General features: G+C 46.1%; 2 protein-coding genes across 3 annotated transcripts; one reads left to right on the forward strand and one right to left on the reverse strand.

Moving 5' to 3' along the window:
* Positions 1-3,989: 3,989 nt before the first annotated feature.
* Positions 3,990-31,843, reverse strand: ndufv3 (NADH:ubiquinone oxidoreductase subunit V3). Of its 2 annotated transcripts, none has more exons than XM_078560443.1 (4): positions 31,717-31,843; positions 28,305-28,386; positions 19,091-19,870; positions 3,990-4,275 (listed from the first exon to the last, which is right to left on the reverse strand). In XM_078560443.1, the coding sequence occupies exons 1-4, from the start codon at positions 31,759-31,761 to the stop codon at positions 4,091-4,093; spliced, it is 1,092 nt and encodes a 363-aa protein (XP_078416569.1). In that variant the 5' UTR covers positions 31,762-31,843; the 3' UTR covers positions 3,990-4,090. The 2 variants fall into 2 exon arrangements, with proteins under 2 accessions (XP_078416569.1, XP_078416568.1); XM_078560442.1 differs by having other exon boundaries at positions 19,091-19,873.
* Positions 31,844-31,871: 28 nt separating this feature from the next.
* On the forward strand, positions 31,872-52,815 carry wdr4 (WD repeat domain 4). Its single transcript, XM_078560441.1, has 11 exons — positions 31,872-31,982; positions 32,153-32,191; positions 32,793-32,936; positions 33,061-33,217; positions 33,743-33,855; positions 34,612-34,672; positions 38,676-38,765; positions 46,332-46,399; positions 48,432-48,606; positions 49,986-50,055; positions 52,521-52,815. Exons 1-11 carry the CDS (start codon positions 31,903-31,905, stop codon positions 52,694-52,696), a joined length of 1,173 nt encoding a protein of 390 aa, XP_078416567.1. The 5' UTR covers positions 31,872-31,902; the 3' UTR covers positions 52,697-52,815.
* The last annotated feature ends 19,034 nt before the right edge of the window (positions 52,816-71,849 follow it).

Raw genomic sequence — 71,849 nt, forward strand, 5'->3', positions numbered from 1 at the left:
TAGTGAAAGAAGCAATAGTGATATGAGAAAAAGCTTTTTCACGCAGCAGGTGTTGAGGGTCTGGATTGCACTGCCTGAGAATGTGATAGAGGCAGGTTTAATTGAAGCATTCAAAAGGGATTAGACTATTATTTGAAAAGAAAGAATGTGCAGGGTTACTGGGAGAAGGTGGGAGAATGGCACTAGATGAGTTGCTCATTTGGAGAACCTGTGCAGATACGATGGACCAAATAGCCTCCTTTTGCATGTAACAATTCTGAGATTCAAATGAGGGAGTCTTGCATCTCCCTTGTCATCGGCTCTTGCAATCAAGCCCACAGGCATATAACCATTAGCTTCTGAGTCTCGCTCCTCCTCAAAGGAGGTGGTGCAATCAACGTGGTTGTCCAACCCCAATGCAACTCCTTTTCGATGGTCCAGTTTGCGCAGAGGGCAGCAGACTGCAACGATTGGGAGGCCATTGATGGCACTTATTGCAGGGCTCCCCCACAAAGCATCAGAACCTCATTGTCAGAAGCTGAATTGCCAGTGCGATGGTTGCCCTTGTCATCACATGGTAACAGTTGTAGGTTTTCTCTGTATCTGTGTTCAGGTTCTGCACAGATATAAGCAGCCTTTTCTTCAGTAGATGTCCCTGGTCACCCAGGATCCATACACAAAGGTATTCAGGTGGTTTGAAGAGCTAAGGCACCTAAGGCTGTCTCAGGATATACAAGGCACAGCAACTTCCCGGGAACCTTGCAAACACCTGGAGGTTTTCGGGTGATCACAGGCAATTAGAAAAGTGAGCAAGTAGAACCCCTTCCTATTCCCCTTCATGTCTGACTGCTGAGGGAGACCTGATTGTCACATGCATGCAGTCTATAACCCCCTGGACCTGAGGGAATCCAGCCATGAGACTGGATCCGATTGCCCTCTCGGCCTGATTGGTGCAATAACTGATGTATTGCCCTGCACTCTGGAACAGGGCAATCGTCACCTGCTTGATGTGCTGATGGGTTACTAACTGGGGATTCTCACAAATGCCTCCAGGTGATCCCTGGAACAAGCCTGATTTGAAAAAGTTGAGTGTCACGGTTACCGTCACTAGCACAGGCAATGGGTACCCAGCACATCCCAGTGACCGCAATCCTCTTATTCTGATCAGTGACCACCTGTCCTGAGAGACACCTCCATTCACTGATGTTCCAATCTCTCCAGAAAGCTAAACCTCTTTCTGTAAACCCTTTGAAGTGGGTGTCAGAAAGATATAATAATTTTCATTATGTTATTGGCATTTATTGTGGAGTAATGGTGGGGTCTGTGTGTGTGCGTGTGTGAGAGACTTAATTGAATTAAAGGCAGCTGGTCTGAAGGTTTAATGTATCAGAAGATAAGCTCGGTTTGAAATGTTAAGTAGGTAAACATGGGGGAAGTTTTAGAATGAAAGGTGTAAGGGAACATTTGCATTTTTAAATAAACCAGACTAGCTTGAATCCAAAGAGGGGGTGAAATGTTTCACCGAGCCAGAAGTTAAGAAACAATGTGTTTATTTTTCCCAAAGATTACTGATAAAATTGGTACTATGATAGATTTTTATTATTAGAGAGGTAAAGTCCAAATATATAGTGCAACAATGGGAATTTGCATTTTAAGGGGAAATCTTTACAAAGGAGATGAGGTTGTGTGTAGGAAGAAGGAATTCTAAGATCTAACAAGCATGAAAAATCTAAAGCATCTAAGCCTAAAGCTGCTATCTAAAAAAAACTGAAGTTAAGAGAACTGATTTTGAATTTGGCTGTTCAGGGTATTGTGTTACTTTGCCTGGGTCTTTTAAAATGTATGTGTTTTTACTGTTGCCTTAACGGACGTATAACTGGGAGTTACATTAACTAGGGGAGCTAGGAGTTATCATAGTACTAATTTGTAAACCTATGTATGTGCTTAAAATCATTTTTTATTAATAAAGGTTTAATTTAGTTTTGTAAGAAACCTATAAGACTCAGTCATCCTATTACTACTGAATTCAAGGCACGCGTCTTGAAATATATACAAATTGCAAAACAGTTGTGGCAGCTGTTTCAAGTTTCCCTTTGAGATTTGAGCAGCTCTGCATTTACCATAACATTGGGTAACACCCTCCTTGCCCATTTGCCTGCCTGACTGGCCCAATGCTTCTTCCTCATCTGTGATCCATCAGTGTCCTGCACTGGTGTCTCTCTGTCTGCTGCTGCCCCTCCCTGAGTGGCTGATGCAATCCATCGCTCTTCAAACTCCGGGAACAGAACACCCATCTCCCTTTAGAGCCTTCACAGTGCAACGGCTCTGACCACCTTTTGCATTGCCTACACTGGGAGACACCCTTCCTCTAACAGTCCTCCACTATGGCCTTACACTCTTCAATCCCTCTGAAGCTCCAGCCTTTGATTCTCTGACCTAAGCCTTTCTACATATAAAAGCAGAAGTTGATGGTTTCTAGTTTCAGCCAATACTCACCTGTCGCTGAGCTCTCAGCTCCTTTGAGCACGTGAGCCGCTGACACTCATACACTAAAGAATGCTCCAAGGCCACTAACGGACGGAAGGACCATCCCAACTCGTTCATAAACTGATGAACTCTCCCAGGGCACTAACAGACTGAAGAACATGGTGATAGATCTCCAGGTTGAGGGATCAATTTTTCTGTGAGGGGTTCCATTATGATCCAGTCTCAGGGAATCTACTCTTGCTGGCCTGATGTTAAGGCTATGGTGGAATTTCCTCAACCTTATTTTAGTTCCAATGGTAGAAGTGTTTAATATTGGGAATAAAGGAATAAGAGGATGTCCTTCACCAACAACTCCCCTCTGCAATTCAATAATTCAAGGTTGATCTGTATCCTCATTCCATTTACTCATCTTGCTTCCATACCCCTGAATATCCTTACCTAACAATCTTAGATTTGAAAATGTCAATTGACCCCCAGCTTTTTGGGAAGACAGTTCCAGATTTCTACTCCACCCTGTGTGAAGAAGTGCTTCCTGACAACAGCCCTGAATGGCTCCTAATTTTAAAGTTCTGTCCCCGTGTTCTGGATTCCCCGCCAGAGGAAATAGTATCTTTCTGCCCTAACAAATCTTTTCAATATCTTCAACGAGACCCCTTCATCTTTTAACTCAAGGGGAAAGAAGCCTCATCTGTGCAACCTGTCCGCGTAATTCCAAAGAAGAGGTATATTGGACCTAAAACACTAATTCTGTTTCTCTCTCCACAGATACTTTTCATTCATTCATGGATGTGGGTGTTGCTGGCTGGGCCAGCATTTACTGCCAATCCTTAATTGCCCTTGTTCAGAGGGCATTTAAGAGTCAACCACATTGCTGTGGGTCTGGAGTCACATGTAGGCCAGACCAGGTAAAGACAGTGCATTTCTTCCCCTGAAGGACATTAGTGAACCAGGTGGGTTTTTATGACAACTGACAACAGTTTCATGGTCATCATCAGACTTTTAATTCCAGATTTTTATTGAATTCAAAATTTGCCGTGGTGGGATTCGAACTCAGGTCCCTGAGTATTACCCTGGGTTTCTGGATTACTAGTCCAGTGACAACGAGACCTGCTGAGTTTTTCCAGCATTTAATTTTTATTTCAAATCTCCAGCATCTGCAGTATTTTTCTTTTATCTCATAATTTATCCTTTAGCTTTGGTCTTGTTCTGGTGATTCTCCTCACCAAAGAAACAAAACACTTCAGCTCCATGAACAGGACACTGCTGTCCAGAGTCAGTCCCCCCGACACGGTTCTGTGTCCATTACTAAACCTGTCATTTTAATATTAATGTATTCTAGCTATAGAAATCAGTCCATGTCCTGAGAACTGCATCCCAGTGAGGGGTTATTCCTCACAATTCTCCCTCCTGGGGGGAGAGGAAAGAGTTTGCCCATTTTCCAGTGAGCGGTGGTATGGGCCGAGGAGAAGCTGCTCACTTGCAGAAAAATACTGAAGCAGGAGGAAGGTTGTAGGTATTAAACAGACATTTCAACATGTGATTTTTATTTAGGCTTAGCTCTATCTTGTGTTCTGTATATATTGTTGCCTACTTGAGGCACCAGCTGACCACAGAGTGTGAGGATTCAGTGGCGAGGAGACATCCTTCCTGAGGAGGGCTGAGGTAACCTGTACTTTGCCATCTCCACGTCCAGATCTACAAAGGTTAGTGGAGTGTAATCATGGTGCTGCGTGTTCTTGTAGGAGGAGGTGTCCAACACTTCCTCGACAGACTCCTCGGCAGACTCTTGGACAGGCTTTCCCGCTGACTCTGCACAGATACAAAAAACATTAACTTTCAGAAAATGTTCTTAACCGACACCGAGTATCGCTGCCTCTGGCAGTATCCCAGATTCCCAGAGCGTTCCTGCCTCCGAGAGTTTTTATTTATTCGTTCACAGGATGTGGGCGACACTGGCTAGGCCAGCATTTATTGCCCATCCCTAAATGCCTTTGTTCAGAGTGTCAACCACATTGCTGTGGGTCTGGAGTCACATGTAGGCCAGACCAGGTAAGGACAGCAGATTTCCTCCCCTGAAGGACATTAGTGAACCAGATGGGTTTTTTATGACAATTGACAATAGTTTCATGGTCATCATCAGATTTTTAATGAATTCAAATTTCACCACCTGCCGTGGTGAGATTCAAACCCAGGTCCCCAGGTCTCTAGAATACTAGTCCTGTGACAATACCACCATGCCACTACCTCCCCTCAGCTTCCCAGAGTATCCCAGCTTCCCAGAGTATCCCAGCCTCCAGGAGTACCCCAGCCTCCCAGAGTATCCCAGCCTCCAGGAGTACCCCAGCCTCCCAGAGTATCCCAGCCTCCCAGAGTATCCCAGCATCCAGGAGTATCCCAGCCTCCCAGAGTATCCCAGCCTCCAGGAGTATCCCAGCCTCCCAGAGCATCCCTGCCTCCCAGAGTATCCCAGCCTCCCAGAGTATCCCAGCCTCCAGGAGTATCCCAGCCTCCCAGAGTATCCCAGAGTATCCCAGCCTCCCAGAGTATCCCAGAGTATCCCAGCCTCCCAGAGTATCCCAGCCTCCCAGAGTATCCCAGCCTCCCAGAGTATCCCAGCTTCCCAGAGTATCCCTGCCTCCAGGAGTATCCCTGCCTCCGGGAGTATCCCTGCCTCCAGGAGTATCCCTGCCTCCAGGAGTATCCCTGCCTCCAGGAGTATCCCAGCTTCCCAGAGTATTCCTGCCTCCAGGAGTATCCCAGCTTCCCAGAGTATCCCAGCCTCCCAGAGTATCCCAGCCTCCCAGAGTATCCCAGCCTCCCAGAGTATCCCAGCCTCCAGGAGTATCCCGTGTTTGATTCCCAAGCTGGGCCTGAGCATGAAAGAACACTAGAGGTGCCACTATTTGGCTTAGGAGGGAGCCGAGATGGATCATGTTGACTCTGCCCAATCATGTCATTATTTTCTAAGTGTCCAGTTATCACATTCTTTATATTAGATTCTAAAGTTTTCCCTAGAACTGATGTCAAACTAACAGGTCTGTAGTTCACTGCTTTGTCTCTCCCTCCCTTCTTAAATAATGGGGTTACATTTGATACTTTCCAGTCCACAGGAACCTTTCCAGAATCTATAGAATTTTGAATGATATCCACTAATGCGTCCACTATCTCTACAGCCACCTCCTTCAGCACTCTGGGATGTAGCTCATCGGGTCTATGGAATTTATCAACCTTCAATCCAGTAAACTTTTTGAGTACTGCCTCTTTACTAATACTCATTTCTTTTAGTTCCCCAGTTTCACAAATCCCTTGGTTATCTTGCATTTCTGGGCGATTTTCTGTATCTTCCTCCATAAAGAAAGACACAAAGCAATTGTTCAGTTTCTCCACCATTTCCTTATTCTCCATTATAAATTCCCCAGTCTCCGCCTGTAATGGACCCACATTTGTCCTTGCGAATCTTTTCCTTTCACATACCTAAAGGAGCTTTTACAGTCCATCCTTATGTTTCTCATTAGCTTGAATTTACATTCTCTTTTCCCTTTATCAGTTTCTTGGTCATCCTTTGCTGGATTCTAATTTGCCCCCCAATCCTCAGGCTTACCACTTTATCTGGCAATCATGTAAGCCACTTTCTTTGATCTAATGCAATCTTTAGCTTCTTTCGTTAGCCACAGTTGATTGATTCACCTTTCCTGTTGGGTTTTTGTGTCTTAGAGGAATATCTATATGTGGTAGAAATTCTGCATTCTGGGGCAGCTGGGACCTGTACAAAATGAGCGGGTTGCACCTTAGCAGGGCTGGGACTAACATCCTTGCAGGGAGATTTGCCAAACCTGTTGAGGATGGTCTAAATTACATTGGCAGGGGGGTGGGAACATAAGCGGAAGCTCAGATTGGAGGAAGCAAAACCGGTAACAGGAAGTAGAAAAGTAGTAAGTGAAATTAGAAGGCAGATGAAGCGAAGGCAAACATCAAATAGGATCAGAATGCAGAATAATGTTAAAAAGACAAAGTTAAGGGCACTCTATCTGAAAACATGTGGCATTCTCAACAAGGTAGATGATTTAAAGGCACAAATAGAGGTAAATTGGTATGATTTAATTGTCATTATGGAGGCATGGTTACAAGGTGACCAAGAATGGAAACTGAATATTCAAGGATATTCCTCATTTAGGAAGGATAGGTAAAAAAGAAAAGGAGGTGGGGTAGCACTGTTGATAAGGGATGAGATCAGTATATTTGTGAGAGACAATCTCAGATTGAAGGATCAAGATGTAGAATCAGTTTGGATGGAGCTCAGAAACAGCAAGGGGCAGCAAACATTGTTTATAAGGAGTTGTTTATAGGCCACCAAACTGTAGTGGTAATGTTGGGCACAGTATAAATCAGGAAATTAGAGTTGCATGTAGCATGGGTAATACAGTAATAATGGGCGACTTCAATTTACATGTAGTCTGGGTAAATCTAATTAGCACTAATGCTGTGGATAAATTCCTGGAGTGTGCACAAGATGGGTTTCTGGAACAGAATGTTGAAGAACCAACTAGGGATCGGGCTATTTTAAATTTAGTTTATGTAAAGAGAAAGGACTAATCATTAACTTTGCTCTAAAGGAACCTTTCAGAAATAGTGACCATAAATCACTGAATTTTACATTTAGTTTGAAAGTGATATAGTTCATTCTGAAACTAGGGGCTTAAATCTGAACAAAATAAACTATAGTCATTTGGTGATTAGTACTCGGATATCGCTGAGAAAGGACATTGTCGAAGCTTTTCGTCTTGCACTCATCCGGACAATTCACAAGAATACCAAATTTAATGGGAACAACAATTTCTACTTCATGAGAAGAACGTGCTGATTAGTTGGAAAGTGGGCTCTGATTGGTAAAGGCATTGCCATGGAGAATGCACTAGTTAACTGATGAATGACATTTAATTGCCAAGTTTTGTTTAAACTCAAACCAGGCAGGCTGACTCTGATTGGCCAAGGCATTACCCTGGGGAATGAACCAGGGAATGGCTGTCACTTACTTATTTTGTTTAGCTCAAACAGGTGCAATGTGTGGACATGTTCTTTCTGTCTGCAAAGGACAGGGCCATGTGTGTGAATATATGTGGCTTCCAGCACACGTAAGTGGGTCACACTGTGAGCCCAACTGATAATCTTAAATTGGTTGTCAGCATAATTTTTAGCACACTCAGGATTGTTTAGCAAATGCTGTCCAATCGCGGAATCACATCTAATGTTGGACACTGTGCTTTGAGTTTTGCAAGCATAGGCTGGTTGGGTACGGTCTGTACCCTGCCCATTGTGAACAGCGGCTGTTTAATACGATCCTCCAGTATTTGGGAGGTATGGCCTCACACCGGCACTGGAATTCATGTGCCACGTTACTCATTTGTGTGCAACAGGCTTTTTGGTTTGATGGCAGCATCTTGTTAGTGCCGAATACCACTTGTGTTGCTGCTGCATCGTAGCAGCGTGAAATGGCTAGCTTCATCTGTTGCTCAAAATTTTGAGATACTTTGTCCTTCCGGTGTAATCTGAGATAAACTGGGCACTTTTCAGGACCAAATGTGGCAGCTTTAGGCCCATTCATGAGTTGTGAGATATACAGTGAGCAGCAATCTGATCGGGATAGCCATTATCCTGCAGGGTGCCTTTGATGTGCCTTATTTCACCATCAAGCTTTCATGGTGAAAGGCTCAAGTCCTATTTACAAGGTTGCCGATAAGACCAATCTTACAGCATGTGGAACTGTAGGAATCACAACACGTGTATTGACTAGTGAAGGTAGCATTAGTAGACCGTGGTAGAGAACCCCTTGTAGATTTCTCAACGAGCACGTAAAGGAAAGGGAGCTCATTTGACTGCCCCGTTTCAAAGGTGAACTTTAGCACAGAATGGAGCCTATTAAGGTGTGTAAGGAAATTCTTACATACTGCTGTGGATTCAAATATAGCAAATGTATCATCTACATATTGGAAATACGGAAGGGGTAGGAAGTTGGGTGTCATTCCATTAAAGACGTATTTCTCGTGGAAACCAACGGAGATGTTTGAGAGACCTGGGCCTAGAGGGGATCCCATGGCAACACCATTTGGATATACATGGTGTTGTTAAAACTGAACTCAACTGAGCACGTTGCTGAGTTCATAAGTTCAATGAATACTGATTCAGACAATGGTGGCATGTCTAGATCACCAGGATATAGTGCTGCAGCGCAAAGCTCTTTGGCTTCCTTTAGCAGTTCATTGATGACTAGGCTAGCAATGTCAATGAGCACATGGACACAGTATTGCTATTGAAATGCAAGGCTTGTGACAAGAAGCTTTGACATGTGCATTTTCAGCATTGGAGTGCTGCTTTGGGTTGCATTAGAGTGCTTAAGTTGGAGTTTGGTGATAAAGACTTTTAAAGGTGAATTTCTATCTAAAGTCTAGTCTTTCTTTAATTTAGAAACTAACTAAAAGTTGCTGTTTGGATTGGGGGAAGGTGAGTTTTAGTCCAGCTTTAAAACAGGGGTTTTACAGGCTCTGCTTGTAGCTGCAGCTGCAGCTAGTTAATTAGATAACTGACTTAAACAGAAGCTTTTCAGAAGCTAGATTCAGACAACATAAAAGCAGGCCATCTACAGTGCTGTCTTGTCTGCACTGGAGTGCTACTCTGGGCTGCATTAGAGTGCTTAAGTTGGAGTTTGGTGAGACAGGGAGTTCACTGAAGAGGGAAGGAGGTGCTCCTTTCATTTTCTACCTTTCCTCAGAAAGAGGAGCAGCAGCCTTGGTAAGTAGGACCTGATGAGTATTTCTACTGCCCTTAATATTCTCTAAACTAGAGAAAGTAAAAGTAAAGGGAATAATTTAAGTGTAAGTCATGGCAGGACAGCTCAGCCACACGGAATGCTCTTCCTGTGCGATGTGGGAAATCAGGGGTACTTCCAGTGTCCAGGGCGACAATGTGTGCAGGAATAGTCTTCAGCTGCAACTGCTCAAAATCTGCGTTTCAGAGCTAGAACTGTGGCTGGAGTCGCTGTGGAGCATCCACAAGGATGACATCTTCCTGGAAAGCACGTACAGTGAGGTGATCACACCACAGGTAAAGAGTGCAGAGGCAGAAAGGGAATGGGTGACCACCCAACAGGGTAAAAGTACTAGGCAGGTAGTGTAAGGGTCCCCTACATCCTTCTTTCTCTCTAACAGATTTTCCATTTTGGATATTGCTGAGGGAGATTGTTTCTCAGGGGAATGCAGCAAGAGCCAAGTCTGTGGCACCATGAGTGGCTCAGCTGCACAGAGAGGGAGAAAAAAAAGAGTGGGAGAGCGATAGTGATAGGGGATTCTATCATAAGGGGAACAGATAGACATTTCTGTGGCTGCAGACATCACACCAGGATGGTACGTTGCCTCCCTGGTGCCAGGGTCAAGGATGTCTCAGAGCGGCTACAGGACATTCTGAAGGGGGAGGGTGAACATCCAGAGGTTGTGATCCATATCAGTACCAATGACAAAGGTAAAAAGACAGATGAGGTCCTGAAAGCAGAATATAGGGAGCTAAGAAACAAATTAAAAATCAGGACCTCAAAGGTAGTAATCTCAGGATTACTCCCAGTGCCACATGCCAGTAAGATCAGGAATAGGAGAATAGGCCAGATGAATGCATGGATGGAGAGATGGTGCAGGAGGGAGGGATTTAGATTCCTGAGGCACTGGGACTGATTCTGGGGAAGATGAGACCTGGTTGCATCCCAGCAGGACCGGGCCCAATATCCTCACTAGTACGGGGGGGGAGAGTTTATACTAGATTGGCAGGGGGATGGGAACTTGAGCGGGCAGACACAAGAGAGGGAAGCAAAGACAGGAATAAAAGTCAGAAAAGTAGAAAGCAAAAGTGGAAGGCAGAGAAAACAAGAGCTGGCAGCAAATAGGGCCATAATACAAAAAGAAATGTTAAAAGACAAGTCTAAAGACACTGTATCTGAATGCACGGAGCATTCGCAATAAGGTAAATGAATTAACAGCGCAAATAGATGTAAACGGGTACAATACGATTGCGATTACGGAGACGTGGCTGCAGGGTGACCAAGGCTGGGAACTGAATATCCAAGGGTGCCTGATATTTAGGAAGGACAGGCAAAAAGGAATAGGAGGTGGGGTGGTGTTGTTAGTTAAGGATGAAATCAGTGCAATAGTGACACGATGGGCCAAAGGGCCTGCTTCTGTGCTGTATAACCCTAGGACTCTATGAGAAGCGGTTAATTAATTGTCTCATTCTGCAGGATCCTTTAGGGAACAGTGACCATAACATGATTGAGTTCTTCATTAGGATGGAAAGTGAAGTTGTCCGATCTGAGGCTAGGGTTCTATATTTAAACAAAGGAAACTACAAAGGTATGAGGCATGAGTTGGCTAAAATAGGTGGGGAACTTCATTAAAAGGCTTCACAGTGGATATGCAATGGCTAATATTTAAGGAATGAATGTATGCATTGCAACAGTTATAAACTCCATTCTGGTGCAAAAGCTCAATAGCAAAAGCAGCCCAACCATGACTAATAAAAGAAATTAAGGATAGTATTAGATCCAAAGAAGAATCATATAAAGTTGCTAGAAAAAATAGGAAGCCTGAGGATTGGAAGCAGTTTGGAATTCAGCAAAAGAGGACAAAGAGATTGATTAAGGGGGAAAAATAGAGTATGAGAGTAAACTTGCAAGGAACATAAAAGCAGACTGTAAAAGCTTCTATAAGTATGTAAAAAGAAAGAGATTAGTGAAGACAAATGAAGGTACCCTACAGGAATGGGAGAATTTATAATAGGGAACAAGGAAATGGCAGAGCAATTAAACAACTACTTTAGTTCTCTCTTCACAGAGGATGACACAAATAATTTCCCAGGAATGGTAGGGAGCCAAAGGTCTAGGAGGAATTGAAGAAAATTAGTATTATTAAAGAAAATAGTGCTGGAGAAATTAATGGGGCTGAAAGCTGATAAATCCCCAGGGCCTGATGATCTACACCCCAGGGTACAAAAGGAGGTGGCTGTGGAAATAGTGGATGTGTTGTTTGTCATCTTCCAAAAATACAGTGGATTCTGGAACAGTCCCAGTAGATTGGAGGGTGGTAAATGTAACCCCACTATTTAAAAAAGGGAGGAAAGAAGGAAGGGAATTACAGAACGGATAGCCTAACATCAGTGGTAGGGAAAATGCAGGAGTCTATTATAAAGGATGTGATAACAGGACACTTAGAAAATATCAACGGGATTAGACAAAGTCAACATGGATTTATGAAAGGGAAATCATGTTTCACAAACCTACTGGAGCTTTTGGAGTAACTAGCGGTATAGATAAGGGAGAACCAGTGGATGTGGTGTATTTGGATTTTCAGAAAGCTTTTGATAAATTCCCACATAAGAGGTTAGTGTGTAAATTAAAACATATGGGATTGGAGGTAATATATTGGCATGGATTGAGAATTGGTTAGTAGACAGGAAACAGAGAGTAGGAATAAATGGGTCTCTTTTGGAGTGGCAGATGGTGACTAGCGGGGTACTGCAGGGATCAGTGCTTGGGCCCCAGCTATTTATAATCTAAATCAATGATTTGGGGGAGGGAACCAAATGTAATATTTCCAAGTTTGCTGATAACACGAAACTTGGTGGGAATGTGAGTGGTGAGGATGCAGTATAACGTGGATAAGTATGAATTGCAGGATATTATTTAAATGGTGAAATATTGGGAAATGTGGATGTACACAGTGACCTGGGTGTCCTTGTACACCAAAGGCTTTTGATAAGGTCCTACAGAGAAGGTTAGTAAACAAAATTAGAGCACGCAAGACTGGGGGTAATAGACTGGTTTGGATTGAGAATTGGTTAACGGACAGGAAACAGAGGGTAGGGATAAACAGGTCATTCTCAGGATAGCAGGCTGTTACTCATGGGGTACCACAAGGATCAGTGCTGGGACACAGCTGTTCACAATTATATCAATGGTTTGGATGTGGGGACCAAATGTAATATTTCCAAATTTGTTGATGACACAAAACTAGCTGGAACTGTAAGAAAGAAAAACAGAAAATGCTGGAAAAACTCAGCAGGTCTGACAGCATCTGTGGAGAGAGAAACAGAGTTAACGTTTCAAGTTTTTCCAGCATTTTCTGTTTTTCTCTCAGATTTCCAGCATCCACATTATTTTGCTTTTAATTTAGCTGGGACTCTAAGTTGTGAGGAGAATGCAAGGAGGCTTTCAATGCTTCAGTGCAGAGGGATCTGGGTGTCCTCCTGCATGAATCAGTGAAAGCTAGTATGCAGGTACAGCAGGTAATAAGGAAGGCAAATGGAATTTTGGCATTTATTGCTAAAGGAATAGAGTATAAAAATAGGGAAATGTTGCAACTGTACAAGGCATTGGTGAGGCCACACCTGGAGTACTGTGCACAGTTTTGGTCCCCTTATTTGAGGAAGGATGTAGTTGCACTGGAGGCGGTTCAGAAGAGGTTCACTAGATTGATTCCAGAGATGCGGGGCTTGTCTTATGAGGAGAGATTGAGCAGTTTAGGCCTATACTCGCTAGAGTTTAGAAGGATGAGAGGAGATCTAATTGAGGTATATTAGATGCTAAAGGGGATAGACAAAGTAGACGTGGAGCAGATGCTTCCCCTTATGGGGCATTCTAGAACGAGAGGCCATAGTTTTAGGCTAAGGGGTGGTTGATTTAAATCAGAGATGAGGAGGAATTGCTTTTCTCAAAGGGTTGTGAATCTGTGGAATTCACTATCTCAGAGTGCAGTGGATGCCGGGACGCTGAATAAATTTGAGGAGGAGATAGACAGATTTTTAATTAGTAACGGGTTGAAAGGTTATGGGGAGAGGGCAGGAAATTGGAGTTGAGGCCGAAATGAGATCAGCCATGATCGTATTGAATGGTGGGGCAGGCTCGAGGGGCTGAATTGCCGACTCCTGTTCCTAGTTCTTATGTTGAAGGGGACTTGGACAGGCAAAGTGAATGGGCAAGAACATGGCAGCTGGAATATAATGTCAATAAGTGTGAAGGTATCCAATTTGGTAGAAAAAACAGAAAGGCAGTGCATTTCTTAAATGGTGAGAGATTGGAAAGTGTTGATGTCCAAGGGGACCTGGGTGTCCTTGTTCATGAGTCACTGAAAGCTAGCAAGCAGGTACAACAAGCAATTAGGAAGGCAAATGGTATGTTGGCCTTCATTGCAAGAGGATTTGAGTAGAAGAATAAAGATTTCTTGTTGCAATTATATAGAGCCTTGGTGAGGCCGCACCTGGAGTATTGTGTACAGTTTTGGTCTCCTTACCCAAGGAAGGATATACTTACCATAGAGAGAGTGCAATGGAGGTCACCAGATTAATCCCTGGGATGGCAGGTTAGTCTTATGAGGAGAGATTGAGGAAACTGGGACTGTATTTCTAGAGTTTCAAAGAATGAGAGGTGATCTCATTGAAACTTACAAAATTCTTACAGGGCGTGACAGGGTAGATGTGGATAAAATGTTTCCCCTCCCGGTGAGTCTAAAAACCAGACATAATCTCAGAATAAGGGACAGGCCATTTAAAACTGAGATGAGGAGGAATTTCGTTACTCGAGAGGGAGGTGAATCTTTGGAATGCTCTACCCCAGAGGGCTGTGGAAGTTTAATCATTGAGCAGGTTCAAGATAGACACTGATAGATTGCTCGAGACTAATGACATCAATGGATATGGGGATAGTGCAGGAAAGTGGCATTGAGGCAGATGGTCAGCCATAATCAAATTGAATGACAGAGCAAGCTCGATGGGCCAAATGGCCAACTTCTGTTCCCATGTTCATAGCCTCAACAGAATGGTTCCCAAACTTTTCCAAGACTGGTGATTTTCCTCATTTCATGTCTGGGTCTGTTATAGGCTAGTTGATTGAAATTGATCGATGCGATCAGTCAATAACTATTATCATTGTATGATGATACAAAGCTAGGTGGGAATATAAATTGCGCGAAGGACACAGAGAGAGGCTGCAAAGAGATATAGACAGATTAAGTGAATCGGTAACAAGATGGTAGATGCAATATATTCTGGGGAAGTGTGAGGATGTTCACTTTGGTTGCAAAGCAGAATATTTTTTAGAAAGTGTGGAACTTCTAAGTGTTGATGATGGGTGTGCTTTTACATGGAACAATAAGCTAGTATACAGGTGCAGCAAGCAATTAGGAAAGCAAATGGCATGTTGACCTTTATTGCAAGGGGAATTCTTTTCTTATTCATTTATGCGATGTGGGCTTTGCTGGCTGGGCCAGCATTTATTGCCCATCCCTAGTTGCCTTTGAGAAGGTGGTGGTGAGTTGCCTTCTTGAATCGCTGCAGTCCCTGCAGAATCGAGGGATATGGGGAGTGGGAGGGAAAGTGGAGTTGAGGAAGAAGATCAGAGGCAGAATGTGCAGCAGGCTTGAAGGGCTGAATGGCCTACTCCTGCTCCTATTTCTTATGTTCTTATCATACAATTACCAAGACAGTAAAAGGCAAACTGGGTGGAAGTTGCTTTTCTTATTTCTAACACTTTCTATATTGCCATGTATCCCAGTGAGAATCGATGCTTTCAGGAGGGAAGGTAAAGCAGAGAAGAAACAAGGTCAGCAGAATAATCCAACCATCATAGTCCTTTAAATCAGTCCAGATAAATATCAGCTATCTAATAATCAAATGGAGGCTCAGCAATTGACTGTCTGATGCACAGACAACTCAAGGATTTTAAACACATTATAATCAGCTTCACACCAGCAGATGGGCAAAAGCACAATGAGCTGAAAAAAATATGACTGTGCTACAGCACATACAGTGGTATACTCACTGGGCATTATATCTGCAATCTCTGAAATCCTCCTTTGGATATTCAGTTATCACTGACCCAAGTTTGTACTCGGATAATTCATTAAAACACTAACAAACACTCCACTCAAATACATTAATGCAGACTGAGTCACTCCACTCAGATACATTAATGCAGACTGAGTCACTCCACTCAAATACATTAATGCAGACTGAGTCACTCCATTCAGATACATTAATGCAGACTGAGTCACTCCACTCAAATACATTAATGCAGACTGAGTCACTCCATTCAGATACATTAATGCAGACTGAGTCACTCCATTCAGATACATTAATGCAGACTGAGTCACTCCATTCAGATACATTAATGCAGACTGAGTCACTCCACTCAAATACATTAATGCAGACTGAGTCACTCCATTCAGATACATTAATGCAGACTGAGTCACTCCACTCAAATACATTAATGCAGATTGAGTCACTCCATTCAGATATGTTAGTGAAAACTGAGTCACTCCATTCAGATATATCAGTGAAAACTGAGTCACTCCATTTAGATACGTTCATGCAGATTAGGTCACTCCATTCAGATACATTAATGCAGACTGAGTCACTCCATTTAGATATATTAGTGAAAACTGAGTCACTCCATTTAGATATATTAGTGAAAACTGAGTCACTCCATTTAGATACGTTCATGCAGATTAAGTCACTCCATTCAGATATGTTTGTGCAAATTTTGTTCAGCCCCTCCCTATCAATTCAGGATTGTGCTAATTTTTGCAACATTTAATATTCTGTAAATATGCCCCAGCTTCCACCTAGACTTGGAGGTATACCAGTCAAACTGTCAGCAGGGGTACAGGGAGCACCAGCAACTGTTCTATACTCTCTGGTTTTTGGAGAGCCACAAGTTCTACTCACTAAAACTACTTATTCCTTCACAGGATGTGGGCTTCGCTGGCTGAACATTGTGCAATCATCAGCCAAGATCCCCACTTCTGACCTTATGATGGAAGGAAGGTCACTGGTGAAGCAGCTGAAGATGGTTGGGCCGAGGACACTACCCTGAGGAACTCCTGCAGTGATGTCCTGGAGCTGAGATGACTGACCTCCAACAACCACAACCATCTTCCTTTGTGCTAGGTATGACTCCAACCAGGGGAGAATTCAACCCCCCCCCCCCCACCCAATTCCCATTGACTCCAGTTTTGCTAGGGCTCCTTGATGCCACACTCGGTCAAATGCTGCCTTGATGTCAAGGGCAGTCACTCTCACCTCACCTCGGGAGTTCAGCTCTTTTGTCCATGTTTGAACCAAGGCTGTAATGAAGTCGGGAGCTGAGTGGCCCAGGCAGAACCCAAACTGAGCGTCAGTGAGCAGGTATTTGCTAAGCAAGTGCCACTTGATAGCACTGTTGATGACCCCTTCCATCACTTTACAGATGATCAAGTGTAGACTGATGGGGCGGTAACTGACCGGGTTGGATTTGTCCTGCTTTTTGAGCACAGGACATATCTGGGCAATTTTCCACATAGCCGGGTAGATGCCAGTGTTGTAGCTGCACTGGAACAGCTTGGCTAGGGGTGTGACAAATTCTGGAGCACAAGTCTTCAGTACTATTGCTGGAATAATGTCAGGGCCCATAACCGTTGCAGTATCCAGTGCCTTCAGCCGTTTCTTGATGTGGTACTACCACGAATGGAGGGAAAGAGAGGGACCACAAGGGGAGGGAAGAGAGAGAGTGAGTCTTGATGAGTTCCTGCAGAGCATTTTGTAGATGGTACACACTGCTGCCACCATGCATCAGTGGTGGAGGGAATGACTGATTGTGGATGTGGTGCCAATCAAGCGGGGCTGCTTTGTCCTGGACGGTGTCAAGCTTCTTCAGTGCTGTTGGAGCTGCACTCATCCAGGCAAGTGGAGAGTATTCCATCACACTACTGACTTGAGCCTTGTAGATGGTGGACAGGCTTTGGGGAGTCAGGAGGTGAATTACTCGTTGCAGGATTCCTAGCCTCTGACCTGCTCTTGTAACCACAGTATTTATATGGCTAGTCCAGTTCAGTTTCTGGTCAATGGTAACTCCCGGGATGTTAATAGCAGGGGATTCAGTGATGGTAATGCCATTGAATGTCAAGGGGTGATGGCTAGTGTTCAACATGGAGGAGCACTGATTCAGCAGCTGAGGGAGGGTGGTATGTGGTAATCAGCAGGAGGTTTCCTTGCCCATGTTTGACCTGATGCCATGAGACTTCATGGGGTCCGGAGTCGGTGATGAGGACTCTCAGAGCAACTCCCTCCCGACTGTATACCACTGTGCCGTCACCTCTGCTGGGTCTGTCCTGCTGGTGGGACAAGACATACCCAGGGATGGTAATGGTGATGTTGGAGTCTGGGACATTATCTGTAAGGTATGATTCCGTGAGGATGACTATGTCAGGCTGTTGCTTGACTAGTCTGTGAGACAGCTCTCCCAATTTAGCCCCCAGGTGTCAGTAAGGGGGACTTTGAAGGTCGACAGGGCTGAGTTTGCCGTTGTCATTTCCGGTGTCTAGGTCGATGCCGGATGGTCCGTCTGGTTTCATTCCTTTTTTGTGACTTTGTAGCGGTTTGATACAACTGAGTGGCTTGTTAGGCCATTTCAGAGTCAACCACATTGCTGTGAGACTGGAGCCACATGCAGGCCAGATAAGGTAAGAATGGCAGAGTTCCTTAGCTTGCCCGATGTCATCGCGCACTATTTTGCTCTCATTCTGCCCTGTCTGTGCATTCCAGATCCTAATCACTCGCTGCGTAAATAAAGATTTTCCTCATCTCCATTGCTTCTTTTGCCAATCACCCTAAATCTGTGCCCTCTCGATTTCGTCCCTTCCACCAATGGGAACAGTTTCTCTCGATCTACTCTGCCCAGACCCCTCATGATTTTGAATACTTTATTAAATCTCCTTTCAATCTTCTCTTCTCCAAGGGGAACAGTCCTAACTTGTCCAATTTGTTCACTTAACTGAAGTCCTCGTCCTTGGAACCATTCTCATGAATCATTTCTGCATCCCCTCTAATGCCTTCACATCCTTCCTAAAGTGTGGCGCTCGGAGTTTGACGCAATGCTCCAGCTGAGGCTGAACCAGAGTTTTATACAGGTTTAACATAACTTCCTCCTATTTTTACAGTCACTCACCAACCGCCAACCCCCCCTCCACCGACCACTGACTGTTACTGCTGATGTTACTATCTCCATCCAAAGAGCATTTCAAATCCCAAATGAAAGTTTATTCCTGCTGTCAAGCAAGAACTAAGCAAAACTCCAGAATATCTCAGCTTACCCACAGTGCACACGTTCTGTGATTCTGACTCTCACTCTCCACAACGTTCATTCACTTGCCTCAGCATTCTGATGTAGGGTCATAGAGCTGAAACGTTAACTCTGTTTCTTTCTCCACAGATGCCAAGAATTTCCAGCATTTTGTTTTTATTTCAGCAATCGTTCACCTCTGATTCTGTCCCCCTCAGCCCTGTTGCTACTCAGGCACAGTATTAGCTTGACAGTATACACAAAAATCCCTCTGATACTAAAATTGCAAATGGCTGCTTAATTCTATACTCATTCTCCCATTCAGCTCACTGTTCCTTTAGACAGTGCCTGTCCTCACAGTATTTTAAAAGTCTGTATGAGGTGCTTTCTAAATCTTTTTGAACATTCACTTTTGGACGCTGCCCTCACTCTTCCCTGACTGCAGCCAGTGACCATCAGTTAATAGAGCCCACTCTGGAGGTAGAAACAGTTGAGTACCCTGTGTTGTCTCGGCTAAAGCTGGGGCAGTAGGTTCTGGAGTTCCCTCCTCAGCTGACTTGTGCTCTGGATCCGGAGTCGCATCTTGTGCTGGGAGCACCCGTTCTTTTGGTGGGCTGCTTACTGTGGTGTCTTGAGTTATGGATTTGGCTTTTGGTGGAGAACTTGCTCCTGGTTTTGTTACTGTAGTTATGGCTCCAGCACAGATTTCACTGCTTGACAACATAGGGCTCCCGTGTGTTGTCGATTCCAGACGAGCAGCTTGTGCTCCTTTCTCCTCCGCCTTGCCCAGCTCTGACGGAGCCGAGTTCTTGGAGACTGACACTTTGACATCGCCAGAGACTTCCTGTGGCTTCCTGACCAGTTCTCCTCGGTACGCCTCTTCCCTTCCCCGTGTCCACTCAGCACCCCTGTTTTGGGTGTAGGAGACAGGATCACGCTTTGGAAATTCAACTAGAGTCTTCACGGCATCTTCAGTCACAGTTTCTTCATCCGAGTCTGAACTGGAGTCTGAGCTCGAGCTGGACTCTTCCTCAGCAACTGACTTAGATGCCAGCAGTAAACCTGTGGCTGATAAGTAATTGGCTGCCACTGACCTCTCCCCACCTTCTGGAATGCTCTGTGCAGACCAGAGTCTCTCTCCCAATAATGGCATTGGGCCAGGATCCTTCCTGGGAAAAAGCAGCACTGTTTTCTTGGATAAAAGGTTTGCTCGTTCTGTGCTGGTTATCTCTGAAGTTTGAATACGGCAATCTCTGTTCCTGATCTCAGCAGCCTCAGCTCCTGTGTGACAGACAGTGAAGGACAAGGGTCAGCACACTGCACTGCCATCTCATTGCTCAGCAGTCCAGCTCTATCTACTGCCACCACCACAGCTTTGCCATTTAAGGGAAGCACAAACAGGAACAAATGCATTATTTTCTTTTATTCATTCACAGGATGTGCGTGTCACTGGCTGGGCCAGCATTTATTCCCCATACCTAGTTACCCTTGTGAAGGTGGTGGTGAGCTGCCTTCTTGAACCGCTGCAGTCCATGTGGTGTAGGTACATCCACAGTGCTGTTAGGGAGGGAGTTCCAAGATTTTGACCCAGTGACAGTGAAGGAACGGTGATATATTTCCAAATCAGGATGGTGAGTAACTTGAAGGGGAACTTCCAGGTGGTGGTGTTCCCATCTATCTGCTGCCCTTGTCCTTCTAGATGGTAGTGGTCGTGGGTTTGGAAGGTACTGTCTAGGGAGCCTTTGCAAATTCCTCCAGTGCAACTTGTAGATGGTACACACTGCTGCTACTGTGCGTTGGTGGTGGTGGGAGTGAATGTTTGTGGATGGGGTGCCAATCAAGCGGACTGCTTTGTCGTGGACGGTGTCAAGCTTCTTGAGTGTTGTGGGAGCTGCACTCATCCAGGCAAGTGGAGAGTATTCCATCACACTCCTGACTTGTGCCTTGTAGATGGTGGACAAGCTTTGGGGAGTCAGGAGGCGAGTTACTCGTCACGCGATTCCTAGCCTCTGACTTGCTCTTGTAGCCACAGTATTTATATGGCTAGTCCAGTTCAGCTTCTGGTCAATGGTAACCCCCAGGATGTTGATAGTGGGGGATTCAGTGATGGTAATGCCATTGAACATCAAGGGGCGATGGTTGGATTCTCTCTTGTTGGAGATGATCATTGCCTGACACTTGTGTGGCACGAATGTTACTTGCCACTTGTCAGTCCAAGCCTGGATATTGTCCAGGTCTTGTTGCATTTGGACATGGACTGCTTCAGTATCTGAGGAGTCACAAATGGTGCTGAACATTGTGCAATCATCAGCGAACATCCCCACTTCCGACCTTATGATGGAAGGAAGGTCATTGATGAAGCAGCTGAAGATGGTTGGGCCGAGGACACTACCCTGAGGAACTCCTGCAGTGATGTCCTGGAGGTGAGATGACTGACCTCCAACAACCACAACCATCTTCCTTTGTGCTAGGTATGACTCCAACCAGTGGAGAATTTTCCCCGATTCCCACTGACTCCAGTTTTGCTAGGGTTCCTTGATGCCACACTCCGTCAAATGCTGCCTTGATGTCAAGGGCAGTCACTCTCACCTCACCTCGGGAGTTCAGCTCTTTTGTCCATGTTTGGACCAAGGCTGTAATGAAGTCAGGAGCTGAGTGGCCCTGGCAGAACCCAAACTGGGCATCAGTGAGCAGGTTATCGTTAAGCAAGTACCACTTGATTGCACTGTTGATGACCCCTTCCATTACTTTACTGATGATCGAGAGTAGACTGATGGGGCGGTAATTGGCTGGGTTGGATTTGTCCTGCTTTTTGTGTACAGGACATACCTGGGCAATTTTCCACATTGCCAGTTAGATGCAAGTGTTGTTGCTGTAGTGGGACAGCTTGGCTAGGAGCGCAGCAAGTTCTGGAGCACAAATCTTCAGTACTATTGCAGGAATGCTGTCAGGGCCCATAGCCTTCTCAGTATCCAGTGCCTTCAGCCGTTTCTTGATATCATGTGGAGTGAATCGAATTGGCTGAAGGCTGGCATCTGTGACGCTGGGGACCTCCAGAGGAGGCCGAGATGGATCATCCACTCGGCACTTCTGGCTGAAGATTGTAGCAAATGCTTCAGCCTTATCTTTTGCACTGATGTGCTGGGCTCCTCCATCATTGAGGATGGGGATATTTGTGGAGCCTCCTCCTTCAGTGAGTTGTTTAATTGTCCACTAGCATTCATGACTGGATGTGGCAGGATTGCAGAGCTTAGATCTGATCCATTGGTTGTGGGATCGCTTAGCCCTGTCTATCATTTGCTGTTTAGTTTGTTTGGCACGCAAGTAGTCCTGTGTTATAACTTCACCAGGTTGACACCTCATTTTTAGGTGTGCCTGGTGCTGCTCCTGACATGCCCTCCTGCACTCTTCATTGAACCAGGGTTGATCCCCTGACTTGATGGTAATGGTAGAGTGGGGGATATGCCGGGCCCTGAGGTTACAGATTGTGTTTGAGTACAATTCTGCTGCTGCTGATGGTCCACAGCACCTCATGGATGCCCAGCCTTGAACTGCTAGATCTGAAATATATCCCATTTAGCATGGATTACTAGTCCAGCGACAACACTAGAGAGAGAGAGAGAGAGAGAGAGAGAGAGTGAGCTAGCGCGAGAGAGAAACTGTGAGGGGGTGGGGGAGAGAGATAGAGAGGCTGCAAGAGAGAGAGAGCATGAAGGGAGGCAGTGGGAGAGAGAAAGAAGGCATTTGATAAAGTGCCATGCAGGAGATTTATTAAGTAGGTGGAAGCCCATGGACTCAAGGGAAAATGGTGGTTAAGGAGAGAGAATTCGCTTAGTGACAGGAGATAAAGGGTGATGGTGGTGATGGGTTTTGGATCGGGAGATGCTCTGCAGTGATGTTTTCCAGGGGTCACATTTGGGTCTCTTGCTCCTTTTAACTCTTATAAAGTGACTAGATTTGGGTGGAGAGAAGCAGCTGGTAGGAAACTTCACAATGTAGCAGAGAATGAAGAGAGTCACTATAGACTCCAGAATGTCATAGTCAGGACGGCAAAATGTACAGAAGAATGGGCGATGGATTTCCATGCAGTGATGTGTAAAGTGATGCCCTTTGGGTAATGAATAGGGAAGCACATTACACTATTAATGTAGATTAGCAGAAAGACCTTGGTGTCCATAAACACCAAACCTTAAAGGTGGAGGACCAGTTGATAAGATGGTTAAACCAGCACATGGGATTCCTGGATTTGTAAATAGAGGGATAGAATCTAAAAGCAAAGAGATAATGCTCGGACTTTAGAGATCACTGGTTAGGCCTCCGCTAGAGTATTGTGGAAAATTCTGAGCAGCACACTCCAGGAAAGGTGTAAAAGCCTGAGAAAGGCTACAGAGGAGGTTTACCAGGAAGTTGCCAGGAATCAGGGACCTCAGTTATAGGAGATATAATGGAAAAGTTAGAACTGTTCTCCTTTGAACAGAGAAGGTTTGAGAGAGGTACCTGATGATGGAAGTTTTTAATTTTAAAATGATGAGAGGTTTTGATTGGGTACATAGAGGAAATCTATTCTCTCTAGGGAATGAGTCTATAACCAGAGAATATGGATTTAAAATCATTGGAAAAAAATCTAGAGAGGAGACAAGAGAATTTTTCACTCAGAGAATTGTCAGGGTTGGAGCAGTTGACCTGAAAAGATGGTAGAAGCCGACTCCATAAATAATTTTAAAAGGCAGTCAGAGAGGGATTTGAGAATGAGGAACTGACCGGGTTACGGACAAAGAGCAGGGATGTGGGACTAAACCCTTTCAAAGAATCAGCTTCAGAATCAGTATGGAATCTAGAAACAGAAACCAATCACTGGACCATCCCATTAACCCCTCCCTGAGATTACAATCAGAATATTAAACTGTCTAGACTGCACAATGAGAGGAAACACTAACACAACTTGGTGTCCACAAGTGACATTGCAACAAGCATGTGGAGGAACAGGAGCATGGTGGTAATGCTACTGCACAGGTAATACAAAGGCCCTGACTAATGCTGATCACTAAACACTCATATTGTCCTTTAGGGAAGGAAATCTGCCGACCTTACCTACATGTGACTCCAGACCCACAGCAATGCGTTTGACTATTAAATGCTCTCTGAAATGGCCTAGCAAGACACTCAGGTGTACCAAACTGCAAGAAAGTTGAGTAAGAATCAAACTAGGTCAAAATCCTGGAACTCCCTCCCTAACAGCACTGTGGGTGTACCTACACCACATGGCCTGCAGCAGTTCAAGAAGGCAGCTCACCACCACCTTCTCAAGGGCAACTAGGGATGGGCAATAAATGCTGGCCTAGCTAGTGACACCCACATCCCACGAACACATTAAAGGAAATGTGCTCCATTTCTAAAATAAAAGACATATCATTGCTAAAGTACAAACAGTAGTTCCTGACCACGAAACTGTAACCAATAAACTCTAGGCCAATAACTAGGGGAAACATCCAGCATTTCACAGAGCTACCTACACACACACACACACACAGACACACATGCACGTGCGCACACATACACAGACAGACAAAGACACGCATACAGACAAAGACAGACACACACACAGACAAAGACAGACACACAGATACACAGAAAAAGACAGGCACACACACAAAGGCAGACAGACGCACACACAGACAAAGGCAGACAGACACACACACACAGACACACAAAGACAGACAGCCACATACAAAGACAAACATACGCACACACATACAAAGACAGACACACACACACAGGTAGACACACACAAGCAAAGATAGACATACACAGAGAGACAAAGACAGAGAGACAAAGACAGAGAGACAAAGACAGACTGACAAAGACAGACAGATGCACACAGAGAGACAAAGACAGACTGACAAAGACAGATAGACACACAGCACATATTTCACCCCTTTTTAAAAATTCCTTCATGGGATTTGGGCTTCGCTGCATGGGCCAGCATTTATTGCCCATCCCTAATTGCCCTTGAGAAGGTGGTGGTGAGCTGCCTTCTTGAACCGCTGCAGTCCCTGTGGTGTAGGTACACCCACAGAGCTGTGATGAAGGGAGTTCCAGGATTTTGACCCAGCAACAGTGAAGGAACGGTGATATATTTCCAAGTCAGGATGGTGAGTGACTTAGGGGGGGAACTTCCAGGTGCTGGTGTTCCCATCTATCTGCTGCCCTTGTCCTTCTAGATGGTAGTGGTCGTGGGTTTGGAAGGTGCTGCCTAAGGAGCCTTGGTGAATTCCTGTAGTGCATCTTGTAGATGGTACACACTGCTGCTACTGTGCGTCAGTGGTGGAGGGAGTGAATGATTGTGGAGTACTTGAGTGCGATTTACTGTAGAGTGCCAGAGTTGAGTGCTTCGGGGAGTTAAGCGGAGGAAGGGAAAGAGGTGTTTGGCTGCTTTTGTCTAAACGTTTTCAGCCTCGAGGAATTGATTCTAGCTCTGCTACAGGAGAAGAAGCTGGTTAATTGGTGAGTATCTCGTAAGTGATTAAGGTTTATTTTATTACTAAGGCTCAAAATTGTATATTTTGAGCGGGAGAGGATAAAAGGCTTGGATTGAGAGTCCTAACTGCAGTGAGACCAGTGGCGGAGAGACATCACAAACAACAACGTGATGTGAGTGCAGGGAAAGCAGCTGATTGATGAGTAGGATTGGTGAGTATTTCTAGTCTTTAAAGTAAAAGTAAGGCCTTTAGTTTGTGTTTAGTCTCTAGTCTTTTTTTCTTAGAAATAGCTTTTAAGTATAAGATCGATACTGGTATAAAAAAAATTAATTACAATAAAGTGTAGAGAGCAGGAATACTAGAATAATGAATTAATAAATTAAATAAAATACAATAGTGATGGTAGGATGGGTGATGTGTTGCTGCTGCAGCATGTGGGAGCTGCTGGACACAAGGTGATCCAGAGCAAACACGTCTGCACCAAGTGTTTGCAGCTCGAGGAGATTCGGATTCAAGTTAAGGAGCTGGAGTCCAAGCTGACATTGCGCCGCATCAGGGAGGGGGAAAGTTACCTGGACACTTTGCCCCAGGAGGCGGTCACACCCCTCAGATTAGGTAATTCAAATTAGTTGTGATCAGGGACAGGAGGGTGTGACTGCAGGTGAGGCAGGTTTGGGGACCCAGGGGGTAGTGGTCAAGGAGCCTCGGACCCTGCAACTGTCCAACAGCTACGAGGTTCTTTGGAGCTGTGTGGATGAGAGTGGGGACTGCAGGGGGGATGAGAGAACTGATCATGGCACCATGGTACAGGGAGCCATTCAAGTGGGGGGAGGAAATAGGAACATAGTAGTGGTAGGGGACAGTATAATTAGGGGGATAGACACTGTTCACTGCAGACATGAGCATGAGTCCTGAAGGCTGTGTTGCCTGCCTGGCGCCAGGGTTAAGAACATCTCCTCAGGTCTGGAGAGGAACTTGGAGTGGGAGGGGAGGGACGCAGTTGTCGTCGTCCATGTTGGTACCAAAGACATTGATAGGACTAAAAAGGAGGTTCTGCTGAGAGAATTTGAACAGTTAGGAGCTAAATTAAAAAGCAGAACCTCCAAGGTAATAATCTTGGAATTACTACCTGAGCCACAGGCAAACTGGCATAGGGTAAATAAAGTCAAGGAGTTAAATGTGTGGCTCAGAGATTGGTTCTCTCTTGTTGGAGATGGTCATTGCCTGACACTTGTGTGGTGCGAATGTTACTTGCCGCTTATCAGCCCAAGCCTGGATATTGTCCAGGTCTTGCTGCATTTGGACATGAGTCACGAATGATGCTGAACATTGTGCAATCATCAGCGAACATCCCCACTTCTGACCTTATGATGGAAGGAAGGTCATTGATGAAGCAGCTGAAGATGGTTGGGCCGAGGACACTACCCTGAGGAACTCCTGCAGTGATGTCCTGGAGCTGAGATGACTGACCTCCAACAACCACAACCATCTTCCTTTGTACTAGGTATGACTCCAACCAGCGGAGAGTTTTCCCCTGGTATAATAGAATCTATTAGAAAGGATGTGATAAATGGACACTGGGATAATAATGGTCTGATTGGACATAGTCAACATGGATTTGCGAAAGGAAAATCATGTTTGACGGACCTGTTGGAGTTTTTGGAGGATGTTACTAACAGAGTTGAGAAAGGGAAGTCAGTGGATGTAGTGTACTTGGATTTTTAGAATGGTTTTGAAAAAGTCCTCCACAGGAGGTTGGTTAGAAAAATGAAAGCACATGGGATCAGAGGTAATATACTGGCACAGATTAAGAATTAGCTAACAGTCAGAAAACAAAGAATAGGAATAAATGGACCATTCTCCCGTTGGCTGCTGTGACTAGTGGGGTACCACAGGGATCAGTACTTTTTTTTTTTACTTGGGCCCCAGCTGTACACCATATATATCAATGATTTGGATGTAGGGGCCAAATGTAATATTTCCAAGTTCATGGATGACACAAAGCTAGCTGGGAATGTGTGTGGTGAGGAAGATGCAAACTGCTTCATGAGGATTTGGACAGATTTAGTGAGTGGTTAAGAATGTTGCAGATGGAATATAACGTGGAAAAATGTGAGATTATCCACTTTGGTAGGAGGAACAGATGTGCAGAGTATTTCCTAAATGGTAAGAGATTAGAAAGTGTAGATGTACAAAGGGACCTGGGTGTCCTTGTCCATAAGTCACTGAAAGCTAACATGCAGGTGCAGCAGCAATTAGGAAGCTAATGGGATGTTAGCCTTTATCACAAGAGGATTTGAGTACCGGAGTAGTGACGTCTTGCTTCGATTGTATAGAACCTTGGTTAGACCACACCTGGAGTACTGTGTGCAGTTTTAGTCCCCTTACCTTAGGAAGGATATTATTGCCATAGAGGGAGTGCAATGAACGTTCACCAGACTTGTTCTGGGGATGGTGGGACTGTCTTATGAAGAGAGATTGGGGAAACTGGGTCTGTATTCTCTAGAGTTTTGAAGGATGAGAGGTGATCTCATTGAAACCTACAAAACGCTTAAAGGAATAGACAGGGTAGTTGCAGGTAAAATGTTTCCCCTGTTCGGGGAGTCTAGAACCAGGCGACACAATTTCATTATAAGAGGGAAGACACTTAGGACTGAGATAAGGAGAAATGTCTTTACTCAGAGGGTTGTGAATCTTTGGAATTCTCTCCCCCGGAGGGCTGTGGACGTTTAAAACTGAGATTGACAGGTTTTTAAATACCAATGATATAAAGGATATGGGGATAATGTGGGAAAAAGGCATTGAAATGGATGGTCAGCCAGGATTGTGCTGAAAGGCGGAGCAGGCTCGATGGGCTGAATGGCCTACTCCTGTTCCTATGTTCCCATTGACTCCAGTTTTGCTCGGGCTCCTTGATGCCACACTCAATTAAATGCTGCCTTGATGTCAAGGGCAGTCACTCTCACCTCACCTCGGGAGTTCAGCTCTTTTGTCCTTGTTTGAACCAAGGCTGTAATGAGGTCAGGAGCTGAGTGACCCTGATGGAACCCAAACTGAGTGTCAGTGAGTGCAGTGTTGTCAGGTTTCCATGCTGCATGTTTTGGTGGAGAAGTTTTTTTTAGCTCTTTATTTATAATACAAATAGTTTACTTGCAGAACCTGGAGGTTAGATTGTCTCTGGTGCCCAGTGTGAGGAACAGACCCTGGCTATGAATAATATTCACATCCCTTACCCTCAACTTTCCTCTTCTTCTGTGGTCCGGTTGCCCTGGTGGTGAGAGTCATTGCTTGAAGCCCCGGCCGCTCCACTAGCACCTGTGATTTAAAAAGAATCAAGTGTTTCGTTGATGTTAGAATCTAGAACATGTTGCTGCAAAGAGACACATTGGCCTGGATTTCCATCCTCCAGGCAGATAGGGGTAGTCGGGAAAATTCCTGGCCTAGCCCGCCCGCATCAGAAGTGCCCACAAAGACGCATCTTCATTGCTGGGGAGTGGGTGCAGGCTGGAGGCATAATGGTGATGTCACTGCGCTAGTAATCCAGAGGCCCAGGCTAATGCTCTGGGGACGCAGGTTCAAATCCCACCACAGCAGCTGGTGGAATTTCAATTCAATTAATAAGTTTGGAATATAAAGCTAGTCTCAGTAATGGTGACCATGAAACTATCATCGATTGTTGTAAAAACCCACCTGGTTCACTCATGTCCTCTAGGGAAGGAAATCTGCCGTTTCTTCATCCCTACATGTGACTCCAGATCCACATTAATGTGCTTGACTCTGAAATGGCCTAGCAAGCCGCTCAGTTCAAGGGCAATTAGGGATGGGCAACAAACCTTACCAGTGAAGCCCACATCCTATGAAAGAATATTTAAGCCGACAGGGGAAGCAGTTTGGAGACGGTCACAGGGTTTGCTGGGTATGGAGGCAGGCCTGCCTCAGTGCTCTGGGACTTTGTCCCAGCTAAAATACAAATACAAAGGCCCTTCAGACTCCAAACACTCCCCATACCTCATCCATGCCACCTCATGCCCCTCTACCTGTCCCCTCGTATCCCCTATGCCGAGCTCTGTCTTTCCACCCACCCTGATTGCTCCCCATGCCAAGCTATGTCACTTCCATCCCCAATGGCCCACTGTACACTTTCTAGAATCAATGAGTTCTATAGTATAAAGTGGGATTTGTAAAAAAATATCACCTAGGGGGAAAAAAAATCATTTATTGGGAAGTTTTTCCTCTTGAAAAAAAGTCCAAATTACAAGTTAATAACAGTGTAAATCATCCAGGCCCTTCGAGGTCTCAAAAATTCACAAACCCTTGAAGCCACTTAACTTGAGTCAACAAACATTGTGAAATTGATAAAAGCAGCAAAATACTGCGGATGCTGCAAATCTGAAACAAAAACAGAAATAGCAGGGAAAACTTAGCAGGTCTGACAGCATCTGTGGAGAGGAAGACAGAGTCAACGTTTCGAGTCTGTATGACTCTTCATCAGAACTGAAGAAATATAGAAATGTGGTGAAATATAAGCTGGTTGAGGGGGGTGGGACAGGTAGAGCTGGATAGAGGGCCAATGATAGGTGGAGGCAAAGAAGAGATTGCCAAAGATGTCATAGACAAAAAGACAAAGAGGTGTTGATGGTGGTGATATTAGCTAAGGAATATGCTAATGGTGACATTAAGGGTAGAAAGCAGGACAAGCAAGGTACAGATAGCCCTAGTGGGGGTGGGGTGGGGGGAAGGAGTCGAAATGGGCTAAAAGTTGGAGATAAAATGATAGATCGAAATAATTTTAAAATAGGTGGGAAAAGAAAAATATATATAAAAAATATAAATTATTGGAAAAAGGGGGATGGGAAAGGGGGTGGGGATGGAGGAGAGAGTTCATGATCTAAAATTGTTGAACTCAATATTCAGTCCGGAAGGCTGTAAAGTGCCTAGTCGGAAGATGAGGTGCAGTTCCTCCAGTTTGCGTTGAGCTTCACTGGAACATTGCAGCAGGCCAAGGACAGACATGTGGGCATGACAGCAGGGTAGAGTGTTGAAATGGCAAGCGACAGGGAGGTCTGGGTAATGCTTGCGGACAGACCGAAGGTGTTCTGCAAAGCGGTCTCCCAGTCTGCGTTTGGTCTCTCCAATGTAGAGGAAACCGCATTGGGAGCAGCGAATGCAGTAGACTAAGTTGAGGGAAGTGCAAGTGAAGCTGCTTCACTTGAAAGGAGTGTTTGGGCCCTTGGACAGTGAGGAGAGGGGAAGTAAAGGGGCAGGTGTTGCACCTTCTGCGGTTGCATGGGAAGGTGCTGTGGGAGGGGGTTGAGGTGTAGGGGGTGATGGAGGAGTGAACCAGGGTGTCCCGGAGGGAATGATCCCTGCGGAATGCCGCTGGGGGGGGGGTGAAGGGAAGATGTGTTTGGTGGTGGCATCATGCTGGAGTTGGCGGAAATGGCGGAGGATGATCCTTTGAATGCGGAGGCTGGTGGGGTGATAAGTGAGGACAAGGGGGACCCTATCATGGTTCTGGGAGGGAGAGGAAGGTGTGAGGGCGGATGTGTGGGAGATGGGCCGGACACGGTCGAGGGCCCTGTCAACCACCGTGGGTGGAAAACCTCGGTTAAGGAAGAAGGAAGACATGTCAGAGGAACTGTTTTTGAAAGTGGCATCATCAGAACAGATGCGACGGAGGCGAAGGAACTGAGAGAATGGGATGGAGTCCTTACAGGAAGCGGGGTGTGAGGAGCTGTAGTCGAGGTAGCTGTGGGAGTCGGTAGGCTTGTAATGGATATTGGTGGGCAGTCTATCACCAGAAATTGAGACAGAGAGGTCAAGGAAGGGAAGGGAAGTGTCAGAGATGGACCATGTGAAAATGATGGAGGGGTGAAAAATGGAAGCAAAATTAATAAATTTTTCCAGGGAAATTGACCTGAGAGAGCCTGACCTGTCAATCAAACAATGTTTCCGCTGGGGAGGAGGTGTTCTCTTATTGTAATAGATGTCTGGGTTCTCAGCCAGGCATACATAATGAGGCTTGGCTGAAAGCCCAGACTGCTTTTAGAAATAGAGTCATAAGAGTTCTACAGCACTGAATCAGGCCCTTTGGCCTATCATGTGTGCACCGGCCATCAAGCACCAATCTATTCTAATCCCATTTTCCAGCACTTGTCCTGTAGGCCTGTAAGCTGTGGCGTTTCCAGTGCTCATTAAATATTTCTTAAAAGATACCAAGGTTCTATACAACCCCAACATGACCTCCCCCCCCCACCCCCCCGGGGGAATACAGGACAGTCCCTGGGCCCTCAGCCCAGCCTCACCCCCCCCCCCCGGGGGAATACAGGACAGTCCCTGGGCCCTCAGCCCAGCCTCACCCCCACCCCCCCCCCCGAGTCTCCCACAGGCTGAACAAGAAACAAAAGCTATTCCTTCAGTGACAAACAGTCCAAATAAGGGTCAGTCCCAGAAAGGGCGGAACAGCCGCTCACTGCACAGCAAGATCCCACACACAGCAAGGTGACGATGACCTGCGTCACCAGTTGGTTTGATGTCGATTCCGCTCCGGCTGCAGTCACATTAATTCATTGGACCGTGTCCAGCACGGAGCGGACGGGCCGAATGTCCTTCCCGGGGTCCCCTCCCCACCGGCCGGCCCTGTACCTGCCGCAGGCCGCGGACTCCGAGCCCGAGCAGCAGCATCGCCATCTTCCCGTCTCCGGGCGGAACAGACACCGGGGGGACCAAATATCCGGGACACCGGGGCAGGGGGGACCGGAAACCCGGGACACTGGGGGGAGCCGAACACTGGGGGTCAGAGGGCGTGACCCCGGAAGTGAAGTGGGGAAGATGGCGCTGGGCCGCTGCGGCTCTCTCGTGTTTCTCGCCGGCGGCTCCCGGATCTTGGGCCTCAACCTGGGGGAGAGCGGGTGAGAGAGCGCGGCCGGACCGCCCCTGTGTCCCCCCGCGATTCCCCCCTCCCCCCCAGGTGTCTCTCTTCCCCCCCCCCACCAGGTGTCTCCCTCCTCTCTCCCCTCCCCCTTTTCACTTTCTCTGTTGGAGGTTTTATTAATGAATGTTTGTTGTGTTTTTTCCACAGGGAGCCTTTTGTTTATGATTGCTCCACGCAAACAGAAAGGTAAAGGCAAAGCCGAGTACAGAGACTGCCCTGTGCACAGGAGGAAGCCAAACATCCCAGAACCTCCCCCCCCCAGACATGGGTTATTCCAGATTCTCCATCGCTCAGCGGTTGTGCTCTGGCCTCTGGTTCTCCTTTTGTACTTCAGCAATTGCAGTTTCCGCGTCTACAGGATGTAAAATCCCCAGTTGACCAGTGCCTGAAAGTGTTTGTCATTGAGCAGAGAGTTTGAAATGAGTGCAGTCCCTCACTGAGACAGTGTCTGGGAAGAGATGTCAGCTGGAATCGTTTTCATTAGCTCTGGGGAGCCAGTGCCCAGAGCAGACAGTGGCAGTGCTGGGACACCAGCTCCGCATGCAATTTAATTGTCTGCTTTTGAAGAGATTCTCACTGTTGTAATGTAGGAAACACAGGAGTCAGTTTGGACACAGCAAGATCCCACAAAGAGCAATGTGATAACGACCAGATATTGTAGCTGTGGGCTGGGGTGGTAAGGTTGGGGGGGTCATGGGAATGCGTGAGGGTGTCAGTTGCTCTGTTGATTATTTCTGTTATTCCCTGTCTGTTGCACTGTAGACTGAGGAGAGTCTTTGTGTTTCAGGCAGAATGGGTCATCTGGTGACGAGGAAAGCAATGGGGTTGTGGCCTTTGCCTTCTCCCCTTCTGGGACCTACGTTGCTGTGACTGTGGACAACAAGCAGCTGTTGCTGTTTCGTACCAGACCCTGGGAGTGTGTCAGCGTCCGGTAAGTCACTACTCACCCCAATAGAGGGACATCCTCCTCTATCTCTCACTCACTTTTGTATACACACTCACGCTCTTGTGCTCTCAGTTTTTCTTCCTCATTCTCTCCCGTTCTGTCACTACAGCTCTGCGCTTCGTCGATCCACCTCACTGGCTATCACAGGAACAGAGGACCAGATCCTGCTGGCTGATAAATCTGGGGATGTCTACAGCTTCTCCATCAGCGAGCCACACAGCCCAGGGCAACTCCAACTTGGGCACCTCTCCATGCTGCTGGCTGTGGTAAGATGGGGGAGTGTGTGTGGAGGTGGGGATGTAAGGAGGGGGCGGGGGCATAAGGAGTATGGTTGATTCAGTAGTATAGGGCCTGTAATAGACACACTAGCTCTACAGTATTGTCATGCCGGGATTTTAAATCCTACAAAATGTTAGAAAGAAACAACCAAAGCCTCCAGATCAATCTCTGACTGCTGATCTCTACCCCTCCACCTTTGAGCCCAGGCCCTGTTACATCCACTAAGATAAAAGCAAAATACTGCGGATGCTGGAAATCTGAAGCAAAAACAAAAATAGCTGGAAAAATTCAGCAGGTCTGACAGTATCTGCGGAGAGGAACACCAGTGCCACACTCTTCCTGCTGGAGACTCCGGGAAGGAGTGTACATGGGAGATTTCACTCAGTGAAGTTATGAACTGAAAAGCCAGCTCAAAGAGAGCAGGGTACACAGACTGTGTCAGGGTGGAGGGGAGGGAAATGGGTACTGTGCCCACGAGCTGCTGTGAGTAACTGTCCTGCTTCCCTCAACAGGCAGTCAGTCCAGACAGTCGACATGTTATTACAGCCGACCGTGATGAGAAGATTCGAGTCAGTTTACTGGAGCAGCCGCACATCATCGAGGCATTCTGCCTGGGACATCGCGAGTATGTTCACAGTCAGCCTTTAAACGTGTGATGAAATCAGCACAGAGGATCTGAAGCTGCTGGGCTAGGAACTCTGAGCAGGTTCCTCAGGGTTTCCCAGGGCTGGGATCTCTGAGCAGGTTCCTCAGGGTTTCCCAGGGCTGGGATCTCTGAGCAGGTTCCTCAGGGTTTCCCAGGGCTGGGATCTCTGAGCAGGCTCTTCCGCCAACAGATTTCCCTGAGCCCAAGTGCATCATCCCTGTCGATCCAGTAGCTATTATAACCTCACTGTGTCTGCACATCAACTTTCCACTTGGAGCCACGCGGGGGGTCCGCGCTGGGAGGCGGGGGTGGGGGTCCGCGCTGGGAGGCGGGGGGCGGGGGTCCGCGTTGGGAGGCGGGGTGTGGGGGTCCGCGCTGGGAGGCGGGGGGGTGGGGGTCCAGGCGGGGGGTGGGGATCCGGGCGGGGAGTGGGGGTCCGGGCTGGGAGGTGGGGGGTCCTACTCCATGTGATGTGCTAAACACCTTATCAGAATGGAGAGGGTTGGTGTAATTGTTGTGGGCCATGGATCTGGATAGACAGTGAGGAGATGTTGGGATGGTGACACATAAAATAAAGTATGCAAAATAAAGAATGGAAGGGTTTTATTCAAACTGTCACCCAGGGCTCCAGTTTTGAATGTAGCTGACAGTCAGGTCCTACTGGAGTTTGGGACGCTGAAAATAGGCTCCAGTACCCGGATCAAAGAATGAAGCAAAGTGTTTCTCTCTCCACAGGTTTGTTAGTGAGCTTTCCATTCCTCCAAATCATCCACAGCTGCTGGTATCTGGCTCTGGGGTAGGTAATGTAGTAATATCACTTCTCTCTGGAACATGTAATATCATCTCTTTGGACTGAACAGGAGTGTTGGCCAGGATTGTGTGCTCAAGTCTCTGGAGTGGGACCTGAACCCAGAACCTTGTGACTCAGACAAGAGTGCCTTAACTCACTGAGGCAAGGATAACACCTCAAATTTTATTGTAAATGTAGTTATAAAAGCATAAGACGTAGGAGCAGAAATTAGGCCATTCGGCCCATTGAGTCTGCTCGGCCATTCAATCATGGCTGATAAGTTTCTCAACCCCATTCTCCCGCCTTCTCCCCGTAACCTTTGATCCCCTTACCAATAAAAAACCTATCTATCTCGGTCTTAAATACACTCAATGACCTGGCCTCCACAGCCTTCTGTGGCAATGAATTCCATAGATTCACCACTCTCTGGCTAAAGAAGTTTCTCCTCATCCTTGTTCTAAAAGGTCTTCCTTTTACTCTGAGGCTGTGCCCTCGGGTCCTAGTCTCTCCTACTAATGGAAACATCTTCCCCAAGTCCACTCTATCCAGGCCTTTCAGTATTCTGTAAGTTTCAATCAGATCCCCCCTCATCCTTCTAAACTCCATCGAGTATAGACCCAGAGTCCTCAAACGTTCCTCATATGTTAAGCCTTTCATTCCTGGGATCATTCTCGTGAACCTCCTCTGGACCCTCTCCAGGGCCAGCACATCCTTCCTGAGATACGGGGCCCAAAATTTCTCTCAATATTCTAAATGTGGTCTGACCAGAGCATTATAAAGCCTCAGCAGCACATCCCTGCTTTTATATTCTAGTCCTCTCGAAATAAATGCCAACATTGCATTTGCCTTCCTAACTACCGACTCAACCTGCAAGTTAACCTTAAGAGAATCCTGGACTAGGACTCCCAAGTCCCTTTGCACTCCAGATTTCTGAATTCTCTCCCCATTTAGAAAATAGTCTATGCCTCTAGTCTTCCTACCAAAGTGCATGACCTTACACTTCCCCACGTTGTATTCCATCTGCCACTTCTTTGCCCATTCTCCTAACCTGTCCAAATCCTTCTGCAGCCTCCCCGCCTCCTCAATACTACCTGTCCCTCCAACTATCTTTGTATCATCTGCAAACTTAGCCAGGATGCCCTCAGTTCCTTCATCTAGATCATTAATGTATAAAGTGAAAAGTTGTGGTCCCAACACTGACCCCTGCGGAACTCCACTAGTCACCGGCCGCCATCCTGAGAAGGACCCCCTTATCCCCACTCTCTGCCTCCTGCCAGACAGCCAATTTTCTATCCATGCTAGTAACTTGCCTCTAACATCATGGGCTCTTATCTTACTGAGCAGCCTCCTGTGCAGCACCTTGTCAAAGGCCTTCTGGAAGTCCAAGTGGATAACATCCATTGGCTCTCCTTTGTCTAACCTACTCGTTACCTCCTCAAAGAATTCTAACAGATTTGTCAGGCATGACCTCCCCTTGATGAAACCATGCTGACTTTGCCAGATTTTACCATGCAATTCCAAGTATTCTGAAATCTCATCCTTAATAATGGACTCTAAAATCTTACCAACGACCGAGGTCAGGCTAATCGGCCTGTAATTTCCTGTCTTTTGCCTCACTCCCGTCTTAAACAGGGGGGTTACATTAGTGATTTTCCAGTCCTCTGGGACCTCCCTGACTCCAGTGATTCCTGAAAGATCACCAGTAACGCCTCCACTATCTCTTCAGCTATCTCCTTCAGAACTCTGGGGTGTAATCCATCTGGTCCAGGTGATTTATCCACCTTCAGACCTATCAGTTTTCCTAGCACCTCCTTGGTAATGGCCACCATACTCACCTCTGCCCCCCGACTCTCTTGAACTTTGGGGATGTCACTCGTGTCTTCCACCGTGAAGACTGACGCAAAGTACCTATTCAGTTCCTCCGCCATTTCTTTGTTCCCCACTACTACTTCTCCAGCGTCATTTTCCAGCGGCCCAATGTCCACTTTTGCCTCTCTCTTACCCTTTATATATCTAAAAAAACTTGCAATCTTCTTTTATATTACTGGCTAGTTTACCCTCATATTTAATCTTCTCCCTCCTTATTTCTTTTTTTAGTTGTCCTCTGTTGGTCTTTATAGGCTTCCCAATCCCATGGTTTCCCACTGCTCTTTGCCGCATTGTATGCTTTCTCTTTAGTTTTTATGCTGTCCCTGACTTCCCTTGTCAGCCATGGTTTCCTTGTCCTCCCTTTCGTATGCTTCTTCCTAGGGATGAATTTTTGCTGTGTCTCCCAAATTACTCCCAGAAACTCCTGCCATTGCTGTTCCACTGTCTTTCCTGCTAGGCTCATCTTCCAGTCAATTCTGACCAGCTCCTCCCTCATGCCTTTTGTATGGATGGAGAGGTGAGGGAATATTTAAGCTTGCCATTATGCAGTATCCCTGAGATCTGTTTTGAAATCGGTTTGGTTCCCCATTCCTTTAAATGCTGAAGAATTGGACACAAGGAAAATTATATTGAAGGTAACTGATTGCAAGTTAGGGGGGTGGGGCTGGCGCAGTAGCATTTGGAATAAAGAAAAGTGAACGCAAGTGCACTTATAAAAGATGACAGCGTAAGAATGAAGCAAAGTGTGAGCTTGGTACAGGTGGATAAGATCGTAGAGGGGGTGGGGACCTTGGTTTATACACTGCGACAGTGAATACCAAAGGAAGCAAGATGAATTTGTACAGACCATTGCTTAGACTGCAGCTGGAATAGTGTGTGCTGTTCTAGACACCCCATTGTCAGGAGGATATTGGAGCCATAGGACTGGGATAGTGAAGGTTCACTGGAATGGACCAAACATAAGGTTACAATAATGGAGAAAGGCCTGAAAAATTAGAGGTTTATTTTCATTTGACCAGGAGAAATCGAAGAGGTTTTCAAAATTAGATAAATTCCATCTTGAGAAGTTCAATAGGGAGAGGTTGTTTCAGTAACTAAGGACACATTGAGGATTGTCACTAGTTAGTTAATCAGTAACTAGGGACACATTGAGGATTGTCACTAGCTAGTTAATCAGTAACTAGGGACACATTGAGGATTGTCACTAGCTAGTTAATCAGTAACTAGGGACACATTGAGGATTGTCACTAGCTAGTTAATCAGTAACTAGGGACACAGATTGAGGATTATTAAAGTGGTGGAATTTTTAGAAAATCATAATACAATCAGACAAAATCAACATGATTTTGTGAAAGGGAAATTATGTTTGACAAATTTGTCAGATTTGTTTTATTTTATTATATTTATTATAAATTATAAAGGCGCAGAAAAGATTCACAAGAATGGTTCCAGGGATAAGGAACTTCAGCTGCCTAAAATGGAAAAACTGGGGAGTTTCTACTTAAAGAAGAGAAGGTTGAGAGGAGATCTGATAGACATATCCAAAATCAAGAAGGGTCTGGTCAGAGTAGATAGGGAGAAACTGTTCCCATTGGTGCAACGATCAAGAACCAAAGGCTGCCAATTTAAGGTGTTTGGTAAAAGAAGCAATGGTGACATGAGGGAAAAAATGTCTTAGTGCGGTGAGTGGTTAGAATCTAGAAGGCCCTGACTGTGAGTGTGGTGGAGGCATATTCAATCATTGCTTTCAAAAAGAAATTGGATCATTACCTGAAGAGGAAAAGATTACAGGGCTACCGGAATCGGGCGAGGTGGTGGCACTAGGTAACTCGTTCTTGCAGAGAGGCAGCACAGCCTCGATGGGCCAAATGGCCTCCTGTTCTGGAACCATTCTATGATTATTGCTGGAAGAATGTAGGTGGGAGTTTGATTAAATGTTTTCACATGGTGGGGAAGATATTGGAACAGGGCCTGTGCTCTGAGGGTCACTGAAGCAGAGACACTAACTCCATTTAAAGGGGGAGTGGTGTGTGGGAGAACACTAGAAAGCCCCTGTTAGCACTTCGACCTGTTCTGTATATCCTGAGATTTTGTAACCTTTGGATGTTATGTTAAACTCCTTCTGACTTCTGACCCGCAGGACGGGACTGTCAGGTTGTGGGAATATGAAAATGGAACGCAGCTGCACTGCCTTGAACTGAGTGAGCTACAGCCTTCTGGGTGTCAGAAGGTAAGTACTGTCTGCAGGCTGCACCTCCCCCTTCCCCCCCTGTCCATCTGTCTGTGGCTTGAGGGGTTTGGCCCTGTGCCAGCTCTGCCTCACTACCCCCTCTCTCAGCTCCCCCACTGTTGCTAAATTATCAGACTGCTTATCCCACATCCGGTACTGAAAGAGCAGAAATTCCCTCCAGTTAAATATTGGGAAGACTGAAGCCATTGTTTTCAATCCCACCTCCACACTCCATCCCCAAGCTCCTGACTCCATCCCTCTCCCTGCTAATGGTCTCACATTATAGCAGCCTGTTCAAAACCTTGGGCTCACATTCAGCCCCTGTTATGACACAGCAGTTGGTAAAGGCTGAGTTATTTAAATCCCAGAGGGAAACTTGAACAACTGTCATAACCGATATTTTCAATTGGTATGTGTGAGATGCAGCTCTGAATTCAGTAATAAAGCCACCAAGCCTCAAGAGGTTTTTATATAAAACTAAATTAAACATTTATTAATTTAACAGCAAATTAAACACATTCACATGCCTACAAATTACTGCCATTATAACTTTTAAACAAAACCCCCAAATTAATCACTCCCAGGTAAATCTTCACCAAGGCAACAATAACCCGTAGACTTTAAACAGACACCAGGCAAAGTACATTTTACCGTACAAATTCAAAATGAGGTTCCTTTGCAGCCCCAGTCCTAGGCTTCCAGGCTGGTTGGATCTTGAATGCCTCTGACTCACACATACAAATTCCCCATGGTTTATATCTAGCTTTCCCTTTGAATATAAATTTTCCATTGTATTTCTAGGTTTTTAAATTTTACCTCTCCCAACAATAATCCTTTCATTCCACCAATTTTATTAGTAATATAAACACGTTGCTCGGTGTCTCCCAGCTAGGTGCAAGATTTTACCCATTCTTTCGAATGGTTTATTCAACAAATGGAAATTGACTTTACCTTTTAACTTAAATTTATCCAATTAATTTCTCAAACTGCTATATATATAAGCACCCAGATTATCTGTCTTTAATCCAATTAAGCCGCACACACAGACCTACTACAATTCCAATCTAAAAATAATTTCCAATAACATTATACACATTAATATCTCCATGACACCTCCCTATCGAAAAATGAACCGTCATAATTTTAAAAGACAGCTTCAATTTTTAATAACCCATCTCACACTATCTCCTATACTTATTACACTATTACATTACCAGGTGCATGCATTAACATAACATGTATATACAAGTCCTTGGTATCAACAGAAATCATTTCAGTTCAGTGCCCAGTTTTTAAAAAAATTACCATTACCATTAAGTTTCAAACTCCTTTAACACATCTGCGAACAGATTTTCTCTACCTGCAACATATATAATCCGTAGATTAAATACTTGCAATAATAGACTCCGCCTGAAAAGTCTTGCACTTTTGTCTCAATTTGTTCAAAAATTTCGAAGGATTATGGAAAATTGTTTCTGAGAATTGTTTGCAACATAAATCTCCAAATGCTGCAGTGCTAACACCAAACCCAAGGTCTCCTTTTCAATCGTTGAATATTTTCTCTGTTCAGCTTCCGTGGGAAAAAAAGATAAGGCTGAGAGGGGACCTGATAGAGGTATATGAAGTTGAGGGGCATAGATGGGAAGAAACCTTTCCCCTTAGCGGAGGTGTCAATAACCAGGGGGCATCGATTTAAGGTAAGGGGCAGGAGGTTTAGAGGGGATTTGAGGAAAGGTTTTTTCACTCAGAGGGTGGTTGGAATCTGGAACACACTGCCTGAGGGGGTGGTAGAGGCAGGAACCCTCACAACATTTAAGAAGTATTTAGATGAGCACTTGAAACACCATAGCATACAGGGCTACAGGCCAAGTGCTGGAAAATGGGATTAAGTAGATAGGTGTTTGATGGCTGGCACGGACACGATGGGCTGAAGGGCCTGTTTCTGTGCTGTATAACTCTGACTCTATGACACTCTCGGTTTTTCAATTCCAATGTCATCATGTTGTAACAGCACAGCCCCAATAACTATATTGCTTGCGTCAATGGCCAACTTTAATTGCTTGGCATAATTGGGTACTGCCAATACTGGTGGCGTAGTTAATACAGTTTTCAAACCATGGAATGAATTCTGACACTCCAGCGTCCATTGAAACTTGTTCTTTTTTTAATGGTTCAGTCAGTGGAGCAACCACTTGGCTAAAATTTGGTATAAATTTCCAGTAAAACCCACTCATACCCAGAAATCTCAAAAGTTCTCATTTTGTTGTAGGCACTGGGAAATCCACGATAGCCTTGACTTTCACATCTCTCAGAGCCACCTTACCATGTCCAATGGTATGGCCTAGATATGTAACTTGTGCTTTTGCAAATTCACTTTTATCCAAGTTCACCACCAAATTAACTTCTTGTAATCAAGAAAATAATTCTTCCGGATGCTATAAATGCTCCTCCCACTTAGGACTGAAAACTATCAGCTCATCAATATAAACGGCACAATTGCAGAGACCTGCGATTACTTTGTCAGTCTTTGAAATGTTGCAAGTGCATTCTTCACACCAAATGGCATGTCTTTAAACTGATATAGTCCATTTGGCTTTACAAAAGCCGATATCTCCTTTACTCTCTCCGATAATGGTACCTGCCAATATCCTTTTAGCAAGTAAATCTTTGATAACTTTCGATTTCTCAATGCAATCTTCCAACTGTGGTATGGGATATGAATCTGCTTTTGTCACTGCATTCACTTGTCGATAGTCCACACAGCCTGTATGTTCCATCCGGTTTCGGTACCAGTACAATAGGCAAACTCCAGTTACTGCAACTAGACTCATATCATTTTGAAGCATGAAATCAATTTCTTTTTTGTACTTGTGATAACTTTGCCGGATTTAATCTATAAGGATGTTGCCTTGTTGAAGATGAAACCTGTACAGACACATCATGTATGGCTAAATCTGTCTTTCCCAATTTATTCCCACAAATAGGTTTGTGTGACTGCAATAGCTTTTCCAAATCACTTTGACACTTGTTCGGAAGGTAACTCAAAATTTCATTTAAATTTTCAAGCACCCCCTCATTCTCTAATTTGATAAAGAAAAATCAATTTTGGGGTCCTGCACCTCTACCACTTTCTCATAATCCACCATCACTAATACTTTTTGTTCCTCTTCCTTGTCAAAGTACTTTTAAGCATATTTATGTGGCACACCCTCCTTTCTTCTATCTGGAATATTTATTAAATAATTTACTTCACTCAATTTCTTTTCAACTCTGTAAGGTCCACTAAACTTTGCATTTAATGAATCACCTAGTACTGGTAACAAAATTAGTACTTTCCAGAAATAAAACTGTGAGCTTTTGCTTTCTTATCTGCCTTCACTTTCATCACTTGCTGTGATATCTTTAAATGTTCCCTAGCCAACTCACATGCTCTGTTCAATCTTTCCATGAAATTTGATATGTAATCCAGGAGAATAGTTTCTGAATGTTGACCCGCCAATTTCTCATGAATCAAGTTCAGTGGTCCCCTTACCTCATGACCATAAACTAGTTCAAAAGGATTAAAACCAGTCGATGTACTAGGAGTGTCTCTAATAGCAAATAACAAGAATGGAATTCCCGTTTCCCAATCCTGTGGATAATCCTGACAGTACGCTCTTATCATAGTTTTTAAAGTTTGATGCCATCTTTCCAAAGCTTTGTGACTCTGGATGATAAGCTAAAAGCAAAATACAGCGGATGCTGGAAACCTGAAACAAAAACAAAAATAGCTGGAAAAACTCAGCAGGTCTGACAGCATCTGCGGAGAGGAATACAGTTAACGTTTCGAGTCCGTATGACTCTTCAAATTCAATACTCTTTAAATTTAGCTTCCACAATGGAATAGGTTCTGCATCTCCATGAACCCCACTTATTATCGCCTGCTCCTGCAATACTCCCGCTGAACAACAAATATCACTATCCCACAACATGACCGTTCTGACGAAGAGTCATACGGACTCGAAACGTTAACTGTGTTCCTCTCCGCAGATGCTGTCAGACCGGGATAATAAGCTAAAAGCAAAAAACTGCGGATGCTGGAAATCCAAAACAAAAACAAAAATAATGGATGATAAGCTGTTGACTTAAACTGTTTTATCCCCAAATTGTTCATTACTTCCTTAAACAGCTGTGACATGAAATTTGACCCCTGATCTGATTGTATTTCCTTAGGTAAGCCATATTTTGTTTAAAAAAAAATAGTTGACTCTTCCACAACCTTCTTGGTTGTAATATTTCTTAAAGGTATCACTTCAGGGAACCCAATGTAGACGTCCATTATTATCAGTAAATACTGATTTCCACTTTTAGTCTAAGTCTACACAATCAATCATGACCCTGGTATAAGGTTCTTCAAATGCTGGTTTTGGGATTAAAGTGCCAGATTAATCATTGCTTGTGGTTTTCCTGTTATTTGACGTGTGACATGTTAACAGAATTTAACTACATCCCTATGCAATCCTGGCCCAAAAAAAACCTCTATCTTTTCCTGTGTTTTCCTAATTCCTAAATGTCCCCCCATTGGAATTTCATGAGCAATCCTCAGGATCTCATTTCTATACCCTAATGAGATAACAATCTGATGCACCTCCCTCCAGCTTTCATTTGCTGAGTCATGATCTGGCCCCCATTTTCTCATTAAACTATCTCCCTTAAGGTATTAACGTACTGGAATTTTTTTTGCCTCTGTTTCTGAGTATGCTGCCTGACATAACTGTTTTAATTGCAAATAATTTTTCTGTAACTCCACTAACCTCTTTGAGTTAAACACTTCAGCTGAATTGTCCTGTAGTCTTTCCTCCTGAACAACGTTATCAAACACAAAATTTACAAAATTATGAGGGGTATAGACAGAGTAAATGCGAGTAGGCTCTTTCCACTTAGATTAGGAGAAATAAACACAAGAGGACATGGCTTTAGGGTGAAAGGGGAAAGCTTTAGGGAGAACTTCTTCACTCAGAGTGGTGAGAGTGTGGAACGAGCTACCATCTGACGTGGTAAATGCGGGCTCACTCTTAAGTTTTAAGAATAAATTAGATAGATACATGGATGGGAGAGGTCTGGAGGGTTATGGACTAGGTGCAGGTCCCATCAGTGGGACTAGCGGAATAATATTTCGGCACAGACTAGAAGGGCCGAATGGCCTGTTTTCTGTGCTGTAGTGTTCTATGGTTCTATAGTGCCAGCTAATTGGATTTCAACACCACCTACTTGCCTCTGAACTGCCTGCCCTTTTGTTTTTCTTGTTTCAATCTGAGCCTGAGATCTTGTTATTACATAATCTAGAAACAATCCAGGGTGTTCCTTCTGTAACACTTCTGTTGCAAGCATTTCTACAGGCTGCTAAACTACCCATAGGCATCACCCACATTTGCGATCTAGCTATATAATTACCCAGAATAGATTGAACCCCTGCAATGGGCAATTTTTCCACCACTCCAACTATAACTTCATCAGTCTTCTATTTGCTCTTTAAATTTAGCTTCCACAATAGAATAGATTTAGCATCTCCATGAACCCCACTTATTATTACCTGCTCCTGCAATACTCCCACTGAACAACAAATATCACTATCCCACAACATTAAAGATTGACTAGACCCTGTGAGTCTTAAAATTTTAAGATCTTTACCTACTCCACCCTGTACACATGGGAAGACTTTCCCTTCATATACAAAGCCTTTAAACATTTCTGCAACCTGCTCCTCAGAATTCTCTTGACTAAACTGTGAACACATTCCCGCTTCTTTACCTTTCACTGATTCTCCCTGTTTTACCTGAACACAAACCGCTGGTATTTCTTGTGCCTGAACCTCAGAACCCACAGAGCTTTTCTGTACCCCAATAATTCCAACAGATTTTCCCTGTAAATTCCAACACACTGACTTTGTTTCTCCCACTTTATCACAATGAAAATACTTCAATTTTCAAATGTTACCCCTGCCCTCAGCAGCTTCCTTTTTATTCTGAGAAAAACTTCCTGGGAACTTCCAGCTAATCCTCCTCTTCCCTGACTACCTACCTTCCTCTCACCTTCCCATTTTCTATCCTTTTCCAATTTAAAAGGGTGATGAAAAAAGGTTTAGCTCTATGAACTAACTCATAATCATCAGCTATCTCTGCTGCTTGTCTTACCATTTGAACTCTCTGTTCCTCCACATGAGTTCTCACTATTGAAGGAATTGAATCTTTAAATTCTCCCAAAAGAGTTATCTCCCTAAGAGCTGCATATGTTGTCTCTATTTTTAACGTCTGTATCCACCAGTCAAAATTACTTTATTTTACTCTCTCAAATTTGATATAAGTTTGCCCAGGCTGTTTTCTCATATTCCTAAATTTCTGCCTGTTTGCTTCAGGAACCAATTCATATGCACTCAGGATAGCCTTTTTCACCACATCATAATTCACCGATACCTCTTCAGACAGCGAAGCATAAGCCTCATGTGCTTTACCCACCACCTTAGACTATAACAACAATGTCCAGTTTTCCTGTGGCCATTTCATCTGTTTAGCGAGCTTCTCAAATGAAATAAATAATACTTCAATATCTTTTTTCTCAAACTTTGGAAGAGCTTGTGCAAATGTAAACATCTCCCCCCTGGGTTTTAGGTTAAAAGGTTTTATCATCAGAACTGTCCTCAGAATCTGAATTTTTAAAAAATTTCTAGCCTTTTAAGCAGGTATTCCTTCTTTTTCCCTTTCCTTTCTTTCTTTCTCTTTCTCTCGCCTGGAACTCCAGTTCCAGCTTCCTTCCTTTCTCCTGACTTTCTGCTTGCTCCCTTTGAAATGACCTTTCTCTTTCCTTTGCTTCTAATTTAAATTTTTTCAGTTCCTTTGCTTGTTCAAGTTCAAGTGTCTTCATTTGTAACTGAAGTCTCACTACCTCCAGCTGTGACTCACTAGTGTAAGGTTTCACTTACAACTGTTAATGCTGTGCTATACTTTTAACTATATCTGATTTCCTAGTCTCCTCATGTAACCCCAATTGTAATTTATCTGCCAACCCTGTTAACTTACTCTTGTTTATTTTTTGTAACCCAATCAGAGTTATCTTTTCTACTCCCAGACAAGTCTTAGCAATTGCCAAAGCCTCTTGCAGTCTCACCACTTATAAAAACCTCACCAACTCCTGAACTCAAAGTGCTTCTTGTACTTGCACCCTTAACACTCACCAATTCCAAACCAATCAAGGAATTACAAATATCCCGGACGAGCCCCCAGTTGTTGTGACACAGCAGTTGGTAAAGGCTGAGTTGTTTACAATACCAGAGGGAAACATGAACAACTGTCATAACCGATATTTTCAATTGGTATGTGTGAGATGCAGCTCTGAATTCAGTAATAAAACCGCCAAGCCTCAAGAGGTTTTTATATAAAACTAAATTAAACATTTATTAATTTAACAGCAAATTAAACACATTCATATGTCTACAAATTACTCGGGTAAGTTGTCTGACCTTGTTGTAACTTGCCACTGATGTTGCTGGATGTTGTAACCCTAGCACTAACCTATGTCTCTCTATTGCAGGCCCGATGTGCTGTCGTGAGGCTAGTCCATTGCAGAGGGGCAAATTTCTTTGCTGTTTTGTGTGATACGTAAGTGTGGCTACAGAATGACTCCCCCTGAATCCTCTGTCCATAGTCGATCCACACCCGATTCTAGGATTCACCTCTTTGAATGGGGCTGATGTTCCCAAGGCTGGGACTGCTCCAGTTGGTCATTGTGCTGAGATTTGTTGAATTTGAGCAGTTCTTCCAGGGCTGAATCTGACACTAAGATAAAAGCAAAATACTGCGGCTGCTCGAAATGTGAAACAAAAACAGAAAATGCTGGAAAAACTCAGCAGGTCTGACAGCGTCTGTGAAGAGAGAAAAAACGAGTCCTTATGACTCTTCAGAGCTAAAGAGAAGTAAAAATGTGATGAAATTTATACTGTTTAAGTGGGGTGGAGCAGGTGAAACTGGATAGAAGGTCAGGGATAGGTGGAGGCAAAAGAGAGATTGACAAAGATGTCATGAACAATAGGACAAAGGGGGTGTTAATGGTGGTGGTAAAGGGGTGTTAATGGTGGTGGTAAAGGGGGTGTTAATGGTGGTGGTAAAGGCTAAAGGAGGCGCTGATGGTGGCATTAAGGTCAGAAAGCAGAATGTGGTAATAGCAGGACCAGGGTAAGCACTCTGGGAAGAACAACATGAACAAGTGACCGATGGCCCCTGTGGGGGTCGGGTGAGGGGAGGGGACGGTGGGAAAAAAGATTGAAAATAGGAAAAAAGGTGGGGATAAAACAATGAATAAAAATAAAAATATGGATAAAAATTAGAAAATGAAAAAATAAAAATTAAGAAATGAGAATAAATATTGGAAAAGGGGGATAAAGAAGGGGTGGGGCTGGAGGAGAGAGTTCATGATCTAAAGTTGTTGAATTCAATATTCAGTCCGGAAGGCTGTAAAGTGCCTAGTCGGAAGATGAGGTGCTGTTTCTCCAGTTTGCGTTGAGCTTCACTGGAACAATGCAGCAGGCCAACGACAGACATGTGGGCAAGAGAGCAGGGTGGAGTGTTAAAATGGCAAGCGACAGGGAGGTCTGGGTCATGCTTGCAGACAGACTGAAGGTGTTCCGCAAAGCGGTCACCCAGTCTGCGTTTGGTCTCTCCAATGTAGAGGAAGCCGCATTGGGAGCAGTGATATCTCACGGTGTTTAAGTTGACTCCATAAGGCACAGAACTTGCCATCTCACTTAGGACACAGGACAACTGGTGTGGGGAGTGGAAATTTTAGTATAATATAATGCCATCAGAGTCAAATTTACTCTGTATCTAACCCCGTGCTGTACCTGTCCTGAGAGTGTTTGATGGGGACAGTCTCGAGGGAGCTTTACTCTGTATCTAACCCCATGCAGTACCTGTCCTGGGAGTGTTTGATGGGGACAGTGTAGAGGGAGCTTTACTCTATATCTAACCCCGTGCTGTACCTGTCCTGGGAGTGTTTGATGGGGACAGTGTAGAGGGAGGTTTACTCTGTATCTAACCCCGTGCTGTACCTGCCCCGGGAGTGTTTGATGGGGACGGTGTAGAGGGAGCTTTACTCTGTATCTAACCCCGTGCTGTACCTGTCCTGGGAGTGTTTGATGGGGACAGTGTAGAGGGAGCTTTACTCTGTATCTAACCCCGTGCTGTACCTGTCCTGGGAGTGTTTGATGGGGACAGTGTAGAGGGAGCTTTACTCTGTATCTAACCCCGTGCTGTACCTGCCCTGGGAGTGTTTGATGGGGACAGTGTAGAGGGAGCTTTACTCTGTTTCTAACCCCGTGCTGTACCTGCCCTGGGAGTGTTTGATGGGGACAGTGTAGAGGGAGCTTTACTCTGTTTTTAACCCCGTGCTGTACCTGCCCTGGGAGTGTTTGATGGGGACAGTGTAGAGGGAGCTTTACTCTGTATATAACCCCGTGCTGTACCTGCCCTGGGAGTGTTTGATGGGGACAGTGTCGAGGGAGGTTTACTCTGTATCTAACCCCGTGCTGTACCTGTCCCGGGAGTGTTTGATGGGGACAGTGTAGAGGGAGCTTTACTCTGTGCTATGTGATATTATCCTGTCTGTGTTTCCTGTACTGAAGCCCTGGTTGCTCAGTTTCTCCTCAGTGTATGTCCTTGAGCTGGATGTGGAATCTTTGAGACTGGTTCACCGGCAGACAATCACAGTGAAACAGCGCGCCTGCGATATGTCGTTCGATGACTCTGGGGGGCTCTGGGTCCTGGATGGTGAGGTGGCTGTTCTGTACCAACTGCAGGAGGGGTTGTGGCAGGTGAGTGGTTGAGGGGGATGAGGCTGCTGCTCATTCATATTCGACAGTGGAGGGTGGGGTGGGGGGCAGGATCGTAGGTCAGTGACCTCTTGAAGCTTACTAAATTCTGACAGGGTAGATGTGGATAGGATGTTTTCATTGGCTGATGAGTCTAGAACCAGGGGACACAGTCTCAGAATAAGGGACAGGCCATTTAAGACTGAGATCAAGAGGAATTTCTTCACTTAAAGGGAGGTGAATCTTTGGAATTCTCTATCCCGGAGGACTGTGGAAGCTCAATCATTGAGCAGGTTCAAGACAGAAATCGACTAATGACATCAAGGGATATGGGGATAGTGGAGAAAAATGGCTTAAGAGGTGAAGATGGTACACTCTCCAATCCTGCAACAACCCACAGAGATTCAGGCTTCCTTTTTACCAGTTTTATTCAAGCAGATGCAAGGGAGCCGCAATCATTCCTAAGAAGACCCAGCAGCTCCCTGATTGATTACATTTCACTACTTTTGTACTTTTACTTATCATCGTACATTTGAGTACATTTGAATACATCCAATCGGAACCGACACACCGGTCCCATGCTAACTCTATCCTATTGAGTACATAAACAGGTGATTTTGCTAAACAATTATTCTAAAGGCTGTATACATAATTATATTATCCAATCAAAATTAAAACACGTACGCAAAGACCTTGGTTCTCACAACTCAAGAATGCGTGAGTTTCATCAAAGCCCCCTGTTTGCCCCTTGCTTGTCTTCCCATATCTAAGCTAAAACGATCTGCCCCTTCCCTATGTGAGAGGGGAGTACACCTTAATCTAATTTATATCATACTTTTTGTCTCCAGTCTGACTCTCAAGGCTGTGCAATGTTCATCTGGTAATCTTCTACTTTTAATATATTTAGCTGCCATGAGATTAAGGGTTTTTCAATAAATTCTTACTGTATTCTCTTTTAGCATTTTTAATTTCCCCCTAACAGAGGTAAATGGTCAACCATGATCTGTTTGAATGACAGAGTGGCTTGATGGGCTGAATGGCCCCCTCCTTCTATTTCTTACATTCCTGTGTGACAGGATGGGGTCTGAGACCAGTGATGGGGCAGTGTGAGGGGATAAGTGAAATTGGGAAGGTAGAGATTCTCCCCATATACGGAATAAAGTAGCTGCTCAGATTGTGACCTCAGGCAATGAATATCAAAATGTTCAAGAATTTACAGAACTGAAGGCTCTCATACCTCAGTAAATTCACACTCTTCTGGGACAGTCCCTGAGGCTCAAGAATTCGGGGAACCCTTAACTCAACCGTTGCTGTGGCAGCCAATCTCACACCAACATTTTGTAAACCGTGTGAATACTAACATCCACTCATCTCTTCAATAGGAAATTCCAGATCATCCAGATCAGTTGAGGATCAAAGAGGTCATTCGTGCCAACTGGCCAGTATTCCAGGGTAGGTAAATCTACCCCAGGGAGGGTTGGGGCCAGTGGGACCTGTACCCCAGGGAGGGTTGGGGCCAGCGGGACCCGTACCCCAGGGAGGGTTGGGGCCAGTGGGACCTGTACCCCAGGGAGGGTTGGGGCCAGCGGGACCCGTACCCCAGGGAGGGTTGGGGCCAGCGGGACCCGTACCCCAGGGAGGGTTGGGGCCAGCGGGACCCGTACCCCAGGGAGGGTTGGGGCCAGCGGGACCCATATCCCAGGGAGGGTTGGCGCGAGCGGGACCCGTACCCCAGGGAGGGTTGGCGCGAGCAGGACCCGTACCCCAGGGAGGGTTGGCGCCAGTGGGACCCGTACCCCAGGGAGGGTTGGTGCCAGTGGGACCCATACCCCAGGGAGGGTTAGCACCAGCGGGACGGGACCCGTATCCCAGGGAGGGTTGGCGCCAGCGGGACCCGTACCCCAGGGAGGGTTGGCGCCAGCGGGACCCGTATCCCAGGGAGGGTTGGCGCCAGCGGGACCCGTATCCCAGGGAGGGTTGGCGCCAGCGGGACCCGTACCCCAGGGAGGGTTGGCGCCAGTGGGACCCGTACCCCAGGGAGGGTTGGCGCCAGTGGGACCCGTACCCCAGGGAGAGTTGGCGCCAGTGGGACCGTACCCCAGGGAGGGTTGGCGCCAGTGGGACCCGTACCCCAGGGAGGGTTGGCGCCAGTGGGACCCGTACCCCAGGGAGGGTTGGCGCCAGTGGGACCCGTACCCCAGGGAGGGTTGGTGCCAGTGGGACCCATACCCCAGGGAGGGTTGGTGCCAGTGGGACCCATACCCCAGGGAGGGTTGGCACCAGCGGGACGGGACCCGTATCCCAGGGAGGGTTGGCAACAGCGGGACCCGTACCCCAGGGAGGGTTGGCGCCAGCGGGACCCGTATCCCAGGGAGGGTTGGCGCCAGCGGGACCCGTATCCCAGGGAGGGTTGGCGCCAGTGGGACCCGTACCCCAGGGAGGGTTGGCGCCAGTGGGACCCGTACCCCAGGGAGGGTTGGCGCCAGTGGGACCCGTACCCCAGGGAGGGTTGGCGCCAGTGGGACCCGTACCCCAGGGAGGGTTGGCGCCAGTGGGACCCGTACCCCAGGGAGGGTTGGCGCCAGTGGGACCCGTACCCCAGGGAGGGTTGGCGCCAGTGGGACCCGTACCCCAGGGAGGGTTGGCGCCAGTGGGACCCGTACCCCAGGGAGAGTTGGCGCCAGCGGGACCCGTAGTCCAGGACCAAAAATGGCTCTTATCAAAATCACAAATGACAACTTGTGTGACTGTGACAAAGGTAAACTTTTCCTTCCCCACCCCCAAATCTTTCTCGACCTGTTTGCAGCCTTGAACACAGTTTGACCACACCATCCTCCCCCAGCTCCTCTCCACTGTTGTCCAGCTGGGTGGGGTTGCTCGCACCTGTTCCATTCTTATCTATCTAATCGTGGCCAGACACTCTGCTGCAATAGCTTCTCTTCCTGCTCCCGCCCCATTACCTCTGGTATCCCTTAACATAGGAACAGGAGGGGGTCATTCAGCCTGTCGAGCCTGTTCTGCCATTCAGTTGGATCCATGGCTGATCATCTACCTCAATAACACTTGCCCACGCCATCCCCGTACCCCTTGAGGATCTCCCCTTAGCCCCTCCTATTTCTCATCTACATGGTGCTCCTCAATGACATCACCTGAAGACCGTGTTAGTTTTCACATGTACACTGAGGACACCCAGCTCGACCTCACCACCACCTCTCTCGACTCCTCCACTCTTCCTAAATTATCAGACTGCTTATCCGACATCCAGTACTGGATGAGCCAGAATTTCCTTTCCCTCTACTGGTTCCACCCCTTGACCTGGTAACAGTTTGAGACTGTTTGCAATCTTGTGACCTCCTATTTGTGCTGTCACTAAAACCACCTCGTCTCTGCTCATTGGCTGCTAAAACCCTCATTCCTGCCTTTGTTACCTCTGGACTTGACCATTCCAACATGTTCCTGGCTGATCTCCCTCCATAAACTTGACGTCATCTAAATCTCAGAAACCCGTGTCCTAACTCTCACCTCTCACCCCTGTGCTCACTGACCCACATTGGCTCCTGATTAAACAAGGCCTCAATTTTAAAATTCTCATGCTTGTTTTCAAATCCCCCACCCTCCCCCCACCCTTCCTATCTCTAATCTCCAGCCCCACAATTCCCCAATATCTCTGCACTTCTTCAATTCCAGCCTCTTGAGCATCCCCAATTTTAATCGTGCCATCATCGGTGACAGTGCCTTCAGTTGCCTGGCCCCATAAATACAAGTTGTAATTCTATATATAAACTACTCTGAGCCACTCGATTAGATTCCCAGTCTGTAGCTCACTCCTGGGTATCTGTTGCTCTAGATATAAACCCCATAATCCCCTCGATCAGAGTCCCACCTTTAACTGTTGTTCTTTATTGTCCCCCTGGCAGGCTCAGCCGCTGAAATTAGCTACAGTAATTTGTACAAAATGAGCATCGATAACATGGCCGAGTATCAGCTGAAGAAACAACAGAGAATTCACCAGAGACAGAGCAAAAGGAAATTGGAGACACTGGAAGTGAGAGCAGGCAGCAAAAGGCCGAGGATGGGAGAAGCTGCTGTGTGATGCTGTGGCGATGCAGTGCACTCCGACTCCGAACTCTGGCTGTGGGCTTCTTTCTGGTGACTGCAGGCCTTTCCTGAAATGTCGCGTGAACCCACAGAACTGCTGGCTGGGGAGCTGCATGTGTGTCTGCAACATGACTGGGCAGCTGGCTGTTAGTGGAAGGTGGGCATGAGGGGGCTGCAGCCCGTTGTGGGTGGGGGGGTAAATCCGAGCTGGCTGTTAATGGAAGGAAGGTGGGCATGAGGGGGCTGCAGCTCGTTGTGGGTGGGGGGGGTAAATCGGAGCTGAAGAAGGGGAAGGATGAACAATGTTGAAAATTGATTGATGGAATGAACAGATGTTGATCAGACCACTTCCCATTCTGCAGCGTCTTGCCCAGTGAGAGGGTTTATCTCACAATTCAGAAACAGGAAGAGGCCATTCAGCCCCTGAATCCTGCTCCACCAGTCAGAGCGATCATAGCTGACCTGGGTCTGAAGCATATAACCTACCTACATTGCTTCATTATCCATTAATTCCCCTGGCTGGCAATAATCTATTGATCTGAGATGTGAAGTTATTAAGATGATCACTCGCTCAGCTAAATCAGGGCAGCTCCACACCAGTGGGCTGGGTTTAGCCGTGTATTGTGCTGCTCTTGATTTTGTTCAATCTTTTGCTGCCTGGGGGGGTGGGGGCGGGGGGAGGTGGGGAGGTGGGGAGGTGGGGAGGTGGGGGGTGGGGGCGGGGGGGGCGGTGGGTGCTGGGGGGGTGGGGGTGGGTGCAGTGGGGGTGGGTGCAGGGGGGCGTGACAGGAATCTGCTGCCTGGTTGGGGGTGGGAGAGGGTGGGACAGGAATTTGCTGATGATTGGAATCTGTTTAAATACATCACTTGCAGTCAACCTCACACATTCCAATAAAGCAACAACGCTCAGCCTGGTACAGAACACTTAACACTGTCTAAAATAAATACTAATGTGGTGTCTCAGCATTCTCATGCAGAAAGATTTCTTATAACATGAGCACCAACTATTGAGAGCGAAAACTTCAGCTTCATTTGCAAATGAACCAATTTGATAAAGTAAACTTCACAATTGGAAAAAATGGAACTTTGGAAATGGTTACAATAAAACAGGAATTGAAAGTAATTGGGGAAAAACTACAATTATTTTTGTTGTTAATTGGGGTACATTTGACATTTGGTCTTTCAATCATTGATGGGATGTGGGTGTAACAGGCAAGTCTGCTGCTTATTCCCCATGCTGAGGTGTGAGAAAGCAGCCACGTTATATCACCATTCCATATGGTGATGGCCATAGCACTTTCTTCAAGCCAACTGAGTGTCTTGCTCGGCCCTTTAAGAGTCAACCACATTGCTGTGGGTCCATAAGACCATAAGACATAGGAGCAGAAATTAGGCCATTCGGCCCATCGAGTCTGCTCCGCCATTCAATCATGGCTGGTAAGTTTCTCAATCCCATTCTCCCGCCTTATCCCCGTAACCTTTGATCCCCTTACCAATCAAGGACCTATCTATCTCGGTCTTAAATACATTCAATGACCTGGCCTCCACAGCCTTCTGTGGCAATGAATTCCATAGATTCACCACTCTCTGGCTAAAGAAGTTTCTGCTCATCTCTGTTCTAAAAGGTCTTCCCTTTACTCTGAGGCTGTGCCCTCGGGTCCTAGTCTCTCCTACTAATGGAAACATCTTCCCCACGTCCACTCTATCCAGGCCTTTCAGTATTCTGTAAGTTTCAATCAGATCCCCCCTCATCCTTCTAAACTCCATCGAGTTTAGACCCAGAGTCCTCAAATGTTCCTCATATGTTAAGCCTTTCATTCCTGGGATCGTTCTTGTGAATCTCCTCTGGACCCTCTCCAGGGCCAGCACATCCTTCCTGAGATACGGGGCCCAAAATTGCTCACAATATTCTAAATGTGGTCTGACCAGAGCCTTATAAAGCCTCAGCAGCACATCCCTGCTTTCATATTCTAGCCCTCTCAAAATAAATGCCAACATTGCATTTGCCTTCCTAACTACCGACTCAACCTGCAAGTTAACCTTAAGAGAATCCAGGACTAGGACTCCCAAGACCCTTTGCACTCCAGATTTCTGAATTCTCTCCCCATTTAGAAAATAGTCTATGCCTCTATTCTTCCTGCCAAAGTGCATGATCTCACATTTCCCCACGTTGTATTCCATCTGCCACTTCTTTGCCCATTCTCCTAACCTGTCCAAATCCTTCTGCAGCCTCCCCGCCTCCTCAATACTACCTGTCCCTCCACCTATCTTTGTATCATCTGCAAACTTAGCCAGGATGCCTCCAGGGTCTGGAGTCACATGTAGGCCAGACCAGGTAAGGACGGCAGATTTCCTTCCCTAAAGGACATTAGTGAACCAGATCAGTATTAAGACAATCGATGATAGTTTCATGGTCACCATTACTGAGACTGGCTTTATATTCCAGATTTATTAATTTAAATGAATTAAAACCCCACCAGCTGCTGTGGTGAGATGTGAGCTCATGTTTCTGGATCATCAGGCTAGATCTCTTCATTACCAAGTTCAGTGATATTACTGCTATGCTACTGTACCAGTATAAATACGTGCAGCAGCCTCCTGTTCACCATCTAATCATCTTCCCCATTGGGGGGACCAAAACGAATTAAACATCAGCTTAAATATACAGGAACAGCCCCAGTGTGCTTGACAGGGGCATTATAAAACAAAACTTAACACTGAGCCACAGAAGGAGGCTGGAGGCTTACAGTCGATGAACAAAAGCTGGGTTAAAGAGGTAGATCTAAAGGAGCAAAGAGAGGCTGAAGCTGTTGCTTCAGAGAATTGTTAGTGCAGAAGGAGGCCATTCAGCCCGAAATGACCGTACAGGCTCTCCGAATGAGCAATTCACCTGGTACCACTCCCCTACCTTCTCCCTGTAACCCTGCACATTCTTCATCTTCAGATAACAGACTCATTCCCTTTTGAAAGCTTTGATTGACCCTGTCTCCAACGCACTCTCAGTGCATTCCAGACCCTAACCACTCGATTGACCCTGTCTCCCCCACACTCTCAGACAGTGCATTCCAGACCCTAACCACTCGATTGACCCTGTCTCCACCACACTCTCAGACAGTGCGTTCCAGATCCTAACCACTCGATTGACCCTGTCTCCACCACACTCTCAGACAGTGCATTCCAGATCTTAACCACTCGATTGACCCTGTCTCCAACGCGCACTCAGTGCATTCCAGATCCTAACCACTCGATTGACCCTGTCTCCACCACACTCTCAGACAGTGCATTCCAGATCTTAACCACTCGATTGACCCTGTCTCCAACGCACTCTCAGTGCATTCCAGATCCTAACCACTCGATTGACCCTGTCTCCACCACACTCTCAGACAGTGCATTCCAGACCCTAACCACTCAATTGACCCTGTCTCCACCACACTCTCAGACAGTGCATTCCAGACCCTAACCACTCAATTGACCCTGTCTCCACCACACTCTCAGACAGTGCATTCCAGACCCTAACCACTCGATTGACCCTGTCTCCACCACACTCTCAGACAGTGCATTCCAGACCCTAACCACTCAATTGACCCTGTCTCCACCACACTCTCAGACAGTGCATTCCAGATCTTAACCACTCGATTGACCCTGTCTCCAACGCACTCTCAGTGCATTCCAGATCCTAACCACTCGATTGACCCTGTCTCCACCACACTCTCAGACAGTGCATTCCAGACCCTAACCACTCAATTGACCCTGTCTCCACCACACTCTCAGACAGTGCATTCCAGACCCTAACCACTCAATTGACCCTGTCTCCACCACACTCTCAGACAGTGCATTCCAGACCCTAACCACTCGATTGACCCTGTCTCCACCACACTCTCAGCCAGTGCATTCCAGATCTTAACCACTCGATTGACCCTGTCTCCAACGCACTCTCAGTGCATTCCAGATCCTAACCACTCGATTGACCCTGTCTCCACCACACTCTCAGACAGTGCATTCCAAACCCTAACCACTCGATTGACCCTGTCTCCACCACACTCTCAGATAGTGCGTTCCAGATCCTAACCACTCGATTGACCCTGTCTCCACCACACTCTCAGACAGTGCATTCCAGACCCTAACCACTTGATTGACCCTGTCTCCACCACACTCTCAGACAGTGCATTCCAGACCCTAACCACTCGATTGACCCTGTCTCCACCACACTCTCAGACAGTGCATTATATATCCTAACCACTCGATTGACCCTGTCTCCACCACATTCTCAGACAGTGCATTCCAGACCCTAACCACTCAATTGACCCTGTCTCCACCACAGTCTCAGACAGAGCATTCCAGACCCTAACCACTCGATTGACCCTGTCTCCACCACACTCTCGGACAGTGTATTCCAAACCCTACATGGAAAAGTTTCCCCTCATATCACTTTTTTGCTTCTTTTACTAATTACTTTAAAACTGTGCCCTCTCGTTCTCGATCGTTTTACGACTGGGAACTATTCTCCCCATCTACTCTGTCCAGACCCCTCATGATTTTGAGCACCTCTATCAAATCTCCACTCAGCCTTCTCTTCAAGATAAACAGACCCAACTTCTCCAATCTTCATAGCTGAAGTGTCTCATCCTTGAAACCATTCTCATGAATCTTTTCTGCACTCTCTCCAATGCCTTCACATCCTGCCTAAAGTGCGGCGCCCAGAACTGGACACAATACTCCAGCTGAGGCTGAACTAGTGATTTATACAAGTTCAACATAACCTCCCTGCTCTGTACTCTATGCCTCTATTGGATGAGTGCAGCGATCTTTTAGGTTGGAGGAGGTTGTAGCAGTAAGCAGGGACCAGGCCATGAAACAGGGTTAAATATAACAAATAACTGACTGGATTGTTTTGGTGATTAGGGAGATGGTGGTGTAGTAGTAATGTCACTAGGCCAGTAACCCAGAGGCCCAGGCAAATGCTCTGGGAGCAAGAGTTCAAATCCCACTCTGGCAGCTGGGCTCAATTGACTAATAAAAAATCTGGAATTCAAAGCCAGTCTCAGTAATGGTGACCATGAAATTATCATCGATTGTTGTAAAAACCTATCTGGTTCATTAATGTTCTTTAGGGAAGGAAATCTGCTGTCCTTACCTGGTCTGGCCTACATGTGACTCCAGACCCACAGCAATGTGGTTGACTCTTAAATGCCCTCTGAAATGGCCTAGCCAGACACTCAGTTGTATCAGACTGCTGCTGAAAAGTCAAAAAAGGGAAAAAAAAAACTGGAACTAGAAATTGCAAGGGTGCACCCAGCCCTGTCGATCCTGCAAAGTCCTCCTTATTAACATCTAGGGGCTAGTGCCAAAATTGGGAGAGCTGTCTCACAGACTAGTCAAGCAACAGCCTGACAAAGTCATCCTCACGGAGTCATACATTACAGATAATGTCCCAGACTCCACCATCACCATCCCTGGGTATGTCCTGTCTCAGCAGCACAGTGGTATACAGTTGGGAGGGAGTTGTCCTGGGAATCCTCAACATTGACTCTGGACCCCATGAAGTCTCATGGCATCAGGTCAAACATGGGCAAGGAAACCTCCTGCTGATTACCACATACCGCCCTCCCTCAGCTGATGAATCAGTGCTCCTCCATGTTGAACATCACTTGGAGGAAGCACTGAGGGTGGCAAGGGTGCAGAATGTACTCTGGGTGGGGGATTTCAATGTTCATCACCAAGAGTGGCTCGGTAGCACCACTACTGACTGAGTCCTAAATGACATCGCTGCTAGACTGGGTCTGCGGCAGGTGGTGAGGGAGTCAACAAGAGGGAAAAACATACTTGACCTCATCCTCACCAACCTGCCTGCCGCAGATGCATCTGTCCATGACGGTATCGATAGGAGTGACCACCACAGAGTTGTCATGGAGACAAAGTCCCGCCTTCACATTGAGGATCCCCTCCATTATATTTAGGGCACTACCACCGTGCTAAATGTGATATATTTCAAACAGATCTAGCAACTCAAGACTGGGCATCCATGAGGTGCTGTGGGCCATCAGCAGCAGCAGAATTGTACTCAAACACAATCTGTAACCTCATGGCCCGGCATATCACAGAATTTTAATGGTGCCCATCATGTCTGCACTGGCTCTCCAAATGAGCATTATGACCTAGTGCCATTGCCCTGCCTTTTCCCTGTACCCCTGCACATTGTTTCTATTCAAATAATCACCTAATGCCCTCTTGAATGCCTCGATTGAACCTGCCTCCACCACACTTCCAGACAGTGCTTTCCAGACCCGAACCATTCGTTGTGTGAAAGAGTTTTTTCTCACATCATATTTGCTGCTTCTTCCCAAATCACTTTAAATCTGTGCCCTCTTGTTCTTGATCCTTTTACGAGCTTCTCCCTATCTACTCTGTCCAGCCCCCTCATGGTTTTGAACATCTCTATCAAATCTCCTCTTAGCCACCTTCTCTCCAAGGAGAACAGTCCCAACCTCCCCAATCTATCTTCATAACTGAAGTTTCTCATCCCTGGAACCATTCTTGTAAACCTCTTCTGCACTGTCTCCAATGTGTTCACATCCTTCCTATAATGTGGCGCCCAGAACTGTACACAATATTCCAGCTGAGGTCTAATGAGTATCTTGTATAAACTCAGCGTGACCTCCCTGCTCTTGTACTCTATGCCCCTATTAATAAAGCCCAGGATACTATATATTTTATTAACTGCTCTCTCCACTTGTCCTGTACCTTCAATGATTGATGCACATATATACCCAGGTCTTTCTGCTCCTGAACCCCCTTCAAAATCTCTCTCCTTATTTTATATTGTCTGTCCATGTTCTTCCTACCAAAATGCATCACCTCACACTTCTCCACATTGAACTTCATCTGCCACCTATCCGCCCACACCACCAACTTGTCTATGTCCTCTTGAAGTTCCACACCATCCTCCTCGCAGTTTACAACACTCCCAAGCTTCGTATCATCTGCAAACTGGATTTCTTGTTGGATTGGAAACATACTGCTGTAGAAAATTTTCCTGAACAAATATAGGAACTTCTGCCCCTCTCCACCCTTTACACTACCACTGTCCCAGTCTACATTCGGGTAATTAAACTCACCCATTATAACTACTCTATAATGTTTGCATCTCTCTAATTTCCCTGCAGATTTGTTTCTCTACATCTCACTAGTTGGGGGGGGGCGGGGTCTATAGACTACACTGAGCAATGTAATTGCATCCTTTTTGTTCCTTAGCTCTAGCCAAATTGATTCTGTCCTCGAACCCTCTGGGACATCCTCTTTCTCCAGCACTGCAATGCTCTCCTTAACCAATACCGCCACCCCTCCCCCTTTCCTATCTCTTCTGAATACCTTGTACCCAGGAATATTTAACACCCAGTTCGGTCCTTCATTGAGCCAGGTCTCTGTTATTGCCACAACATCATTTCCACATGGCAATCTGCACCTGTAACTCCCCAATCTTATTTACTATACTCCGTGTATTCACATACATGCATAGTAACCCTGATTTGGTTTTTGTTACTTTCTCCCTTACCCCGACTTTACCTATTAACTTATTATTCTCTATACTGGTGCTCTCTGTCCCTCCCAGTATTTTGTGCACCCCGGTCTTCCTCTCTAATATTTTCTCTTGCTTCCCACACCCCTGCCGAGTTAGTTTAAAGCCCTCCCAACAGCACTGGCAAAGCACCACGCAAGGCACTCAGTCCCAGCTCTGTTCAGGTGCAACCTGTCCGGCTTGTACAGGTTCCATCTCCCCCAGAGCCAGTCCCAGTGTCCCAGGAATCTATAGCCCTCCCTCCTGCACCATCTTTCCAGCCACGTATTCATCTGCCTTATCCTCCATCTCTGTACTCACCGGCATGTGGCACTGGGAGCAATCCGGAGATTACTACATTAGAGGTCCAGCTTGCTAATTTTCTACCTAGCTCCCTAAATTCTGATTGCAGGACCACATCCCCCTTCCTACCTAAGTCATTGGTCCCAGTATGGATCACGACCTCTGGCTGATCACCCTCCCCCCAAAAGAATGTCCTGCAGTCGCTCTGTGACATCCTTGACCCTGGCACCAAGGAGGCAACACACCATCCTGGAGTCACGTCTACAGCCACAGAAACGCCTGTCTGTTCCCCTAACCAATGAATCCCCTATCACTATAGCTCTTCCTTTCTTCTTCCTCCCCTCCTGTACAGCTGAGCCGCTCGTGGTGCCACAAACTTGGCTCTGACTGCACTCCTCTGAGGAAACAGTGCCCTCACCAGCTTCCAAGACGGAAAACCGATTTGTGAGTGGGACCCCGGGGGACCCCTGCACTACCTGCCTACTTCTCTTGGACTGCCTGGTGGTCACCCATTCCCTCTCTATCTCTGGGCTCTTAAGCTGCGGTGCGACCACCTCTCTGAACCTTCTATCCACGTAGCTCTCAGCCTCGCGGATGTGCCACAGTGACTCCAGCCGCCTCTCGAGCTCTGAAACCCGCAGCTCAAGTTTCTGCAGCTGACAGGACTTCCTCCACATGTGGTCGTCTAGGACACTGATAGTGTCCATGACTTCGTACATATTACAGGACACGTGACTGAGCTGCCCTGCCATGTCTTAACTCTACTTCCCTTACATTAATTCTATTCTACTTCGGATTAGTTACATTATATTGGCCCTAAATTTCTCTTATTCCTGGCACTTCAGTTAAATCCAAGTATAGCAACTTGTTTAAAAATATTACACTTTTCTAATTTACTCACCAGGTCCTACTTACCAAGGCTCTTCTCTTTGAGGAAAGGTAGAAAAAGAAAGGAGCACCTCCTCCCTCCTTCCTGAACTCCCTCAGTCACCTCTGCTCTCAAACTCTCACTGCTTCTCACACTGTTTTTATAGCTCCTCTGCTCTCCTCTAGGTGCTGCTGACTGCCTGTCCCAGGGTCCTCCTATCACACTCTCCTCTCGGTAATCCTCCAGTTTACCTTTACTATCAAACCCTGGTTCAATGAAGAGTGCAGGAGGGCATGCCAGGAGCAGCACCAGGCATACCTAAAAATGAGGTGTCAACCTGGTGAAGCTATAACACAGGACTACTTGCATCCCAAACAACATAAGCTGGACAGAGCTAAGCGATCCCACAACCAATGGATCAGATCTAAGCTCTGCAGTCCTGCCACATCCAGTCATGAATGGTGGTGGACAATTAAACAACTCACTGGAGGAGGAGGCTCCACAAATATCCCCATCCTCAATGATGTGGGAGCCCAGCACATCAGTGCAAAAGATAAGGCTGAAGCATTTGTATCTATGATCCAATTCGGCCTCCTCCAGAGATCCCCAGCACCACAGATGCCAGTCTTCAGCCAATTCGATTCACTCCATGTGATATCAAGAAACGGCTGAAGGCACTGGATACTGCAAAGGCTCTGGGCCCTGACAATATTCTGGCAATAATACTGAAGACTTGTGCTCCAGAACTTGCCGCACCCCTAGCCAAGCTGTTCCAGTGCAGCTACAACACTGGCATCTACCCGGCTGTGTGGAAAATTGCCCAGGTATGTCCTGTACACAAAATGCAGGACCATTGCAGCCCGGCCAATTACCGCCCCATCAGCCTATGCTTGATCATCAGTAAAGTGATGGAAGGGGTCATCAACTGTGCTCTCAAGCGGCACTGGCTTAGCAATAACCTGCTGAAAGTGCTGAACTCCAGAGGTGAGATTGACTGCCCTTGACATCAAGGCAGCATTTGACCGAGTGTGGCATCAAGGAGCCCTAGCAAAACTGGAGTCAATGAGAATCAGGGGGAAAACTCTCCGTTGGTTGGAGTCATACCTAGTACAAAGGAAGATGGTTATGGTTGTTGGAGGTCAGTCATCTCAGCTCCAGGACATTACTGCAGGAGTTCCTCAGGGTAGTGTCCTCGGCCCAACCATCTTCAGTTGCTTCATCAATGACCTTCCTTCCATCATAAGGTCAGAAGTGGGGATGTTCGCTGATGATTGCACAATGTTCACCACCATTTGCAACTCCTCAGATACTGAAGCAGTCCATGTCCAAATGCAGCAAGATCTGGACACGCCGAGACTCTGCTGCTATTGTGTGTCAGTGGTGGATGAAGTGAATGTTTGTGAATGTGGTGCCAATTACTGTGGCTACAAGAGCAGGTCCGAGGCTGGGAATTCTGTGGCGAGGAACTCACCCCTGAGTCTCTATAGCACCATCATCTACAAGGCACAAGTCAGGAGTGGGATGGAATACTCCCCACTTGCCTGGATGAGTGCAGCTCCTACAACACTCAAGAAGTTGGACACCGTCCAGGATAAAGCAGCCCACTTGATTGGCACCACAGCCACAAACATTCACTCCCTCCACCACCAACACACAGTAGCAGCAGTGTGTACCATCTACAAGATGCACTGCAGGAATTCACCAAGGCTCATTTGACAGCACCTTCCAAATCCACAACCACTACCATCTGGAAGGACAAGGGCAGCAGATAAATGGGAACACCAACACCTGGAAGTTCCCCTCCAAGTCACTCACAGAATCACAGAAATTTAACAGCACAGAAGGAGGCCCTTTGGACCATCATGTCTGCAGTGGCTCTCCAAATGAGCATTATGACCTAGTGCCATTGCCCTGCCTTTTCCCCGTACCCCTGCACATTGTTTCTATTCAAATATTCATCTAATGCCCCCTTGAATGCCTCAACTGAACCTGCCTCCACCACACTTCCAGGCAGTGCATTCCAGACCCGAACCATTCGTTGTGCGAAAAAGCTTTTTCTCACCTCACACTTGCTTCTTTTGCAAATCACTCTTTGTACAGGAACCCTTTGTTCTTGATCCTCACCACACTCGGAAATATGTCACCGTTAATTCACTGTCGCTGGGTCAAAATCCTGGAACTCCCTTCCTAACAGCACTGTGGGTGTACCTACACCACATGGACTGCAGCGATTCAAGAAGGCAGCTCACCACCACCTTCTCAAGGGCAATAAATGCTGGCCCAGCCAGCGACGCCCACATCCCGTGAATGAATTAAGAATAGATTAGATTCTCAGGAGACAATGGATTGTGTCCGGTGTGTACATTACTCCTGGATTGGACATCGTCTGTTGTGGCTGTAGAGGCCAATTTGCGTTTGGCAGAGTTCCTTCCACAGATGAATGGTTTTGGCCCAAAGTTTATTGATGTTTTTTTCCTTCTGGTGGGCTCTATTTTCCACCACCTGGTCATTTATTTTGTCCTCTGCTTTTTTCATGCCCTTTCTGACACCCTGTGTCCAGGACAGCCACATTCCCAGAGAAATGCTCACTGGCAAGCTGGCTATCAGAACAAGATCAACAGGTCCTCCCTGTCAGACCATAAGATGTAGGAGCGGAAATAGGCCATTCGGCCCATCAAGTCTGCTCTGCCATTTAACAAGATCATGGCTGATCTGATAATCCTCAACTCCACTTTCCTTTCCTTCTCCCCATGACCCTTGAGTCCCTTACTGATTAAAAACCTGTCTATCTCAGCCTTGAATATACTTAACGGCCCAGCCTCTACAACCCTCTGCGGTAAAGAATTCCACAGATTCACTACCCTCTGAGAGAAGAAATTCCTCCTCATCTCTGTCTTAAATGGGCGACCCCTTACTCTGAGATTATCCCTCTGGTCCTAGACTCTCCCACAAGGGGAAACAACCTCTCAGCATCTACCCTGTCAAGCCCCCTAAGAATCTTATATGTTTCAATAAGATCTCCTCTCATTCTTCTAAACTCCAATGAGTACAGACCCAACCTACTCAACCTCTCCTCATAAGAAAATCCCTCCATATCCAGGCTACTGCCTCCAATGCCAGTATGTCTTTCCTTAGATAAGGGGACCAAAACTGTTCACAGTATTCTAGGTGTGGTCTAACTAATTCCTTGTATAGTTTTAGCAAGACTTCCCTATTTTTATACTCCATTCCCTTTGAAATAAAGGCCAACATTCCATTTGCCTTCCCTATTACCTGCTGAACTTGTATGCTAGCCTTTTAGGATTCATGCACGAGGACCCCCAAATCCCTCTGTGCTACAGCTTTCTGCAGCCTTTCTCCATTTAAATAATATTCAGCTCCTCTATTCTTCCTGCCAAAGGGCATAACCTCTCATTTTCACACATTATATTCCATCTGCTACTTTTTTGCCCACTCACTTAACCTGTCTATATCTCTCTGTAGACTCCTTGTGTCATCCTCACCACTTGCCTTCCCATCTATTTTTGTGTCATCCGCAAACTTGGCGATAGTACATTCACTTCCCACATCCAAGTCATTAATATATATTGTAAATAATTGTGGCCCCAGCACTGATCCCTGTGGCATTCCACTAGTTACAGGTTGCCAACCTGAAAATGCCCCCCTTATCCCAACTCTCTGTCTTCTATTATTTAGCCAACCCTCTATCCATGCTAATATACTTCTCTGTGATACAAGGATGCCTGCAAGTGAGACTTCAAGTTGACTGGGATCAGAGTTGATACTTGGGAATTCCACCTCCATAACATCGCCCAGTTTCACCCTCTCTCAGTTCACCAGCTGTTGAAATTCTCATTCATGCCTTTGTTATCTCTGGATGCAACTATTCCAATGCACTGTTGGCTGGTCTCCCACACTGACCTTCTGTAAACTTGAGGTCATCCAAAACTTTGCTGCCCTGTCTCCCAACTGGCACCAAGTCCTGGTGCCTTATCATCCACAGCAGGAAAAGTGGCCCAACCACGGCAAACAAAAGAAATTAAAGATAGTATTCAACCCAAAGAGGAGTCTTATAAAGTTGCTAGAAAAAGTAGCAAGCCCGAAGATTGGGGACAGTTTAAAATTCAGCAAAGGAGGACCAAGAGATTGATTAAGGGGGAAAAATTGAGTATGAGAGTAAACCTGCAAGAAACATAAAAGCGGACTGTAAAAGCTTCTATAAGTATGTAAAAAGAAAAAGATGAGTGAAGACAAATGTAGGTCCCTTACTGTCTGAAACAGGAGAATTTAAAATAGAAAACAAGGAAATGGCAGAGCAATTAAACAACTACTTTAGTTCTGTCTTCACAGAGGAAGACACAAATAACTTCCCAGAAATACTAGGGAACCAAGGTTCTAGTGAGAAGGAGGAATTGAAGGAAATTAGTATCACTAAAACAATAGCACTGGAGAAATTAATGGGACTGAAAGCTGATAAATCCCCAGGGCTGATAATCTACATCCCAGGGTTTGAAAGGAGGTTGCTGTGGAAATAGTGGATGTGTTGTTTGTCATCTTCCAAAATTCTGTAGATTCTGGAACAGTCCCAGCAGATTGGAGGCTGGAAATGTAACCCCACGATTTAAAAAAGGAGGGAGGGAGAAAACAGTGAATTACAGAGCGGTTAGTCTAACATCAGTGGAAGGGGAAAATGCTAGAGTCTATTATAAAGGATGTGATAACAGGACACTTAGAAAATATCAACAGGATTAGACAAAGTGAACATGGGTTTACGAAAGGGAAATCATGTTTGACAAACCTACTGGAGTTTTTTGAGGATGTAACTAGCAGAATAGATAAGGGAGAACCAGTGGATGTGGTATATTTGGATTTTCAGAAAGTTTTTGGTAAATTCCCACATAAGAGGTTAGTGTGTAAAATTAAAGCACATGGGATTGGGGGTAATATATTGACGTGGATTGAGAATTGGTTAGCAGACAGGAAACAGAGAGTGGGAATAAATGGGTCTTTTTCAGAGTGACAGGTGGTGACTAGTGGGGTACCACAGGGATCAGTGTTTGGGCCCCAGCTATTCACAATATATATCAATGATTTGGATGAGGGAACCAAATGTAATATTTCCAAGTTTGCTGATGACACAAAACTTGGTGGGAATGTGAGCGGTGAGGATGGTGTTAAGAGGTTTCAAGGTGATTTAGGCAGGTTGAGTGAGTGGGAAAATACAGGGCAGATGCAGTATAATGTGGATAAGTGTGAAGTTATCCACTTTGGTAGGAAAAACAGAAAGGCAGAGTATTATTTAAATGGTGATAGACTGGGAAATGTTGATGTACAAAGGGACCTGGGTGTCCTTGTACACCAGTCACTGAAAACAAGTATGCAGGTGCAGCAAACAGTTAAGAAGGCAAATAGTATGTTGGCCTTCATTGTGAGAGGACATGAGTACAGGAGCAAGGATGTCTTACTGCAGCTGTACAGGGCCTTGGTGAGACCACACCTGGAGTATTGTGTGCAGTTTTGGTCTCCTTACCTAAGAAAGGATATACTTGCCATAGAGGGAGTGCAGCGAAGGTTCACCAGGCTGATTCCTGCGATGGCAGGATTGTGGTATGAGGAGAGATTGGGCTGACTAGGCCTGTATTTACTGGAGTTTAGAAGAGTGAGAGGGGATCTCATTGAAACACATAAAATTCTGACAGGAATGGACAGACTGGATGCAGGGATGATGTTTCCTTTGGCTGGGGGTCTGGAACAAGGGGTCACAGTCTCGGGATATGGGACCAGCCATTTCGGACTGAGATGAGGTGAAACTTCTTCACTCAGAGGGTGGTGAACCTGTGGAATTCTCTACCACAGAAGCTGTGGAGGCCGGGTCACTGAATATATTTAAGAAGCAAATAGATTCCTAGACTCTAAAGGCATCAAGGGGTATGGGGAGAGAGAGGGACTGTGGTGTTGAGATAGAAGATCAGCCATGATCATATTGAATGGTGGACCAGGCTCGAAGGGCCGAATGACCTACTCCTGCTCCTAGTTTCTATGTTTCTATGAATTAGGTCTAAAATTCTTGTACTTGTTTTCAAATCCCTCCATGGCCTCAGCTCCTCCCTATCTCTGAAATCTTCAGTCCCACAGTCCTCCGAGATCTCCCTGCTCCAGTGAAATTAGGGTTACACAAGCAGACAGAATTAATCAATCCATCATTGGTGGCTTCAGTTGCCTGGACTTTAAACTCTGGAATTCCCTCGCTACATCTCCCCACCTCTCTACCTCACTTTCCTCTTTTAAAGATACTCCTCAAAGTTTATCTCTGACCAAACTTTATGTCATCTGTTCTAATACCTCCTTCTGTAGCTGGGTGTACTGCTTTGTTTTAGAATGCTCCTGTGAAGTGCTTGAGATGTTTCATTATGTTACAGGCCCTATATAAATGTAAGTTGTTATTGGGAAAAGCAGGAGGGGCCCCAGTACCAACTCCTGGGAGCCGTATGAGATACTTTCCTTCAGTACTGAAAACCAGCTGTTCACCATGACCCTCCATTTCCTGTCGCTTAGCCAGTGTTGTATCCATGCTGCCAATGCCCCTTTAATCCCATGGGCTTCAATTTTGCTATGGAGGGTGGAATTTCCCATGCCCGCTGGTAGCAGGCATCATGGGCAGGGTGCGTGGACAGTATGGGGTGATTGGTTTCACGATGGTGTGAAGGCAGGTGGTGATAATCCACTCAGTCGCTGACAGGGAGGCCGCATTTCCCACCATCGGGTCCGGGGGAGCTAATTGTAATACATTAGCATATAATTAAAAGGCCATCCTGCCAGGCTCTTGGAACCCCGCCATAACACTGACAGGGATGAGGGTGATGGGGTTCTCGGTGGTGACGATGATGAGGGTGAGGTTCTCGCACTGACCAGACGAGGCAGGCACACTTGGGAGGCCCTCATAGCTGCCAGATTTGTGGCGGATGATGACGACATGCGGTGAGGTGTCCCCGTAGATCCTCACATCGCATCTGTGAATGTTTGAATCCAGTTTGGCTTATTGCAGCACCAATACCCTCTGTGAGAACGGACCTGTCATGGAGACGCAGTGGAGGCCCTAATAGTCGCTAGATGTAGGAGGATGATGACAACATGCAGTGAGGACACTCCATAGATCTTCACATAGCCTCTGAGAATGTCCGACTCCTGTCTGGCCGAGGGAGGCTCACTTGTGCTCTGATCAGGGTCACATCATAGATCCTGTGTGTGTGAGAGTTAGTGAGTGTTGTCCCTTGAGGTGTGAGATCTCTGTGGATGTGAGAAGGGTTTGTGAGTGTGTGAGTTGAGAGTGATGAGAAGAGTGACTTACCCTAGCTGAACTCCTCTTCCGCCGCCTTCGTCTCCGTGCTCACTTCTTTGGGCAGGAGTCCTCTCCCCGTTCATCGGATCCTTTCACCTGCCTCCAATATTCTCCCTCCACCCGGACCCCTCTGTCTGGTCTCTTACCTGCTTTCAATCTTTTCATTGAGAACTGTCAGCGTGACATTAGCCGTCTCAATTTCTCTGCTCCTCTCACCCACTCTAACCTGTCTCTCTCTGAACTTACTGCACTCCGTTCTCTCAGGTCCAACCCCAACATTGTCATCAAACCCGCTGACAAGGGTGGTGCTGTTGTTGTCTGGCGCACTGATCTCTACCTTGCGGAGGCTGAGCGTCAACTCGCAGACACATCCTCCTACCTCCCCCTGGACCATGACCCCACCACTGAACATCAAGCCATTGTTTCCAGGACTGTCACTGACCTCATCTCCTCTGGAGATCTTCCCTCCACAGCTTCCAACCTCATAGTCTCCCAACCTCGGACGGCCCGCTTCTACCTCCTACCCAAAATCCACAAACAGAACTGTCCCGGCAGACCGATCGTGTCAGCCTGTTCCTGCCCCACGGAACTCATTTCTTGCTATCTTGACTCCATTCTCTCTCCCCTTGTCCGGTCCCTTCCCACCTACATCCCTGATTCCTCTGACACCCTACATCATATCAACAATTTCCAGTTCCCTGGCCCCAACCGCTTCCTCTTCACCATGGACGTCCAATCCCTCTACACCTCCATCCCCCACCAGGATGGTCTGAGGGCTCTCCGCTTCTTCCTCGAACAGAGGCCCGAACAATCCCCATCCACCACTACTCTCCTCCGTCAGGCTGAACTTGTTCTCACACTGAACAATTTCTCCTTTAACTCCTCTCACTTCCTCCAAATAAAAGGTGTGGCTATGGGTACCCGCATGGGCCCCAGCTATGCCTGTCTCTTTATGGGGTATGTGGAACATTCCTTGTTCCAGTCCTACTCCAGCCCCATCCCACAACTCTTTCTCCGGTACATCGATGATTGCTTTGGTGCTGCTTCATGCTCTCGTCTGGACTTGGAAAAATTTATCAATTTTGCTTCCAATTTCCAGCCCTTTATCAACCTTCACATGGTCCATCTCTGACACTTCCCTTCCCTTCCTTGACCTCTCTGTCTCAATTTCTGGTGATAGACTGTCCACCAATATCCATTACAAGCCTACCGACTCCCACAGCTACCTTGACTACAGCTCCTCACACCCCGCTTCCTGTAAGGACTCCATCCCATTCTCTCAGTTCCTTCGCCTCCATCGCATCTGTTCTGATGATGCCACTTTCAAAAACAGTTCCTCTGACATGTCCTCCTTCTTCCTTAACCGAGGTTTTCCACCCACGGTGGTTGACAGGGCCCTCAACCGTGTCCGGCCCATCTCCCGCGCATCCGCCCTCACACTTTCCTCTCCCTCCCAGAAACATGATAGGGTCCCCCTTGTCCTCACTTATCACCCCACCAGCCTCCGCATTCAAAGGATCATCCTCCACCATTTCCGCCGACTCCAGCATGATGCCACCACCAAACACATCTTCCCTTCACCCCCCCGGCGGCATTCCGTAGGGATCGTTCCCTCCGGGACACCCTGGTCCACTCCTCCATCACCCCCTACACCTCAACTCCCTCCCACGGCACCTTCCCATGCAACCGCAGAAGGTGCAACACCTGCCCCTTCACTTCCCCTCTCCTCACCGTCCAAGGGCCCAAACACTCCTTTCAAGTGAAGCAGCATTTCACTTGCACTTTCCTCAACTTAGTCTACTACATTCGTTGCTCCCAATGCGGTCTCCTCTACATTGGAGAGACCAAACGCAAACTGGGCGACCGCTTTGCAGAACACCTTCGGTCTGTCCGCAAGCATTACCCAGACCTCCCTGTCGCTTGCCATTTTAACACTCCACCCTGCTCTCATGTCCACATGTCCGTCCTTGGCCTGTTGCATTGTTCCAGTGAAGCTCAACGCAAACTGGAGGAACAGCACCTCATCTTCCGACTAGGCACTTTACAGCCTTCCGGACTGAATATTGAGTTCAACAACTTCAGATCATGAACTCTCTCCTCCATCCTCAGCCCCCCTTCTTTAATCCCCTTTTTTCTACATTCATTTTTATTTCTTATCCATTTATTTTTATTTTTATTCATTTATTCATTGTTTTATCCCCATTCTATCCCATTTTAGAGTCAGAATTATACAGCACAGAAACAGGCCCTTCGGCCCATCGTATCTGTGCCGGCCATCAAGCCTCTATCTATTCTAATCCCATTTTCCAGCACTTGGCCCATTGCTCTGTATGTTATGGCATTTCAAGTGCTCATCTATATATTTCTTAAATGTTGTGAGGGTTCCTGCCTCTACCGCCCCCTCAGGCAGAGTGTTCCAGATTCCAACCACCCTCTGGGTGAAAAGGTTTTTCCTCAAATGCCCTCTAAACCTCCTGCCCCTTACCTTAAATCTATGCCCCCTGGTTATTGACACCTCCGCTAAGGGGAAAAGTTTCTTCCTATCTACCCTATCAATGCTCCTCATAATTTTGTATTCCTCTATCAGGTCCCCCCTCAGCCTTCTCTGCTCTAAAGAAAACAACCCCAGCCTATCCAGTCTCTCTTCGTAGCTGAAACGCTCCAGCCCAGGGAACATCCTTGTGAATCCCATCTGTACCCTCTCTAGTGCAATCACATCCTTCCTATAGTGTGGTGACCAGAACTGCACACAGTACTCCAGCTGTGGCCTAACTAGCATTTTATACAGCTCCAACATAACCTCCCTGCTCTTATATTCTATGCCTCGACTAATAAAAGCAAGTTATCCCATATGCCTTCTTAACCACTTTATCTACCTGTGCTGCTGCCTTCAGGGATCTATGGACATGTACACCAAGGTCCCTCCGATCCTCTGTACTTCCTAGGGTCCTACCATTCATTGTGTATTCGCTTGCCGTGTTAATCCTCCCAAAATGCACCACATCACACTTCTCGGGATCAAATTCCATTTGCCACTGCTCTGCCCATCTTACCAACCCATCTATATCGTCCTGTAATCTAAG

This window comes from Cetorhinus maximus, chromosome 16 (assembly GCF_964194155.1).
Source record: "Cetorhinus maximus chromosome 16, sCetMax3.hap1.1, whole genome shotgun sequence".
NCBI lineage: Eukaryota > Metazoa > Chordata > Chondrichthyes > Lamniformes > Cetorhinidae > Cetorhinus > Cetorhinus maximus.

Coding starts and splice junctions, on each gene's coding strand:
- wdr4 (XM_078560441.1), top strand. CDS start 31,903: ATGGCGCTGGGCCGCTGCGGCTCTCTCGTGTTTCTCGCCGGCGGCTCC. Junction 33,856..34,611: donor TTCTGCCTGGGACATCGCGA/GTATGTTCACAG, acceptor CTCTCTCCACAG/GTTTGTTAGTGAGCTTTCCA. Junction 34,673..38,675: donor TGCTGGTATCTGGCTCTGGG/GTAGGTAATGTA, acceptor TCTGACCCGCAG/GACGGGACTGTCAGGTTGTG.
- ndufv3 (XM_078560442.1), bottom strand. CDS start 31,761: ATGGCGATGCTGCTGCTCGGGCTCGGAGTCCGCGGCCTGCGGCAG. Junction 28,387..31,716: donor GAGTCCGCGGCCTGCGGCAG/GTACAGGGCCGG, acceptor TTTAAATCACAG/GTGCTAGTGGAGCGGCCGGG. Junction 19,874..28,304: donor GAAGAAGAGGAAAGTTGAGG/GTAAGGGATGTG, acceptor TCTGTCACACAG/GAGCTGAGGCTGCTGAGATC.